Source organism: Periplaneta americana, chromosome 11, assembly GCF_040183065.1.
Source record: "Periplaneta americana isolate PAMFEO1 chromosome 11, P.americana_PAMFEO1_priV1, whole genome shotgun sequence".
NCBI lineage: Eukaryota > Metazoa > Arthropoda > Insecta > Blattodea > Blattidae > Periplaneta > Periplaneta americana.
Genome location: NC_091127.1, coordinates 81,257,413 through 81,329,501, shown reverse-complemented (window position 1 = coordinate 81,329,501; position 72,089 = coordinate 81,257,413). Strand labels below are relative to the sequence as shown.

The 72,089-nt window shown below is 36.0% G+C and overlaps 1 protein-coding gene and 1 non-coding gene across 3 annotated transcripts; both read right to left on the bottom strand.

Annotated features, from left to right (window-relative positions):
* Window positions 1-19,069: 19,069 nt before the first annotated feature.
* Window positions 19,070-57,843, bottom strand: Mocs2B (Molybdenum cofactor synthesis 2B). Of its 2 annotated transcripts, none has more exons than XM_069839681.1 (9): window positions 57,707-57,843; window positions 54,213-54,375; window positions 49,019-49,131; window positions 47,577-47,764; window positions 32,962-33,104; window positions 31,026-31,191; window positions 25,398-25,714; window positions 25,164-25,220; window positions 19,070-20,083 (listed from the first exon to the last, which is right to left on the bottom strand). In XM_069839681.1, exons 2-9 carry the CDS (start codon window positions 54,339-54,341, stop codon window positions 20,012-20,014), a joined length of 1,185 nt encoding a protein of 394 aa, XP_069695782.1. In that variant the 5' UTR covers window positions 54,342-54,375; window positions 57,707-57,843; the 3' UTR covers window positions 19,070-20,011. The 2 variants fall into 2 exon arrangements, with proteins under 2 accessions (XP_069695782.1, XP_069695783.1); XM_069839682.1 differs by having other exon boundaries at window positions 32,962-33,101.
* Window positions 29,367-29,438, bottom strand: TRNAN-AUU (transfer RNA asparagine (anticodon AUU)). The gene has a single exon. It is a non-coding gene; the product is annotated as a tRNA-Asn (tRNA).
* Window positions 57,844-72,089: the final 14,246 nt, after the last annotated feature.

The window sequence follows — 72,089 nt, the reverse complement described above, 5'->3', positions numbered from 1 at the left end:
AGGTGCTCTTCCACGGTTTTGATGTAGTGTTCCACCATGCCGTCGGACTGTGAGTGGAGGGGAGTAATCCTGGTTTTATGCATCCCCAGACGCTCGAACAATTCTCCCATCAGGTTGGATTCGAAGTTGCGCCCCTGATCAGTATGCAATTCCTGGGGCACATCGAATCAGCAGATGAAGTTGTCAAGTAGTGCGTCTGCCACCGTCGAAGCCTCTTGGTTGGAATCGCATACACCTCTGGCCATTTTGTGAAGTAATTCATGGCTACTAGCAGGTAGCGGTTTGCTCGATCCGTGACCGGGAACGGTCCAGCAACGTCGATGGCGATTCTTTCAAAAAGAACTCCCACGTTGTACTGCTGCATGGCTCCCCTGCTGCGTGTCCTCGGTCCGCGAATGGCTCCACATAATATGTCGCAACTTCGGCACCATGGTTCCATGTGGGTTCTCTGATGCAGCCAGTAGAACCTCTGCCTTAACTTGTCCAGCGTCTTGTTGGCTCCCAGGTGGCCTCCAGTCACTCCAGCATGAGTCTCATAGAGCACTTCCTTCACCTTGCTCCTGAGCAGGACAAGTTCTATGCGGGTCCTTCCATCGGCCGACTCCCAAATCCTCTTCAGGATACCGTCCTTGACAGCGAAGGATTCCCACTGGGCCCAGCAACTCTTGTAAGTGGTGCTACGGTTGGCGATATCGGCCCATGCTGGTCTCTCACCGGACTCCACATCACGCAGTAGCTGTCCAATGTTTGGGTCCTCGAATTGCTCCCTCCTTATGGTGGCGTTTTCCCATCCTGAGCTCGGCTGGGCGGCAATTGCTCGGACTGCGTGGGCGCAATCTCACTCTTCTACTTTCAGGCAGTGTTTGCAGCCATCCGGGCATGGGCGTCGTGATAGGGCATCAGCGTTGGAATGTTTCTTCCCTTGACAGTGTTCAGAGGTGAAGTTGTACTCCTGCAGACATTGAACCCAAAGGGCGGTCTGCCCCTCCAGATTCTTGAAGCCCAATAGCCAGGTGAGTGCAGAATGGTCTGTCCTCACATGGAATTCCTGGCCATACAAATATTTGTGAAAAATGCTTCAGGGCTTCCACAATGGCAAGAAGTTCTCTACGTGTCACAAAGTAGTTTCTCTCAGCATTGGATAGTGTTTGGCGGAAGTAGGCCATCACCCTCTCTTGCCCGTCATGTTCCTGAGAGGGTACTCCGCCAATGTCTACGTTGCTAGCGTCCGTGTCAAGCGTGAACTTCCTTCCAGGGATAGGGTATCCCAGTACAGGAGCAGTGCAGAGCGATTCTTTCAGTGACTGGAAGGATGACTCCACCTCGTCCGTCCATTGGAATTGTTGTTTCTCCTCGGTCAGCTGGGTTAGAGGCTTAGCGATGTTGGTGTACCCAGCTACGAACCTTCTGTAGTAAGTGCAGATGCCGAGAAAGCGGCGCAACTCCTACTTGTCCCTCGGTCTCGACCATCCTGACGGCTTGCAGCTTCTGTGGATCCGTGGCCACTCCGTTGGTCCCTACTACATGCCCCTGGTAGCCGACCTTCTTCTGGAACAGATGGCATTTCTTCGGGTTCAACTTCAACCTGGCTTGTCACCGTCTTCCGAACACTATCCTCATGTTCGACAGTTGTTCGCCGAAGGTCTTGCCGACCGCGATGACGTCAAGGTACAGCAAACATGTGTCGTATGTCAGGCCTCTCATTACGGACTCCATTAGTCTCTGGAATGTAGCCAGGGCGTTGCAGAGGCCGAATGGCATAACAGGGAGCTGCCATTGTCCCTGGCCTGTAGAGAATGCCATTTTCTCCTTGTTTTCAGGATGTAGCGCCACCTGCTAGTATCCTGATTTTTAGATCCAACGTTGGAAACCACTCTGCTCCTGTCAGGGTATCCAAGGTGTCGTTAATTCGTGGAAGGAGAAAGCAGTCCTTCTTGGTGACGTTATTCAGTCTTCTGTAGTCCACGCAGAAACGCAGGTCCCCATTCTTCTCCTTCACCAGCACCACCGGTGATGACCAAGGGCTGTCGGATTCCTCTATGACACCTCTTGCTTTCATGCCCTCCAGTTGGTTGTCAATCTCCCTCTGTTTAGCTAGAGGGACGCATCGAGGAGGTTATCTGATTGGGCGAGCATTTCCGGTGTCGATGCATTGCTGAACTTTCTCTGTTCTCCCATAGTCATTTTCAGACAGGCTGAAGAAGTCCTGAAACTCTGTCAATAGATCGTGGACTTGTCTCCTTTCTCTTTTGCTTAAATTCTCCGCCAATTCTCGAGCAAGCTCTTTCAGTGATTGGTCTAGCTCTTTACGTGGTCGCTGACGCTCCTCCTTATCCCCCAAAGACGTCACAGACACTACCGGCTCGACGCTACCTAGTACAGTTCCACTAGGTATCTCCTTGTCCCGATTGGTGACATTCAGGACCCTCACCGGTACCACCTTCTGGTTCTGGAGTAGGGATCTGACCACATAAACTCCATCTATCGGAGTTGTTTGCGAATCGAGGAGCAGGTTTCTCTTAGGCTGTCCATCCAGTCGTTCCGTCACCACCATCTCGCAGCCTGCTGGGATTATCACTTGATTCTCCAGGGTGAGTCTGCTGGCCGTGGGTTGGTCTTAGACGTCCCTCAGGAACACTTCATCCTGACCAAAACAGAGGATACGGCGCCGGACGTCCACCGTCGCATCGAAGATCCGCAAGGCGTCGAGTCCCAGGATGACGTCTTCAGTGATGTTTGCGACGAACACCCACATCTCCAGTCTCCTCTTTCCCAAGGTCAGATCCAGGAAAACCTCCTTCCCCTCTTGGAATGCAGACGTTCCCCTTACGTCCGTCCCCTCCAGTCCGCGTGGCTGCAGTCTCCTTACCCTTCGCTGCGCCACCTGTCTTCTCGCGCGCCCTGCCTTCTGTGGGACACGTGATCGACTCCCGAGGCAGCTGTCACAGTATTTAGAAATGCTGCTGTTCATATCACATTTTGCCTACACGCATGATGCCTGCCTACTATTTGTACACCACTGATTTTCTATCCGTCCGCAATAAGGAGGTTATACTGGACTGTGGAAGTTTCTACACGATGCACCCTGTCAATCTCCTGGCCATGTCCTTGCGCCTGCCGTGCATTTTTTTTTTAAAGCAAGACCTAAAGCGCTGCAGCAAGACTGTTCTTTCATTACATTTGCTTCACCATCACTGCAACAACTGTGCAGCAAATCAAAACACTGCTTTACAAGGTTGCTGCATGATCCATCATGGCAGAATGCGTGTTTTGGTCTTTTGCAACGTTTATTATTGTTAAAATCGTCTAGTAATAATAATTCCATGTCATTATCATGGAAGTTGAAACTATTTAACATGTTTGGTACTTTTAAGGTTAAATTTAATACTGCTGTAATAGAAGCCAATATTAATTGTCCAACATTTTGCAGTCAGCTGACCTAATTGCGTTTTTTTCGACACTCATTTTGCTGCATGAAGCGCTTAAAAAAACGCATGGCTGGCGCCCAAGAGTGATTTCAAGGTCATAAAATGCGCTTGTTTTTGATATCACTGACCTAGAAACACATGGAGAGCTGGTGTTCTGTCCAAAATTGAAACTTTGCGAATATACTGAATAAGGAGATGTGGAAAGCCGATAAGGGGGGTGGGTCCTCCAGCTTAGAGGTTGGGTGAAGGACTAACAACCCATCACTAAAAAAAAACAGCTTGTTGCGAAGCCTCAACATAAGTTGCTATCAAAAAAAAAAAAAAAAAAAAACTGAAAGTTAGAATATATAAAATAATTAGGGTTACCATGAGAAGAAATTCTATAGGAGGGCAATAGAATCTAAAATAAGAGAACATTGCTGAAAAAGGAGGATTTTTTAAAAATTGGTATGGACAGAATTAAAGATAAAAACAATGGCTCACCTTAGTCAGTTTTCTCACTAGATGCTGGTTCAGTATTACATCTGTACCCTACTTATCGGTGGAGCCCACTTTGTGCACAAGAGCCTGAAGGGACCAACTTATATCTTGTAACAAATAACTATGGAACTGTTATGTCCTTGAAATTATATTTCACCATGATGATACCTCTGACTGTCTCCGTTAACATGTGATTTCATTCTTTTGTCCATTGAGCAGATATTAGGGAAAATATTCTCTCAGCACTTCCATTGTGACTTGGGATAAATAAATAGAATTGACATATTTTTAAGAGTTCTGAGAAAGTTTCAGTGCTTGCAGAACTAATGGAATTGAAGAATTTGCACCATTGTTTATCTAAACTTAAATCTTTGTCAAAATTAACTTGGCATATCTTTGTACATTGCAGAATAAAATTGATAAAATAGCTTAGAGTGTAAGAATACAATGCATGTCAATAGGTCATTATATTTTATGTATTTTTATGTGCTCCAGCTTCAACCATTGAAAGCAGTTAAATTCTTTCATAGGTTTTCACCATTTATTTAGATATTCTATGCATAATATCGCACATTACTCAATATTCATATTAATTCTCGTTAAAATGCGAAATCTCGGATGTTTCAAATTAAAAAAAAAAATGCCTGCTGGACAGGATAAAATGATTAAAAAAGAGAGCATGTCCTCCTTTTTCTGGACGGATGGTAACCTTAAAAATAATTATATACCGGTTGTGAAACTTGGACTCTCACTTTGAGAGAGGAACAGAGGCTAAGGGTGTTTGAGAATAAGGTGCTTAGGAAAATATTTGGGATTAAAAAGAGATGAAATTACAGGAGAATGGAGAAAGTTACACAACGCAGAACAGCACGCATTATATTCTTCACCTAACATAATTAGGAACATTAAACCCATATGCTTAAGATGGGCAGGGCATATAGCACATATGGGCATATCCAGAAATGCATATAGAGTGTTAGTTGGGAGACCCAAGGGAAAAAGACCTTTGGAAAGACAAAGACGTAGATGGGAGGATATTAAAATGGATTTGAAGGAGGTGGAATATGATAGTAGAGACTAGATTAATTCTGCTCAGGATGAACCTGCGGATTCTCTAACGAGCTAAAATGAGTTTATAGAGTGGCTCTTGCACCATCATATTTGAAGCAAATTGAAAGTGCGTCCGCCATTTAATAAGCGCCCAAAACAAAGAAGGATCGAGTCAAGCAGTTGTCAAAATTCCGTTAGCATAAATCAGTTCAAGTGGCAAAACTGATGTTTCATAAAAAATTTGACTTCAATGCTAGCAACTTAATCTAAAATACAGAACCTGTGCACGAGATATGATGAAAGTTGAAAACACTTGAGCTATTCCTAGATGGAAAGCTTAAGAATGACCTGTGCAAAATTGTCATGTTCAGTCTTAGAAAAATGTTTTGTCGCACAAATACTTCATACTGAGCAAAACTGTCATGTACAGTCTTAGAAAAAAGCTTTATTGCTTCCCAGAAAGGAGGCAGTGCATGTGATCACACATACGTACAACAAAACAGAACTAACTTTATTACCTCAACTCTGTGAACCAGGTTATTCGTCCTATGATCACGTGCACTGCCTCCTTTCTGGGACTTATAAAGATTTACATTATAAAGTATCTGTACGACAAAACTTTTTTCTAAGACTGTAAATACAGCAAATATGCTGGAAGGAAATGTTGATATTCTTAATTTTTTTTAATGCACCCTACAAGACTGCCTATAAAATGAACGAGTATGATTCAGATGATTTTTTTTAAATTGTTTCCCCAGTTTCTACGTGTTGCAAAACTATTTATTACACCATAAGATATTATAGAATGGAAGTAGGCCCTAATTGTAGTAAACAATCTTCACTTCTAAACTTGCACAATTTTGATACCAGTGTTGAAATACTATTTATTTTATTTTATTTTTTATTTTATTCAAATTTAAATATACAGAATAAAAAATATAATTACAAAACAAACAAGAGAAATAGAAATAAAATAATACAAGCAATATAAAAAGAAGATACAGTAGTATTAACAAAATTTGAGACCGAATGAGCAGCGCTCGTGCTCGGTCGCAGTTCAGATATAATATTAAAATAAAAAATAATAATAATAATAAAAATAAATAAGTAAAATAAAATAGGAACTAAAATATAATTACAGCGGCAATGGAATTATATATTATAATATTAACACTAGAGAAGAATAATATCGCACGTGAAAAGTAGGACTAATATATATTTCAAAATTATAGAATACAAATATAATATAGGTTGATTAATTCATACACATATGCTATAAATTTATTTAATCAAATTGAAGATATTAACACGTTTCTAATTTTCTTGTTATATGTTAGTGGGTTACATGTTAGAAGTTCTGGGTGTAATTTAGTTAAAGCATTGTACAACCGAGGGCCAAAATTTATGCTATGCTTTAGACCAGCAGATGTGAGACATTTAGGTTCTACTAATGTTGAATTAATATTTCGTCTTGTGTCATAATTGTGTGTCTGTAATACAAACTTATTACGATTTTTATGATAAAATTTTAACAGCGTATACTTATAAATTTACTACTACTACTACTACTACTACGATGGCATCACAGCCCAAAGTCGAGCCTTAGCCTCCTCAATTTTCTTCCTCCAACTGTCCCTGTCCTGTGCTAATCTCCTTCAGGCAGTTGTTCCGAGATAGTCCTGAGAATCGATCGTTACCGCATCTATCCATCTATTTTTGGGTCTTCCAATTGGTCTTTTACCATGTATTTTCCCTTCTAAGATCTTCTTTGGTATTCTGTTCCCTTCCATCCGATAGACATGTCCGGCCCATTCAAGCCTCCTTACTTTGATGAAAGTAACAACATCAAAACTTTTATATAATTTATATAGCTCGTTATTATAACGTATTCTCCACTGCATATTTTCTTGCACCGGTCCAAAAATTCTTCTGAGTATTTTGCGTTCAAATATACCTAGTTTAGCTTCTGTCTCCTTAGATAATGTCCAAGTTTCGCTTGCATTACAGAGAATACTTCTAATAATTGTTTTGTATATTTTAAGTTTTGTTTCCTTGTGCACACAGTTAGATTTCAATATTGCGCTTAATGCAAAATAGGCCTTATTGGCTGCAGTGATTCGACTCTGTACTTCAATTAATTCGTTATTGTTACTTGTCATTACTGTTCCAAGATATTTAAACTTCTCAGTTTCTTCAAACATGTTTATCGTCAGATTGGGAGGGTTGTAGATATTCTGTTTATTTCTTATCTGTGTCATCCGTTTGGTTTTACTTGCATTAATCTGCAACCCGATTTTAGCGGCTTCTTGTTCCAGGTCTTTATACACTTCTTCTATTGCTGTCAACGACCGTCCCATAACATCCAAGTCATCTGCGTATCCTACTATTTGAATACTTTTGTAAAATAAAGTGCTGTTAGTATCTATACCTGTCTGTGTTATCACCAGACATCGGATTCTAGGGCAAATGCCTATTTTGTTTCTTTAGGAGAAAAGTAAAAATAATTATTAATATTTGTGTTTCATGGAAATTGAAAGGTATTCAAAGAGTTTTATAGTGCCCTAAAACGGTTATTAGAGCCTAATTTGTTAATATTCGCCTAAAAATGCCTAACTCACTGTAAAGTTTCGCATTTTACTCTTACTTTTTATAATTTATACATGCATTCACTGCGAAATTTAAGGCATTTAAAAAGTGGAAAGTTTGCTTCACACCGGCCATGAAACCATTGATAAAGGAAACAAAATGTTTTGAATCTCACGACACTCGCAATAGATTTCACCGAATTTAACATGTTTGGAGGCATAAATGCTGACAAAGAACCAACCTTAGTTTTGAAGCAGGCAACATTCACAACATGTGCTGCTACCGATTCAGAGATATACTATACTATAAAAATGACTGTTTTCGGTCTGAAACCGATTAGCTGTACTGCCCTTCAGAGTGTCATAAAATCACAATTTTTGGAGAAAGAGTGTTTTTGAAATATTTATGAAAAGTCGTAAAACTGCGAATTAGTAGGGTAAACCGTTACAAAACATTTAAAAGAATGGCCCTCCTAGTGTTAACACTACCAGGAAATGCAACAATAAGTGGAACTGTGTATTTTTGTCCAATTGAATCTCAATAACAACGGTTCATTTGAATGCTCGTTAACAGTTGCTCTTTCCCTCACCTTATTTATGTTGAGAAGTTTTGAGCGGTAGGACGTTTTCCTGTAAAGTTTAACGCGATAATGCCGAAAAATATAAGTGCAAAATCTACATTGATCCGGCAATGGCTAACAGAATATTCAGAATTCACTTATGATGGAAAAATAATATTCTGCAAGATTTGTAGCAAACAGGTATGTAACAATAGTTGAAATATATAAATTCTATTAATTTTAATGAGTAGGCCTATAATATTTATACATTGACTGAGCTATCCTGAGGTATAATTCTTTTTAAGACCACTACACTTTAACCTTTTAAATTCCGATAGTTAAAGTATTTGCAGGTCATTAAAATTTTGATTGTTCGAACCCACTAACTTTGTGATAGAAATACGGCAATACAACAATTAGGATTTTATTTTAATTCAGTTTACTTTACATTTTTAGATTTCGCAAGAAAAGAAGTGCCACCTAAAGCAGCATGTGCAAGGAGCGGCTCATAAGGCTAAAGTTCAGCAGAAAAATCAACTGCAACAAACTTTACTAACACAGCCTACTTCATCCAATCTCAGCAGCAATTTCTATGCTGATTTAACCAGAGCGTTTGTTGCTGCTAACATTCCCTGGAATGCAATTGAAAATCCGGTTTTAAGACAGTTCTTACAAAAATACTGCAAACAAAATATCCCATCTGAGTCGACCCTAAGAAAAAATTACTTAGACAGAATATACAATGAAACTTTCGCTTCCATTCGGGAGGATATAGGTGATTCTTACATATGGGTCTCTGTGGATGAAACCTCAGATCCTATGAATAGGTATATAGCAAATATGGTAGTAGGAAAACTTAGTCCTGATGGACCTTCGATTCCACACCTCGTATGTGTTAAGGAACTTTCGAAAGTGAATAGCCAAGCCATTGCTTATTTTGTAAATAAAGGTCTACAGTCTTTATACTCAGGTAATATAGACGATTCTAAAGTTCTGTTGTTTTGTACTGATGCTGCCTCATACATGGTTGCTGCAGCTCCACTTCTTAAAACATTTTATCCTAACCTCACGCATTTAACCTGTCTAGCACATGGCCTTCACAGGGTTTCTGAAACAATCCGGAATGAATTTCCTCTTGTCAATTCGTTTATTTCTAACACAAAAAAATGTTTTTGTAAAGCCCCATCCAGGATTTCAATATTCAGAGAGAACTTTCCAGATATCCCACTCCCACCTCAGCCGGTTGTTACACGATGGGGAACCTGGATTCAGTCAGTGGTGTATTATTCTAAGTATTTTAAAGAAGTGGTCACAGTTATTGATAAATTACCTGAAACTGATAGTGCAGCGTGTGTGAAAGCAGTGAAAGATTGTCTGAATGACTCACGAGTGAAAAACGATATTGCCTACATAACATCAAACTTTTCTTTCATACCTGCAAGCATTGAACAATTAGAACGTGAAAAACAATCTCTTTGTAGCCAAATAGCAATAGTAAAGGAAGCTCAAGTGAACATACATTCTGCTTTGGGCGAAACTGGGAAAAAAGTTAAAAATAAGTGGGACAACGTATTAAATAAGAATGTAGGATTTTCATTGTTGGAAAAAGTATCAAGAGTGATATCGGGGGAAAGTATAAATGTTCCAGTAAGTATTGATGTTTCTATTGTACCTAATTTAAAATTTGCGCCTCTCACATCAGTTTCGGTTGAAAGAAGTTTTTCTGGTTTCAAAATGATTCTCAGTGACAAAAGGCAAAGGTTAACTGTGGAGAATTTAGAAAAAATTCTGGTGGTGTACTGTGCAGATAATTATAATAAAGTCTGAGCATGGAACTGAATTTCAATAACTTAAAATGAGTAATCTTGATATCAATAATCATTATTTCATTAGTTTCAATATATTAAATTTGTGCAGCTCTGTTTATAAATATAATATAGTATTCTTTTTTAATGTTTAAACATACTTTTTTGTGCGTATTTTAGTGTATAACTAAAAATTTCAGTGAAAGAAATAAGTATGATACCTTGATGTGCCTAAAATGCCTATTTTCATTAAAATAGAGCCTAATTTTACAAATTTTGAGCTTATTTTAGGCGCCTAAAACTGCAATTTTTAGTGCCTAAAAATCCAATGTCTAGTTATCACCCAATGTGAAGCAAGATTGAAGAGCATTGGTGCTAGAGCATCCCCTTGTTTCACCCCATTATCAATATTAAATTGTTCTGTTGAACCACCATATATCTTCACTTGAGCCTTGGTTTCTGCCATGGTCATCTTGACGAGTCTGATTATCTTTGGATGTATCCCTTGATGAATCATAATTTTGTATAATTCTTGTCTATTAATGCTGTCATAAGCTGTTCTGAAATCTACAAACAAATGGTATAAGTTGAGATTATACTCCTAGAACTTTTCTGTCATGCCTTTGACAGTGTAAATTTAATCTATGGTCGACCTTCCTGCACGGAAGTCGGCTTGGTACTCGCCTATGATATTCTCGTAGTATTTCTCCAATCTTTTCCGGAGAATGTAAGTGAATATTTTGTACATTGTACATAGGAGAGTTATGCCTCTATAATTTTGGCACTCTAGTTTGTCTCCTTTTTTATAAATTGGGCAGATTATTCCAACTTTCCATTCACTAGGCATTTGTTCTTCTTGCCATATCTGTTTTACCAGTTTGTATATTGTCTCTACCATATCTTTCCCTCCTGCTTTGATTAGCTCTGCTGGTATTTTATCAATGCCCGGAGCTTTACCATTTTTCAGCAAGTCAATTGCAAGGGCTACATCCAACTCATCTGGTGGCTCTAATTCTTCTTCCTCTTCCTCTGAAAGATTAACTTCATTTGATTCTTCATTTACCTCTGTGTTCAGTAATTGTTGGAAATGTTCTTTCCATTTTTGTAGAATTCCTTGTGGTGTGCTGACAATTTCCTCTCCATTTCTAAGTAAATTTGTTCTCGGTACATATCCTTTTCTGTTATATTTCACTTCTCTATAAGCACTTTTGAGGTTGTTCTCTTTGAAATTGTTTTCCATTTCTATAATGCGTTTATTCCACAATTCTCTCTTTTTACATCTGCATATATAGTTTGCTTCCTGCCGTTTCTTTTGATATTCATTGTACTTGTTCCTTGTTGGACGGTCTAAATAAATTTTCCTTGCTTTGTTCCTTTCCTCTAGTGCTTTTTGACAGTCACTGTCAAACCAATCGTTTTTCATAGTCCTTTCATTATATCCTACTGCTTCTTCACTTGCTATTCTGCAGGTTTCCTTTAGTTCCTCCCAGCAGATCTCTATTCCTTGCTCAAATCTCTCTTTCTGATTTACACATTCTCTACTTAGAGCTTGTTGATATTTATTTCTTACTTCTTCTTCTTTAAGTGCCTCGACTTTTATTTTACGAGGTCTTTCTGCTTTCTGATTAAATGTACTGTCTATCCTGCATAAATATTTCGCCTTAACAAGGTAATGATCCGAGTCTGCGTCAGCTCCTCTAAATAATCTCACATCTTGAACTCCAGAGGCTCTTCTCCTGTCTATTAATATATGGTCTATTTGTGTGGTGGTCTCTCCATCTGGTGATCTCCATGTTTGTTTATGGATATCTTTATGCTCAAATTGAGTTGAACTTATGATCATATTTCTGCTTTCCGCTATATCAATCAATCTCCTTCCATTGTCATTAGATATGTCATGTAAGCTATTCCTGCCTGTGATGTTTCTGAACTCTTCCTCTTTCCCTATCTGGGCATTGAAGTCGCCTAAGATTACTTTAACATCATTGGATGGTATCATATCCAATACTTTTTCCAATTGATTATAGAATTCATCCTTCTCAATAGGATCTTTCTCCTCCGTTGGCGCATATACATTTATCATTGTCATGTTGTAAAACTTCATTCTCAATCTCAAAACACAAATTCTTTCATTGATAGCTTGGTATCCTATTATGCTGTTTTTAAATCCTGGATTAACAATAAATGCCACACCATGTTCATGTACTCCTTCTTTCTTCCTGCTATGCAAAATGGCGTATCCTTTTATATCTTGGATTCCATTACCATGCCATCTAACCTCCTGAATAGCAGTCACAGGTAATTCATAGCTTTTAATTTGTGATAAAACTGACTGTACGGCTCCTGTTTTGTATAATGTCCTAATATTCCATGTACCAAACTCAAAGACCATGTTCCGTCGCTTAATTCGCTGCCGATGTTTCAACCAGTTCCGAGGCTTCAATTGAGGCTTCTCAACAAGTAGTTTTTTACAGTTGTGGGGGTGTCAGCCCCACGAACCAACCCCCAACCTGGAGGACCAGGTCTCTGTATGTATGTCCCCCAAAGACAGGGTGACCCAGCTATACCCCCAGGCTCTGGGTGCTCATTTGATCGCCTTTTATGATCTGTATGAGCTCACAGTGGAACTATTCTCTTTCCCGGTCACCACACGGGAAACTTATAAATTTGTTCAATATTAAATACATTAAATTCAGAATAAATTAATTTAGTTGGATAATCCAAACGTTTCTTCAAACAAATTTTAATTATTCGTTTTTGTAGTAAGACTAAGATTAATTTTTGTACTTCCACCCCAAACAATTATACCATATTGAATGATAGACTGAATAATGGCCAAATAACATTTCGTAGAACTCTAATAGGTAAGTAGCATCGAAGATTAACGAATTTATAAATTCTTTTACGGAGCCTCTTACAAAGATAAGTAATGTGATGAGGCCATTTTAAATTCTGATCAATAATGATACCCAGATATTTGACATACGTGGCTTCTTTCAAAGGTGGACATTTACAACTTTTGGGATCTAAACAATTTTCACTGTGTATTATTAGTCTATATTTATCGCTAAATTTTAAATTTTGAACACTGGCAGCTGTTAACGAAAAAGGAACTAAAGTTGATTTAGATATATTTAAAGAAAGGAAGTTGGAATTAAGCCATTTTTTAACAATGTTAGCACCTATATTAGCATTTCTATATGCTTCCTGCCAAGAAAAACCACTGAAAATAACTACTGTATCATCCGCATATGAATATATAGATCCATTAAATTTTTCTAAATTTATATTTAGCAGATCATTAACATATATTAGAAATAAAATAGGTCCCAAAATTGTTCCTTGCGGTACATCTTTATCAATATATTTGTATTCACTAAACTGATCTTCAATTTTGATCATTTGCCTTCTGTTACTAAAATATGATTGGAATAATTTTAAAACTATACCTCTAACTCCAATAGTATGTAGTTTGTCCAAAACTAAATTATGATTGATAGTGTCAAAAGCTTTCCGTAGATCCAAGAAAATACCCAAACATTTGTTTCCGATATCTAGTTCATTGATAATTTTTCCAGTAACATTAATAAGAGCATCATCAGTAGAAATATTATTGTAGAAACCAAACTGATTTTGAGAGAGGATTTTATGTTTTTCTAAATAATTTATTAATCTATTCTTTAAACATTTTTCAAGCAATTTGGAAAATGTTGGAAGTAAAGATATAGGTCTATAGTTATTTAAATTATTTTTATCTCCAGATCTGTATATTGGAATTACTATGGCACATTTCAAAACATCTGGGAATATACCTTGCACAAAACATAAGTTAAAAATATGAACCATGGGTTTTAATATACAGGGTGTATCAAAAATACGTGTACAAACTTCAGGCATGGGTTCCTTACACCAAAAGAAGGAAAAAAGTTCATATGAACATATGTCCCATAATCCTTTGTTTCCCCGTTATTCATTTATTACTAAAAGTTTGCGTTCAACGGCCTTCGAGGTCCAACCTCAAAACTTCATTTCTTTATGCACTCATTCATAGACGGCTGTGACTCGTTGTATCAGAAATGGACTGCAGATGGCGAAGTGTTGCCATGGAGACTTGTTTACATGTGTCATTTGTCATTAGTCTGTCTTCAACGTTGCAATTGTGAACGTGGAGTGAGTTAACGTGTTTCGTTCAACCATGGCAGGACAATATTCATTTCGTGAGCAGGCTGACATCATTTTTATGTATGGTCGCGCGAATGGTAATGGACGCGAGGCTGTACAGCTGTATCAGATGGCGTTTCCAGACCGAAGACAACCGAATCATCAAACCTTTGTTGCTATGTATCGTCGCGTTGCTGAGACAGGAACCGTTGCACCACAGACTGGTGATCAAGGAAGACCAAGAGTTCTTCGTACGCCGAACCTCGAAGAAGACATTTTACACTGTGTCGAAGACGATCCAGGTATCAGTACAAGACAATTGGCTGTGGCAACTGGTACATCACACAGTACAGCATGGAGCAGCTCTTGTATCCGTATCATCTGCAACGTGTGCAGGGCCTTTCGCCTGCCGCTATCCACCAAGGGAGAACTTTTGCCGATGTTTTCTAGCACAAATAGCCAATCCATTGTTTGTCTCATCATTTTGTTTACAGACGAGGCAACGTTTGGGAGAGATGGAATTACCAATTTCCACAATGAACACGTATTGGCAGATCGTAATCCTCGTGCTGTATTTCAGGCTAGACATCAGCAACAATTTAGGATTAATGTGTGGGCTGGAATTGTAGGTGACTGTCTGGTAGGTCCATACGTTCTACCAGCACATCTTACAGGTGCTATCTACAGGGACTTTATCCAAAACACTCTTTCAGAATTACTGCAAGAAGCTGTGCCTCTGAACATAAGACAAAACATGTGGTTCATGCATGATGGGGCTCCAGCACATTTTAGTCGCCTTGTTCGAGATACACTGACTGGTGTCTACTATGACAGATGGATAGGCAGAGGAGAACCAGTTCAATGGCCAGCACGTTCTCCCGACCTCAATCCTTTAGATTTTTATCTTTGGGGGCACCTTAAACAATTGGTTTATGGAGCAGACATCCCGGATCAAGAAACTCTTCATCGACGTATCATGGAAGCCTGCGAAATCATTCGACATCATCCCGGAGTATTTGAAAGGGTGCGACAGTCCATGATTCGACGAGTGCATGCATGTCTAGAAGCAAGAGGAGGACATTTCGAGCATTGGTTATGAGCAGGGAACGGATTTATATGGACTAAAAATATATGAAATATGTAAATATATATGTAGTTATTTTTACCAAAATATGGAATTAAATATGGATTTTTACCAAAATATGGAATTAAATATGGACTTAAAATTATAAAAAAAATGACTATGTACGTTAAATATTGGTACATTTTAATCAAACTAAACAAAAAATATAATGGACGTACCTTATCTTCCAATGTAGTTTCAACAAAACACAATTTTTATTGTCTGTTACCATAACAATAGGTTACAAACATTTCTTTCAAGTGCTGAAAAGTGAATCTTCTTCTATTGTCTCTGAGGATAGATTTATACTGACTAAAAGAGCGTTCGACGTCACAAGAAGTAACTGGTACATAATTCAATTTCACAATGTCTGCTGGGGATAAGTCCAAGTTAATCTTCACTGTTGATTCACCACTCATCACAGCAACAACCTTTTGTAGTTCTTCATATCCAGGGTTTTTTGAAAGTACAGTGTCCACCTTAGCTCTTACTGCATCTGCAACTTTACCTCTACCACGATTCAGTTGTTCCACAGTACTATTTATAATTTCAAAACTTTCAGATAGTGAAAGGTGCCTATTTTGGAGACTTTTGAGCGTTTTTATGATGCATGAAAATGTATGCTGAATGTGAGCTAAGTCATTCTTCACACTTATGTCACAGGTAACTGTTTTCGCAGTATCAATTGAGACTGCATCTTCAGAGTCCAATGCAAGGAGAACATTGTTAATAGAGTCTATATGTTCGGCATAATATTCAACTGCTTCTAGCCATGTACCCCATCTAGTTAAAATTGGCTTTGGTGGCAATGGAATTTCAGGGTACATTTCTTTCAACACGTTAACTCTACTGGGAGCTTTGAGAAATACTTTTTTCACTGATGAAATCAACAAATCTACTTTAGGGAAATTGTCTCTGACCACTTCTGCCACACGATGAAATGCATGCGCCACACAAGTAAAATGAGTCAATTTAGGATATACAACAGATAATGCTTGTCCAGCTTTGACCATATAAGGGGCAGCATCGCTAATAAAGAATAACACATTATCGTACATAATACCCTTTGGCCACAGGATACCCATAGCTTCGTTGAACAGTTTAACTATAGTTTTGTTATTGCACTTTTCTAGAACATCACAATGTAAAAGAATTCGTTCAGAATATTGTTCACTTAACAAACCGATAACTACATTACCAACAAGTCTACCTTCTTTGTCGGGAGTCTCATCAATGGAAACCCAAATTGAACTATCTTTAATTTCATCTCTTATCTTCTGTATTGTCTCATCGTAGATGGATGGAGCATACGTCTTCCTAAGTGTTGACTCATCCGGGATTGTATGTTGAGTATATTTTTCAAGGAATTCCCTGAAGACCTTATTCTTTAGTTTGTAGAGAGGAATATCAGCAGAGATGAGAGAACGGCACAGGTCGATGTTAAACTCAGATCTTACATTCGATGTTGTTGGTTGTGTTAAAAACAATTGTCTCTGCTTGGAATTTAGTTGTTTGTTGGCCTGATGTTTACTAGTTGTAATGTGTTGTTGCACCAGGAACTTTTGTGTAGATGATACTGCACACTGACACAAATTACAAAATAATATTTTATTGTCAGTTGATAAACCATCTTCTTTAAATTCTGAAATGTAACTTGTTAGTTTTGATTTTAAATTGACTGAATGACGTACTTTTGGCATATTTACCGTCTTTATAGTATGATTTACAAAACTGAACCTATGTGTACTCTGACTGGCATTTAACTGTTGAGCTGCACAACTGAAGTCTGTTAAAAATTTTAAATTCAATTAATACAGTTTTGTAACTTACTTTCCCATTGTTGATAGGACTGCTAATTTTCAAATAACTCTGATGTTAAAGGGATTACTGAACATGTGTTTAAATCTCTATTGTTGAAATGTATTTTTAAAAGTTAATGGAATTTTGTTTTGTTTTATTGTTAAACCTAATATAATATGGACTGTTTTATATGAAATATGGAAAATATATGGAAATTAACGAAAATATGTACTAAACTCTAAAATATGGAAAAATATGGAAAATAAAAGTAGGATTTTTCAACCCTACACATTGTGAAACATAAAGATAATGCAAAATATAAATTATATTAGCTTTATAAGTAAATATGTATTTACATATAAATCCTTTCCCTGGTTATGAGTTTTGTGTGTTGGCACATTATGAGTGTACCAATGTGTTGAACAGTTCCTAACGGGGAAACAAAGGATTATGGGACATATGTTCATATGAACTTTTTTCCTTCTTTTGGTGTAAGGAACCCATACCTGAAGTTTGTACACGTATTTTTGATACACCCTGTATATTTGATAATAATTTTGAAAGTATTATTCTTAATTCCATCTATACCAGGAGCAACATTATTTTTTAATTTCTTAATCAAAATAATAATTTCATCTTCAGTTACAGGGAAAAGAAACATGGAGGAAGCTAAATGTTCATCTTGTGTCTCATTTTGTAGAGAAGAGTTAAAATTTGACTTATTAATGTTAGAAGTAACTTTGTGTCCTATCTCTGAAAAATAATTATTAAATTCGTTTGCAATCTCTTTTCTGCAATTTAATATTTCACCCTTATCGTTTTTTAACTCCTTGATTGGCTGTTTATTTTGTACATTTACATCTGTAGCTTCATTTATAACTTGCCAGAATTTTTTAGGTTCATTTTTGTATCTATCAAATTTGGATTCATAATATTTAATTTTCGTTTTTCGAATGATAAGAGTTAACATATTTATATATGCTCTGTAGTAATTTTTTAGTTGTACGTTATTTGGATTCTTTTTAACTTTTAAAGCAAGTTTGTCTCTTGTATGAATAGAATTAATAATGCCAGCCATGATCCAGGGTTTTATTTTCTTGGATTTATTAGAAATTTTCTGATTACAGGTACTGCTTATAATAGTATGTTTATCTATATACTTTATGATTAAATTGTAGAAAATTTGAAAACAGGCATTGGCATCATTACAATTATAGACCGATTCCCAGGTTTCTTTTAGAAAATCTGTAATCAAATCAGGATAATTAATTTGTTGCATATTTTGTGATGAGAGAGTAACAGACGGCCTGGAATTGTATTCATTGTTAGACATTTTTAATAAACTAAAAACGATATAATGATCGGTAATAGCACTAGATAGAACGCCAGGTATGAAGCTATAATTATTTTGAGTTTTTAGAAATATATGGTCGATGCATGTGCCAGAAATTATTGAAGGCCTAGTGATGGCATTTAAATAATTTACAAAACCATATTCATGATTGTTATTAGGTTTTAAATGGAATTATAGTGGTTTTATCCGTATTTAGTTAAAGTCCATTACTTGTAAACCATTTATTTGCCTACTTTTTATAAGCTATAGTTCATCATCTTCTTCTCTAAGCAGTAAGGACACAAGGAGCAGAAATGAAGATATTATACTATTTTTTTCTTTGAGAAAGCATTCAAAACATAAAAGTTTTTTTCTTCAGAAAATATGTAATTACATATTAAACGAAAGGAAAAAACACTTTTCAACAATTATAAATATAATAACAATAATAATAATAATGATAATCATAATAATAATAATAATAATAATAATAATAATAATAATAATAATACATTGCACTGAAAGCTACCATATTTCGCAGTTTCTTTGGCGATGGTCTATTTCGTTGTTTTTTTCCTGAAAATGAGCAGCAAATAAAAAAAATTGTAGGTACTCCAGTGTGCAGCAGGCGTCTTCTATCGTAGTTGTTCACTGCATCTTTGAACTGTCATGAACACAAAAACTATGCTCAGTGAGATCCATTTGTCTCGTTTCATATTTATTACCCATTGTTTCATCAGTTCCTTATTTTTGAAAAAAAAAAAAAAAAAAAAGCATGCAAAAAAAAGAAAAATACTGTACATGTTGTCGGATAGCAGTTCCCAACTGGAGATCCATGAGTGATTTGAAAGGAGTCCTTGGAACGATGGTGTGTTTCCAAATGGTATTATAAGTGAAGTTAACTTTATCACGTTCTTTGATTTTTATCAGTTTGCTGGAATATTTTTTGATTATCTCAGACTTTTGAAACACAGAATTTAACATGAATGAGTTTGCCTGAGGGACTTCTCTTGGTTATATCGAACTTTAAAAATAAAACAACAACATGTGATAGGACTCAGGAGGCTATATTCATTTATCTACCTTACACTTTCGAAGATAAATTTTAAAACAAATGGATATGAGCAAGGCCCCCGATTTAAATGTACTAAAAAGTAATATTGCTACTCCATATATATTTAACCAGATCCTATATGTGTCTGATATCAGATATTTCTCAATGCTTAGCTGTGGTGTGGAAGCAGAGAACATTATGTCCAATCATAGAAGCCTTTAAAGAAGACAAAACTAATTTAAGCACAGCATGTCTTAATAATCTCTGTAAAGATAACTTGCCTTTGTAATTTATTTGGCGTGTGGTTCAGTAGGTGATTATTTGCCTCCTTTACGTATTATTAGATAAAGACTGAAAGATTTAAACATTGTAACATTGTAAATCACGCTTTCTCAATCAGAATGTAATACCACAGCTATCCAAATATAGTTGATGTCATTTTTAGTTTACAGTGCATTTAAATTTGGGTCCTGGATATGAGCAACCTAACACATTGATTTGCTGTGTTGTTATTAGTCATCAATGAACTATGAATTTATTGTACACATAAAATTAAATATATTTCACTTCATTTAAATCATTTAAAAACAACAGCATTAAGCTATATTGGTTCTATATAATTTCTGTTTACATTATTTTCTTTTCACTGATAACTTATATTCTAAATCCAACAATTTATTTTCTAATTCTAATGTTGAGTAGGTCTGAAACAGAGAAAACATAGAATTATGCAATATGAGTATCAACTCAATTGCCAATTACTTTCTAATTCTTATATCAAATAAGTCTGAAACAAAGAAAACAATGAACATGCGATAAGATTATCAATCCAATCATCAGAAGTTCCACGACGAACAATTCTTGTTTTCTTTTTTTAATCTGTTATTTAACAGTAACAACTGTTCACTTCTATATCCAATCCAGTTAGTTTGTTTTACGACAGTTTATCAACTGCAATGGTTATCTAGCATCTGAGTGAAATGATGGTGATAATGCCAGCCAATGAAATGAATCCAGAATCCAGTGCCGAAAGTTACCCAGAATTTGCTCCTAATGGTTTAGGGAAAAACCAGGATTTGAACTGGGGCCCACTCATTTCATAAACAGACATTACTCCAAAGCAGTGGACTGCACTTGTGTAGCACCAATGGAATTGATAGGGAGATAGTATTTTGGCAAGATTAGTGAGAGAATTCGTCATGAGATTAATTGATTCTCGCTTTTAGAGTTGGAAAAACCTCGGAAAAAATTCAACAGTTAATAAGCTATGGGATTCAAACTCAAGTCCATGTAGCCTACAGTCTCAGATCATGGATGGAATGTGATTCAATAACCAGTAGCCTTCAAAGCACACATGTAAGTTTCCTTCACATTATTTTCTATTCTCCAGCAAATAATCTATATACTGTACATACGAGGGGGATCCAGGAAATAACGACTGTTTTGTTGTAATAATTAAAGAAAAAAATATATATATTTATTTGAAAAAAAAACAAAGTCTGTTACATAACTGAAGCTTCCTTTACTTCTCTACATAATCACCACCTACATTTAAACATTTGTCGTATCTGTTCACTAGCTTTAGAATTCCCGTGTTATACTCCTCTGCCACCAGTTCATTAAGCCAGGTGTTCACTGTCTTCTTCAACTCTTCATCACTTCCAAAACGCATACCACCCAGAAAGTCTTTCAGCTTAGTGAAAATCGCTAGGAGCAAGGTCTGGACTATAGGGCGGATGATCAAAGATTTCCCAACCGAATTGATCCAGCAATTCTCGAGTTGAAGCAGCAGTGTGCGGGCGGGCGTTGTCGTGAAGAAGCACAACTCCTCTCGAAAGCATTCCTCGCCTCTTGTTTTGGATGGCTCGCCGTAGTTTTCGTAAAGTCTCACAATAACGATTTGCATTGATCGTAGTGCCTTTTGGCATGAAATCCAGCAAAAGAACATCTTTGCGATCCCAAAAGACAGTAGCTATGACTTTTTGTGTTGAGAGAGTCGCTTTGAATTTTCTCGGTTTCTTGGGTGATGAGGGATGATGCCACTGACGTGATTGACGCTTGGTCTCTGGGGTGTTGTGAGACACCCAGGTCTCATCACCAGTCACAATTTGATCAAGAAAGGAGTCTCCATCTGTGTGATATCGCATCAAGAATGTCAATGCTGAGGCCATTCTCTGAGTTTTGTGTTGGTCACTCAGTTGCTGTGGAACCCATCGTGCACAGATTTTGTGGTGCCAAGATGTTGCGACACAATTTCACCAAGCAAAGAACGAGAAATGTCAGGAAAGGCAATATGCAATTCGTTGAGTGATGTGCGCCTGTCTTGCAAGATTCTGTCGTTCACTTTAGTCTTCAGGTCTTCTGTGATGAGTGATGGGCGCCCGGGTCGAGTTTCATCGTGGACATTTGTTCGCCCATTGTTGAACATTTCGCACCATTTTCTCACATTTCTTTCATTCATTACAGTATCACCATACACTTCTTTCAATTGCCGGTAAATTTCTGCAGGTTTCAAATGTCGGGCATTCAAAAATCGAATCACACTCCTCACCTCACAGTCGGCGGGATTATCAATCACGTCGTTCATTTTGAAGTAACACAAAATGCACAATGGCGACTTGTTGCAACCAGTACTCACAACATTATGAGAACACATGTTAAGGAAGCCAGTTGACCTTCAAACAAGGAAGGGGAGTCAGCTGAGCAGTGGGTATGCACGAACGGTCGTTATTTCCTGGATCCCCCTCGTAATTTGAAGTGGTAATGAAAATTACGGGAAAATGGCTGAACGGATTTTAATAAATGACCCCTCTTTTTGAAGCTTGGAACCCAAAGTTTTTCAGAAAAATAGTAGTTTTCAGTGGAATATCAATTTTCCTACATCATTTTCCTATTTTCCAAAATCAATCTGTCGTCAGTTTTGAGAAATAATGGCTTTTCAGAATAAAACAAAACACAAACACTACAATAAACAATATCACACGAAGGTTATGACCTGCACGATTGCTTACATATTTAGGTTCAGATGGCTCAGATTCTCTGACATAATAATGCCAATATGTCGATCTTCATTTGTGTAACTTTTTCAGAACGTTTCTGTAATATTGGTTATTAAAAACTTCAAGACTTACTGAAAAAAAATTTAAAGGTCAAATTCTCTGGTGTGTAATTTTCTGAGTACAGCTGTCTGTGTAGTGGATATTAAAAACTATAAAACTTAAGAATGTTTGATGACATTATTACCATTAAAATGGATTTGAGAGAGGTGGGATATGATAGTAGAGACTGGATTAATCTTGCTCAGGATAGGGACTGATGGCAGGCTTATGTGAGGGCGGCAATGAACCTCCAGGTTCCTTAAAAGCCATTTGTAAGTAAGTAATATAGATATTTAAATGTGTGATTCTCTTCAGCATTGTCTGGAAGAAGTGCAAAAATTATAATACCTAAGGAAAGATCAAAAGGTATTACTTACTGATAAAATTAGAGGCCTACAAAATGTTGTAGTGTTCTGATCACTTTAGCAAGATCTCTTAGCAGGATAAAATGATTCTACTCTCTACATTTAAAGGTAGTTCACGAAACATGCAGCAGCTATACCAAGACGCTATATCTATTGTTGGAAAGCATTGCAAACCTGATATTTTCTCTCACCTACAATCCACAATAACCTGAAGCTACTGCTTCACTCCCACATGAAAAACCGACTGATCGTCCTGACATTGTTACTTGCGTTTCCACATTGCAACTGAAGAACAGAAGATGTACAGGTTCAATAAAAAGTATTTGGCATAAAGAAAACCATTCAGAGGGGTATGTTTCATTATTATGAAAGCAAATAACTTCCAAAACGTCTGGTATTCTTAATTGGAAATAATTTTGAACTTCTAATGAACTTAGTTTGCAGCATTTCCTGCACAAGCCACTAGTATAATTTTAAAAACAAGTGACACCTGGTAATACTGAAAAATGCAATAAGACTACAAAGGAAACAAGAACTTGCATACTTAACCTTAATCTTGACACAAAGTATCTAACAGGCAAAAGGCGAGCAAGCTCAAGACTTGTCGCGGAATTTATACTGTAAGAATAATTAGGTTGGAACTGGCTAACAGCTTTTTGTTGTAAGAGAAGGAAAGGAAGAATAAAGAAAAATTAACTTGATTTTATCTATGCTGGATTGTGTGTCCTTCCAATAATGTCACTACTTTAACTCTCTCATTTACTCAAAATAATTACACTAAAATATATAGTGTACAAAAGAGAGAGTCATTTTAGGCTGGTAGGAGCACAAGAAAGTAAATATTTATTCTGTTACAAAACTGTTCAAAGAGTGTTCGAGAATAAAGTGCTTAGGAAAATATTTAGGGCTAAGAGAGATGCAGTTACAGGAGAATGGAGAAAGTTACACAATGCAGAACTACACATATTGTATTCTTCACCAAACATGATGTGGAACATTAAATCCAGACATTTGAGGTGGGCAGGGCATGTAGCACATAAGAGTGAGAAATCCACCATCATATCCACATCCCTCAAATCCATTTTAATACTATCCTTCCAGCTACGTCTCGGCCTCCCCAAAGGTCTTTTTTCCCTCAGATCTTCCAACTAACACTCTATATGCATTTCTAGATTCACCCTTATGTGCTACATGCCCTGCCCATGTCAAATAGGTTCGCATATTCTGATTTCTCGTCTTGCATGTACCAGTACATAAAAGTTCTGCTCTTAACTGTAAAACTCTTTTCAACATGTTACTCCACGAAAGTCATCTCATTTCTGTGTGATAAAGAATATTTTCATATAACAAATCCGTGTTGTCACAAATTTTTCTGAAAATGTCAATTTGTAAAGCTCTTCCTTTCATGAAATTTACCACTTTGTATTGAACTATTACCACAGCGCCATGAACCGAAAAATACTGTATCTGTAACAAAGTTCTTGCTAAGCTTTTCCCCATTTACGGCGATTATTTTCAGTAATGCTACAAAAATGGAAGGATGAAAAGAATGAAGTACTGCAAATGTTACAAAAAATGAACTTTTTGTATAATTCAACAGCGATGAAAACTGTAGTGAATTTAACAAGAAGATTTGTTATGGTAAATAAATAGTTAAATGCAGCATATTTAAGTGGGAAATAAAGGTTAAATATAGGAATATATAAAATGGAAGAGTAAGTTCACAATATAATTATACGACATAATGAATAATTACAATATATAATGCCTAAATCATAATAAGATTAATTGTATTAATCAATAATTGTATTACATTGGTTGGGTCACTGACTGAGAAGAAACTGCCTACTGAAGGATGCACTGGAAGGAAAGGAATGGTGAATGGAAGAAAAGTTCGGGACAGAAGAAAATATCAGCTGATAGACAACATTAAGCTATATGGATCATATGTGGAGACTAAGAGGAAGGCAGAAAATAGGAAAGATTGGAGAATGCTGGGTTTGCAGTGAAAGACCTCCATTTGGGCAAAAAAAACTATGAGAGAATGAAATTTCTTCTTATACACTCAATGTTTTTTTTGTAAGGAACTGAATGTGAATGAAAGGTGTTCCTTATTTCTCATCTCAAAATCTGGCAACCTTAGTACAAACCCAGAAATAAAATCTGGGCCACCTGGATTTTCAGGTTCCAGTTATAACATATTGCGTATGCTCAGTGCAAGCACTGGAAATTGAAAAATTCAAGTGGCCCAAATTTTGTTTCTGGGTCCGTACCATCCATTAAATTTTCATTCCCATATATAATTTCAAGATGTTACATACCCGCTTTTTTACTGGACTTTGTTCCATCTGTGATTCTTTGTCAAATGGAGTATTTTTCTGAAAAAGTATAACAATCATTATTATTGCATATGATATTTACTTATGCCTGTAGGCCTATCTTTAATGATATTTACTTATGTCTGTAGGATTATCTTTCTTTGATAAAAATTAACTAAATGAATAGAATTGCAGCATGTACATATAAATTATGCATGCTGAGTAAATTATATTTACCCAGAACTGAAAGTATTCAGGTGAAAGTCCCTCTAACTGAAGTATTCTGTCTTCAATTTCCTTAAGACGTGAATATACATCTTTTGGGACCGGACCATGAATATTCAAATGGCGTTCTGCATTACTTAATCTTTCTTCAATACCCACAGTGCCAATCTTCACATCATTTATTTCTGATTTTATGCCACATTTTGAAGAGCCTTCTTTCAAATGTTGTTGAAACAACGCACTTGCTGGATCTTGAGGGTTAGTACAGCCCATAGACCCTGGATCAATACCTCTAGTTTGTGGACCCCAAGGATTCAACACACGTCGTACTGAAACAAAAATAAATAAATACTGTATTATATAGAACAGTTGTAGTTATCATACACCTTCAATTTTCCCAAACATCTTCTCACTTTAAGTGTTAAAAAATTATCACAGAAGTTTTAAAAATTCAATGGTTTATCCAGAAAACTATCTCGATTAATGTTCAGTACTTATAAATTAAATTAATACTATGAAGAGAAATAAAATACTTCTGACATCTATTGTAGTGTTTCAAATAACACAGCACTACAATATGAATATATATTCTCAGTTGTGGTCACATTTCTTAAAACAGCTTAGTTTTTCTTTACAATTCCCACTTACAATGCTTGCATTGAAAAATTACTTTACTCTTAATGAAGTGCAGTAGTCTAAGGAAAGAAATTATCTAAGTTCAGAAAACTATTTTATCTCACTTATGAGAGTTCATAAACTTTAAAATGATTAGGTTGTGAAAGATAATTAATTCGTAATTATCAACTTTGTCTTGAAATTCGCTACTAGAACTACTTACAGGTTTCACCATCAGGATCATATTATCCAATGCCTTAAGGGGTTAGGTATAGCTTACAGTAGTAAAATTTTTGGATATATTCAACATTTTTTCCTCCATTACTGTATCTTGTACAATAATGAAAATTGGTATGTGTAAAACACTATCCTTCTGCTATATGGAAAAAAATATTTTTACGATTTAAAAAAATTATTTATATTTTGTTTTCAAAATTTAAAATGTGCAGTGTTGAAGCATTTCCCTCATAACTCACAAACTTGTTAACTTTTTCATGTCCTCTCTCTGAAACTCATGTTTACAACTACATTCCTCAATAAATAATATTTTTTTTTTTTTTAATTTTGTGTAGAAGAAAGTACTGATATTTGACCATTTTTTTAATGAATTTATTTTTTATCAGACAATCTATCAAAGGTAGAGAAGTGATCTTGCATCATGTTGTAGATATGATATGCATAAATACACACAAAATATTTCATTACAGAATGTTGGATAGTTTTTGAGTTATGTGGGAAATGCTTCATCATTGCACAGTGAACTGAAATGTAAATATTATTTTTAATCATAATTTTTTTTTATATAGCAGAAGGACAGTGTTTTACACATACTAATTTTCATTATTCTCCAAGATACAGTAATGAAGGAAAAAAATGTTGAATATTTCCAAAATTTTACTGCTGTAAGCTGTACCTAACCCCTTAAGGTTTGCTTGGAAGAACCAGATACAATGAGCCAACAAAGCAGGTTCTGATCCTCATAATGAAACCCTGGCATAGTATGACTTTCAAGACTTGGAGAAGTAAAGCAAAAAAAATATTTCTGAAGTATGAGCAGATTGCATATGACAGTACTAGTCTCATTTTATTTTTCGTAATGCAGCTTGATTCTTCTAGTCTTGGCAGCAAAGATGTTGATGACGTTATGGAAGAAGGTTTTCTGGACAACAGTTTATCAAGGAGGACAGTCTCAATAATTATTTGAGAATAATAAAGATGACATTCTTACCTGACTCTGAGTATTCCCAAAATAAATATTTATTTTAAAATAACTACTGAAACTTTCCTGGCGATGTGATAATTCAAAACGTTCTCAGGCTTCCAGCCAGGTAATAATTGGTGATCCATCGACATTTTGAGGATGTTCATCTTCCTCGTCTTCAGGGTTAACTGGTAATTAAGGGGATATCTTGCTCCTTATTTATAGTGCCAAGGGGGGAGTAGTCGGCCAAGGAGCTGTGCGTTGATTGGCTCTCCGTGTTACATGCATTGCGGACTGCGGTGTGAACACGGACGACATGTTGTCTTGTGTTGTGTGGCTGATTGACAGTGGGTCTCACAGTAGGCTCAGCAGACGTGTTCCCATGTGTCCTCTGTTGTTGACGGCCCACCGTCTGGGTATCGAGAAATTTAATAGCTGGTATCCAAGCAGCGCTGAGTTGGAGACCTGAGTCCCGATTCAGGTTATCGCTTTCAGCCGCTATGGCCACGGTTTCCTTCACTCTCCTATCCCTGTAGTTCAAATACTTCGCCAGGACCTCGGTATTATTGAAATTAGCTCTGTGGCCTTTTTCAAAATAGTGTTCGGCCAATCCGGATTTTTCTGACTGCATTAATCTGATGCTTCGTTGGTGTTCAGAAAGATGTGTAGTTATTCTATGTCCAGTCTGGCCAATGTAAACTGCCTCACATTCACATGGAATGCGGTAGATCCCTGGTACTCTGAGGCTTAGATCGTCTTTTACTGATCTGACCCTGTTCCTAATTTTAGGCAGAGGTTTGTGGATTATTTTTATTCCATGCCTGTGGAGCAGTCTGCTTATCTTTCCCGACAACTTTCTCGTGAAAGGTAGACAGGCTACAGCTGGTTTGTCCACTTCTTGAGAGTGAGTGGTGGGCTGCTTCTTCTTCTTCTTCTTGCTCTATTCAGAGCGTCTGCAATATCCTTAGCTGGTGGAGGGTGAGTTTCAGATGTTGAAATTCGGTGTCTAATTGCTCCAGGTCCGATATAGAGACTGCTCTATGGGCCAGTGTGTTTAGTATACACATCCATTGAGACTTGTGATGGAAATTATTCGCATTTAAATACAAGTTGGTGTGTGTGAGTGTTTATGGTATACCGCATGGCCAAGAGATCCGTTGTGATTTCTGGAGATAAAGATGTCCAGAAAGGGGAGTTTACCGTCCATTTCCACCTCCATAGTGAATTAGATCTGGGGTCGTAGACTGTATATGTGCCTGAGAAAATCTGGTAATGTATGTTGTCCATGAGGCCAGATGACGAATGTGTCATCTATGTATCTGAAAAAGTGTGTAGGCTTCAATGGCGCTGTAGCTAGTATTTCATGCTCCAGATGCTCCATAGAGTAGTTGGTGATGGGTGGTGAAAGTGGAGAACCCATGGTGATTCCGTCTATCTGTTCATAGTATGTGTTGTTCTGCAGAAAATATGTGGAAGTGAGAGTGTGATAGAACAATTCAGTGACATCCGGTTGAAACTGATCGGAAAGCAGTTGTATGGTTTCGGAGAGAGGAACTCTGGTGAAGAGGGACACTACCTCGAAGCTGACTAGAAGGTCGAATGGCTTCACCTTGATATTGTCGAGAATCTGTACAAATTGTGTGGAGTTCTTCACATGATGTATGCACCCACCCACCAGTAGTTGCAACAGTTTGGTGAGATGGCGAGCCAAGCATTACGTGGGGCTGCCAATAGCATCCACTATAGGCTTTAGCGGACCTCGGGCTTATGGATCTTAGGTAGACCATATAACCTGGGTGGTATACTGCACAACAGTGAAACAACCGTGGTGCAGAGACTAGATCTCTTAATTAGCTGGCTAGTGCGTTTTTCTACTGAGCTGGTGGGATCTTTCTTGAGGATTTTATAGGCTGGATCGTCCAGTAGTTGATCTATCTTCTCCTGATACTGCGTAGAGGAAAGGAGGACTGTAGCATTTCCCTTATCCGCTGGCAGAACCAACATGTTGTCATTCTTCCCAAGCATCTATAAAGCTCTGTTTTCTTCTCGCATGATGGTGGGCTTAGAAATGGTGGCCTTGGTGCAACTCATTTTATTCATGCAAATTAAGCTTCCAGGAATAACTCCCTGTAAAGTTAATTTGAATAATTTCGAGGGAAAATTTGTTCCAGGGCCGGGTATCGAACCCGGGACCTTTGGTTAAATGTACCAATGCTCTCCCACTGAGCTACCCGGGAACTCTACCTGACACCGATCCAATTTTTCCCTCTATATCCACAGACCTCAAAGTGGGCTGACAACCGTCAAGCAACCAACATTTGAGTGCACACTAACTCTGTGTGACTTTGAATTGTGGTTTTCTGTTACGTACAGTGACGTGTATTATGCAAATTAAGCTTTCAGGAATAACTCCCTGTAAAGTTAATTTGAATAATTTCGAGGGAAAATTTGTTCCGGGGCCGGGTATCGAACATCTGTATTCATGTTTCCCTAGTGTCTTCTGTTTTTTACAATGACATTTTGTTTCAACAGTGTTCCACAGATGTAATTTTCACTTTCTGTAATTTTCACTGTCCCCTAAAAAAAAGTTTTTTGGCACTTAGATCACATTGCCCCATCACTCTACACTTAACTTACAAATGACTTTTAAGGAACTCGAAGGTTCATTGCTACCCTCACATAAATCCGCCATCAGCCCCTATCCTGAGCAAGATTAATCTAGTCCCTACCATCATATCCCACCTTCCTTAAATCCATTTTATATTATCCTCCCATCTACGTCTCAGGCTCCCCAGTCTTATTCCCTACGGCCTCCCAACGAACACTCTAAATGCATTTATGGATTTGCTCATACATGTTACATGCTACATGCCCTACCCATCCCAAACATCTGGATTTAATGTTCCTAATTATGTCAGGTGAAGAATACAGTGTGTGCAGTTCTGCGTTGTGTAACTTCCTCCATTCTCCTGTAACTTCATCCCTCTTAGCCCCAAATATTTTCCTAAGAACCTTATTCAAAGTGAGAGTCCAAGTTTCACAACCGTACAGAACAACCAGTAATGTAACTGTTTTATAAATTCTAACTTTCAGCTTTTTTTTTTGAGAGCAGACAAAAGATTTTCAACCGAATAATAATAGGCATTTTCCATATTTATTCTGCATTTAATTTCCTCCAAAATTGTTTAATTTTTCCACTTCTTCAAAGTATAAATTTCCAATTTTTATATTTCCATTGTTCTGGTCACGAGACATAATCATATACTTTGTCTTTTCGGGATTTACTTACAAATCTAATGAATATATACACATAAAATATTAAATTTATACTGTCACTATATATAGAGCTGGTTATTTAATGACGCTATATCAACTATTTATTTAACATTGATGGGATTGGTGATAGAGAGATGGTATTTGGCAAGAGGAAGCCAAGGATTCGCCATTGACTACCTGACATTCGCCTTACAGTTGGGATAAACCTCGGAAAAAACGCAATCAGATAATCAGCCCAAGCAGGAATCGAACCCACGCCTGAGCACAACTCCAGATCAGTAGACAAGTGCCTCAGCTGGCTGAGCTACGCTGGTGGCTTACTGTTAAAATTAGATAACATAAAAATATGCCATAAAATCACTACTATCCCACTGAGTTAACTCTGCAGCCAGAAGGAATGTGAACTACATTATCACTGCGTGTTCCTTGCGTCTCACTATCCCTTTCCTACTGTGCCCCTCCACCTTCTACCTGCTGGCTGCCCAGCAGCATCATGAACTTCCCTCACTGGTAGCAGATATAACTCAGTCACGTAATTCTAGACTCACCACGTAAATGACTTTTGCTGTCTTTCCTTCTAACCAACAAGGCATCAACTCGAGCACAAGAACCATCAGTTATTGGTGCATTGCCATGGTAACAGAAATCTTGAATATTTCCCAAATTCACCTGTTCTCGCTTACGTTCAATGAACGAATTAATGCGACGTGTAATCTGTTGATTAAAGGTGACAGTTATTAAATTTATATCATATTTACACTACATAATTTACATAAATCACTTTTACTGCTGATGACTTAATAATTCTAAAAAATCACTATTAACATGAAACACAGATAGATGTGCAGAGGTGTTTATCATTTCTCACACCATTTAAAGCCTTCGATTGGATGTTATTGGAAAAGAAGCAGCTGAAGTGAAAGAATATTCTGGATTATTGTGCTTTTGTTAAAAGTTTTGTGCCAAGTTTTTTTGTTGATGAAGACGAATTCTTTGATGAATTTTCATGTGTACAGAGCTATCTAAACAGTAAAATCGAAGACAGTGATGCAATAAAAAATGAAAGTGTTTGTGAAAAGTGATGTAAAATGTTTGTCTACTTCAATAGTAAAAACATTGGAAGTCAGAACAAGGTTTAATTGGTAGGATTTTGTCTGGAAATTCCTGGGTCAAATGCTATTGTGGAACGTGTTTTTTCCCTAGTGAACAGTCTATGGTCAAAGGATAAAAACAGGATGAAAGTTGAAACAGTCAAGGCCTTGCTCATTGTCAAAACACATTTTAATGAAGTATCATGTGCTGACTTTTATGAAAAAATCTCAAAACGAACAGCACTTCTTGGTAAAGTACACAAAACACAAAATATGGTGACAAAGAGGCATCTACCTCTGCTGAATAAATTAAGAAGAAGCAGAAGTAATTTGGGGTCATTTCAATGGAGCATACAAAGCTAAATGTGAATATTCAATAAAAATTTTGTCCATAAAATTTCTGTTTTTTTTTTTTTTTTTACGAATGTCCCAGGTTTTTCCTTAAACATATTGTAAATGTCACTTTTTTTTTCATAAAAACAAAATGTACACCCTAAATTCATAGGACATGTAACATATTGAATGCTAGAAACAATAAGTCGCTATTTTTAAATAATTTGCACTACCTACTAATAGATTACTGCATGATAGAAACAGTTTTTCTGAAACTGTACTAGAAATCGTCTACAAATTTCAGCATCACTGGCTCCTTCCATACTTAGAAGCTTGATAGTTTTTTGTACAGCATTGAGACACTGCTAATTATTGACAAAAACTAAAAATTATTAATGGAAAAATAAAAGTTTGTATAAGACTAAGTCTACCTTGAATTATGAATAGGTAAATCAAAGAAAAGTGAAATATGGATCAAATTTGAACTTCCCACATACCTTTATTTTTTAAGATATAAGAATAAATTACAAAAAGTAACAGAGAGAATCTGAAACTTGATTGTGTAATCACAAAGTGATGGAAAAACTAATTCAATATCATCTGAATTGAGGGGTTGGGTGCAAGAAAGGCACTTCTCTCAAATGCAAGTTTTGAGAAAATTGATGTTGAAAATTCAAACCGTAATGATGTTACCTATGCATGCCTTTACATTTTGGGTACTCCTGACCTCTATGATCACAGTATTGAACTACAACTTGGTGATCATATGCATAACAGATCAAAGAACACAATAAAGCGTTTTACTCAAAAAGGGCACATCCTCTAAAATGCCCTTCTTGCACCCAGCCCCTCAATTGTCTAGAAGATTAAGGTGAAGAAGCAAATAAAGAAATGGTGAACTAAGAATAGGACGGTAGAAGAAAGAAGAAAAATAATATTAACAGAAGAGTGATGATGAAATGGAGAACAAAAAGGAAAAGCAAAGATAAGGGAAGAAAAGAATGTCTTATCATAAAATTAAGAGAAAAGAAAGTTCATGAACATGACTCTACTGTCTTACTTCTTCTGATCCAGCCTTAATTTGGACTAAATGTGGAGATACTTCTATAGCCACACAATGATTTTCTTGGTTTCTATATTCACCTCCTGATTCAACTTCTTCAGGTGGTTCCAATTTTATCTTATTCTGTACTCCACTGACTGCTGAAGAAATAAAAAATAAATATCAACACCAAAATTTATGCTTTAAGTATTAAGTTCAGGGTTATGCATACATACATACATACATACATACATACATACATACATACATACATACATAGGGTGAACCATATGTAATGCCATTAATTTCAGGGTATTATTCTACAGATATTTCAAACAAAAAAGTTTAATACAAATTTACTTCCTTTTCGAGATAAAAGTAGTTTTATATAAAACATTCCATAGTGTGTTTTGGGAAAGCCATTGATTTAATTTCCAATATGCTCAGTCAATTTAAGAGACCAGTGTATTATGATAATAAATTATTGAAAGAATGTTAGTTTTGTCCTTTAAATGTGCAGAAATTTGATCCAAACAAATGTAACTTTTCGTTCTGCAAAGAAATTTTACAATGTTACATTTGTTCAGATCAAATTTCTTTACATTTAAAGGACAAAACTAAAATTATTTCCAGTATTATTATCATAATACACTGCCCTCTTAAACTGATTGAGCATATTGGAAATTAAAACAATGGCTTTCCCAAAACACACTATCAAATGTTTCATATAAACAATTGTTTATCTCGAAAGGAAAGCAAAAACGAGCAAAGTTGTATTAAACTGTTTGAAAAAAGCTCAAAGAGTAACTCCCTGAAATTAATGACATTACTTATATATATAAATAAATAAATATACCGGCTATATATATATATATATATATATATATATATATGTTGCAGATTTTCAGAGTGAATAGCTCATGTTGTATGTAACAAAAAACTGTAATATCGTATTGGTGAAAAGTTAATACTTTTTTTCAGAAAAAAAAAAAAATGTCCCCCCCCCCCCAAATATTTAACATCCTCTTATTCTGTAACTATTGTGAGTAGAATCGTGATTTTTGTCCACATCGATAAGAAATCTAATAAAGAATCATTTATCCCTGGTATATTTCAATAGCGTGAATGGTTTTTGTGTGAATTTTATTTAAAAATCACTAATTTCAAGCCACTGCACGATGTGAGCAGATTGCAATGTTGTAGCCAGAGAGTAGATCACCTAGCAAGACAGATCGAGTTCACTGACCTCTTACATCTGTATTACGAGAAGTGTGTGTTAGTGGCAAAGTTGTCAGACGACTGAAACTTCCAATTTAATTTTCTAATTAATCGTGCATTTAATCACAAAACGTCATATAGGTTTTCTATTCATTTAAGTGTACCCTATCATCCCTTTCAATCTGCAAGGTTATTTTAATTCCATTCTGTATAATATTCCATTATCTTCAACAATGCTACTCTATTCATTTGATTGTTCATTTATTTTTCCTTTATAAGGAAGAGGGGCCTGAAGGCTTAAATCACAGACTGAGGTTTAGGTCACCACTATGTTAATCAGCAGAGAAGTTGAAATGGGAGGATTAAAAGTGACACTGCTATAACAGATGACCAAACATAAAGTGGGATAGATTACAAATTACATAAATTTAAAATAAATACAGAAATAGCAGCATTTTTATCTTTATACTCTGAAATAAGTCGAATAATGTTGAGCAACACAATTTGTTTTGCTGCAGTCAATTCGAATTGTTAAATCATGTATAATGAATGAATTCATAGGATTCGCTCATTTGAACAATTTTTATATGGAAGAAGCAAATGATATGAAACATTATGGTAGCCTGTATGTACAGCTACAAATTATATGAACTTGAATCCATAGGGATGAGTGTAAATAATTAAGGTACCACTTTCATATTTTAATTTGTAACAGCCTTCATTATGAAGAACAACAACTGACTGGAAGAAAGGTTAATCTTTTAAAGGTACTGATCACTTGGAAAGAACCACCACCAACTCTGTGATTACTATGCTTCTTTAAATTGTGATATGAAACAATTCGTTTAACGATAAAATTAATTCAAGAATAATCCCAACTGTAGTGTCTTGTGCCAGTGGAGAGGCTTTATGTTCTATCCAGAATTAATCTGTACACATATTTAACATCAAATTTCACAAAGATATTGAAAGTGCAGCTTAAACATATTTCAAAATACTTCCAACAAAATTTATTCATGTTGTAATCATTGTTAACTGCGTATTTATACACACAAACTAATGAGCACCAACTGATCTGTGTGCAAGAGAAGACATATTAAGATTTTTGCACAAATCTTTGTAGATTTCTGCCACAACCAGAAAATCAACCAGGTATGTGCAAACTGCAAGTGCATTACGACTTTTATGAAGACAGCTGATTATACTATACTCAATGGCATATTTCAATATAGGCCATAAAGCCAGGTCTAGAGTGACAATGTAGCCAATGTTGATTCAACCAAACTTACCTAATGCTGATCAGCTCACTGTATGATATGTGAAGGAAGAAGGAACTCCTATGGAGATTTCTTTCATTTCATTTCTAATGTAGATCACATATCTGAAGAGTTACAACAAGCAGTTTTGACTTCACTAAACTACCTTGACATTAATGTAGCTAATTACAGAGGATAGTCATATGATAATGCTAGTACCATGTCTGGCAGTACACAGAACTTTAGGCAAGAATCCTTGACATAAATCCTTTGGCAGAATCCATACTGTGCACAGGACATTCTCTGACTGTAATTGGTACCTGTGCTGCCGAATCCTGTTGGTTCTCTTCCACATTTTTTTATATCCTTCAGAAAATTATATGTATTTTCCCCATCTTCAACACAGCATGGAGAATCAAAACCAGGAAACCTGCAGCTTTGTCTGCTCACACCAATGTGGTATGCGGGAGCGACAGCAAAACTTGTAATTTCTCAATTGCTGTGATATTCGTCTTCACACCAAAGCAGGATGCAGTCGCAAATAGATATGGATTTCTCTGATGAAGTACTTCTGTTTCTTGCAATTGCTGGCCGTCACCACACCGCCACCACCACTACTCTTGCTGTCACAGTAGAACCTTGGTTAATCGAAACTCCAGTTAAGAGAACAAAAATTCTTTTTTTCATACAATATACTCTCATTCTTTACTGTGTCTGCGCTGTGGCTTTCACGGATTGTGAAAAATTTGTAGTCTTTTTAGCATGCATCCTCTAATAAATACTTAAAAATAACAGTGTATAGTTCGAGATAAATCATAACGTCCCACTCCACCTCACTTTCTCAGTGATTTTTAAAATAGGTGTGAGAGAAGGATTGTCTTTTGTTCATTGATATTTACAGCAAGCATTAGGACTCATGGCACCAATTTATTTGTATAGTTGAGGAAAAGTATCCGAGAATTTAATATTACTAACATAAGTTACTAATGATTTATTCAACTCTTATACATTTTGGGCTTTAAAATTTCTGAAATCATGCAATAATGACTTCTCTTAGATGATAGTTCGGTGTTTTAAAATGATATTTTTTGCCTTGTAGACCTATTATAATTACGTGTATTAACACTAAACTTTATATTAAATCAATTATCTTCAGCATATAGCAGTGATTAAAAAATAAGCAGTGAAGAAACTGTCATTACTACTTTATCTCAAATAAAGGTGTAGGTCTATAATGAGTTCTTGACAATAAGTTCATTTGTAATAAAAAAACTTGTGCATACACTATTGCACTAAATTAATTAGTCATGCTTTATAGCATTCTGAAAGTGAGCGTGATATGCTGTTTAAACGTAATTTTTGGTTCTGATATTTATTTAAATTTCCGAATCAATCAATCAATCAATCAATCAATATTCGTAGTGTATCCAGCCATTTGCTGATAACACGTGTTCCACTATGAATTTCCTCTTCTTACAAATAATGGGTAAAAAGCACGATGCTTGTATATTTCAGCAGCCACATTCCAAAGATGAGGTGTAATCAATAAGGGTTATTGTCAAACACAGGAAGGAGACCCATTAATTGCCCATATTGAGGACTTAATGGAACCGGCCTGAACAATAACCTAGTGTTCAATCCCTACCTTCTCGTGGTGCAGCTGTTACCATTTTGCTTATGCAGAATACCCACCAAACAGCACTGGTCAGCTTGGTGGGCTTATGACCGAGACTGATCCTTTCTGTTTTCTAGTATCAGCATCCCTTTTCTTTCCTTTTGCTCTTTCCTATCCAGCCTCCCTTGGCTAACTCTTGTTCTTTTCGACTCTGATTGTATTAGAGCATTCGAGGCCTAGGAGATCATTACCACTATCCTTTTCCTCTATATCTATCAATACTTAATAAACCCTCGTAGGTACTCACCTAGTGATGAGGTAGCTTCAATTCTTTAGATTGAGTTAATAAATAATCAAGAGGTACCTACACAAGCTGTAAAAACATCTACTACAGCCCCACTCTTTTTCACTAACAGTGATGGCTGATCTCAATGTAAAATGTTCTGAATAAATATATAAGCTACTATAATTCTATAAAACTTTACATATTTAGCTAGGTATTAATTTGGTAAAATTATATAACGTCACAATATACCATGTTACATGTATCCTATTGTTATGTTACATACTGTTGGATCCACCAAAATATGAATAGTTTTGAGATTCACCTTCTGTATACACAAGACAAAAAATAAAGAGTTATAAAACAGTGATAAATAACAGTTGCATGCAATTCTTTCCCTTTTTCATCCCACAATGGATCTTTCTTCCTTACATTCCTATAATTTTCATTGCTCATGTCGTATAGCATGGAAAGTCTCCTAACACACTCTATTAACTGTTCAGTTGCAAATGACAAAATGAATGCAGGACAAAGAAAAACGCTGCTTGCAGTGAACTGCGAGTAGTAATGCTGCAGTCCCACCACCCAGGCAGAATTGTGTCACTGCGGTATGAGCGGATTCATGTCTCGCTGTACTCAATTCGCGTTGGTGTGAGCAGACCTTTACTCAGTATGGTATTGTCAAGGAAAGAATCAACAATATTATTCACAAGTTACAATAATCAAAAGTCCCGCACCGTGGTCTAAGGCATCCTGCCTAGGACTCGTGTTACGGAATGCACGCTGGTACGAGTCCTCATGAGAGAAGAAATTTTCTCATGAAATTTTGGCCAGTGTATAGGACCGGTGCCCACCCAGCATTGTGATGCACTTGGGGAGCTATGATAGGTAGCGAAATCTGGTTGCATATGCCAGCTATAATGGTTGGGGGGGGGGATCACCGTGCTAACCACACGATACCTCCATTCTGGTTGGATGATCGTCCACCTCTGCTTCGGCATGTGGGCGTGAGACCAGCAGCCAGCTAGTTGGTCTAGGCCCTTCACGGGCTGTAGCGCCACAGATTATTATTATTATTATTATTATTATTATTATTATTATTATTACAATACTCAAAGGTCTGTGCTCAATAGGTCCTCTAAAGTCTAATTGAAGAGCATTATGAACAAAGAAAAACCATCTGCTCGGAATTGCTTTCTTGTTACATGGTAGAAGGTGACAATTTCTGTCCACCATTCCATGGGTAACGAGACATGAATTCATCACTTCAAGCCCAAGATGAAAAGGCATTGTACAATCCCTCCCTGGAAGATACCATTTAAAGCACTTCCATCAGCTGGAAAAATCACAGCTACAGTTTTCTGAGATCGTAAAGGTGTATTGCTCTCTGGCCAATCGATTAACTCAAGACATCTATGTAGAAACTCTAGCAGCTGAAGAAGCATTTCTAAGGGTTAGTCCCCATAAAGATGTGACGAAATTACTTCATCACAGCAATGCAATGTCGAATACAAACCTCCTATACATTCGAGAGATTATCACAAAGTTACAATAGATGCAGTGTCTTATTCACTCTACTGTCTACACATGATTTCTTCCAGCAAGGACAATGATTAAGTAAACCACAGGAAAGAGATGATTGTGACTGAATCCTGCATCAAAGCAGTACTGTGAAGGAATACAAACTACCATACTTTGGTGTAGGCCCAAGATTTACAAAGAGACTATGTTGAAAAATAGGTGTAGGTAGGAAATGGTTCATGTAACGAAAAAAAAAGTGTTGCATATTGACTTACCTTTTCATTATTAAATTTTATGTATTTTGCAACAACTTAGTTTCTTTGTCAAGTTACGAATAATATTACTGTTTACAGTTAATTTTCTTGAATTGAAATGTTGAATAATTTTAGTGTAGTGTCAATTTAGTTTCACATTTCCGTTTATTTATTCTGAGTTTCGTGTTAATATGCCAATACAATGCTAAATAACAGTGTGAATGAAGTAAAACTATGCGATTTAATAAAAAAAGCCTAGATGACCAGTTCTATCATGGAAGAGTGGCTTCATAATTTTAATGAAGCAATGAAATGTCAAGGTCGTAAAGTAATACTGTTTTTTGACAATGCTACCTGCCATCCAAGGATTAATTTGTCTAACGTGAAGTTAATCTATTTTCCATCAAACACAACTTCAGTTACACAACTGATGGGTCGGGGCGCAACTTACACTCTGAATTGATGTAGGACGCAAAGGAAATCCTATAACGTTCCCTTCAAAAAAAAAAAGTCGCGGCAGTGCACTTTAAAAGAAATGTGGGGGCCAAGAAACTAGGGCGCAGAGATAGGGAGAGGCTGCAATTACGTAAGTTAATAATTATAAAAATAAAATTCACTTTGCATGTACTGTAGTAACTTTTATTTCAAATTATTTCTTCATTGTGCTCTTCCTACAGTGAGCATATTGCAGTAGTCTATTCTTAGTTTTGCCAAAACTCAACCCTTTGTAAAACGAAAACCTGTGAAAACAGAAAAAAAAAATTCTGGAACGATTGTGTTTCGTTTCAGGGAGGTTTTACTGTATTAACTCACATTGATGCAATCAACCCTGACTCATAGCACAGAGCAACACTGAGGTCGCTAAAGACTGCTATTTTTGTCACAACCTCTTCATCCCTCAAGGACCAGTTTACCGATTGTTAAGGATCGACATTTGTCCCATATGTAACTGTAAATAAATCATTAACATATCTCTTATAGTTTCTGTGCAGTAAGAGTTTCAAATTTTACATTCTTTGCGACATTTAAAACTCTGTCCATATCCCCTCACCCATGCTTGGGGAAGGACATAGTTCCAAGTCAAAATTATATATGCCTCCCTAATCTCTTGAATACCAGTTTCTTCTCGTATCACTGAAGTCATTTTTTCATTGTTCTAATTCTATAATGGATGAAATTATATTTGTTCTAAAATGAATTTGTGTAGATATCCTTAAGTCTTCAAGTTTTGTCTGAAGATGAAAGGCTAGTTTCGCATGACAGTCTTCTGGGCTGACTTCCAGCTCATGGGGTGCATAATGTGCCGAAGTGCTATAGTAGAAGCAAATACCCTACAATGATAATACCGGAAAGTTCACGGTAAAAGTGGCGAATGACTTGCCAGTACTATCTAGCGGCAGGGATTGTAGGCAGTGAAGATGACGTGACGAATAGCGTGTTGAACTATGATATGAGCTTTGTTCTTCAACAAACACATTATGTCGTAAGGATTATTCTCATTACAGCTGTACACAATGTCAGTTAAATGTGGAAATGTTTGTTCTGTGTTTTGTAAAAACTATGCCTAGCAAAATATGCTAGATCTTTCTTCAGATTTCCAAAAGATAGAGATTGGGAGTAGTCATGTAAACAACAGCAGAATATTATTTTTCTGTTACAAGATGATGATGATGATGATGATGATGATGATGATGATAATGATAATGATTATTATTATTATTATTATTATTACTACTACTACTGCTGCTTCTACTACCGGTACTACAGTTATCTGCTTTTGTCTTTTAGGTGTGCCATGCTCATGTAGGTAAATAAACGCAGACAGACGTTGGTTAGTGAGGTTTAATAGGGTGTGTCAGCTACTATCGCTATTTGCGTCCTTATCTAAAATATTCTTTTAAAAACAAAATACAAACAATATCATAAGCAAAATGCGAGCACTAACAAATGCTGTCAATAGTTCTAAACGAAACGTTTAAAACTAGAGAGACAAAATATCTGTACGAAAATCACAGAATATATTCAGACCACTTTTAATTATCGGACTTCAATAACCATAATTAGAAACATTAGGAGTAGGCCTAAGTAAAAATTGGGTTTAATAAGTTGGAAAAATATATGGTACCAAAGTTTTAAATCAGTCGTAGGACTGTTAATTTTTAATACTCAGTTATTACTTCACAGAATTTAACAGCTCCTTCTTTCGAAAATATGAGTCAAAATCAAAGCACAATGAAAAAACCGCGAAGATCCCAAATAAACATATTTGATCTTGCATCGAGGAAGCTGTGGGTTTTCTGATATCAGACAGAAACCACAGACGATAATCCTCCATCGTATAATTAGATAGTGCATTAGCAATGACATATTCTCTATGTTAGCTGAAACAGTTACTAAACTGCATAAATCTACTTTACATTGTTCGTATAAAACACAATTTCTTTATACAGTAGTTTCTCCGTGTAAAAATTTAAAGTTTTTTATCCAAGTAGTGTGTCTTGGGATGCATGACATAAAAATGTGAAATGTTGATTTTGTGAAGAAAGTGGACTCGTGTTTTCTCACAATAAGTGATTCAGGTAGTTATTCGGAAAAATAATTTGCCTAGTCCTATACTTTAAAGGCATTATTAATATTTCACTAAATTAAGATCATTTTTTCACAATGCAAGAAATCCTAAAAGATAAAAACTTGCTCAAGCGAAAATTACAGCTCTGAACACAGCATGTCCAAATGCCAATTTAATTAAAATTGTTCAAGAAAATGAATTCATTAGTCACAAGTGTACTTAAAAAGAAGGAAATGGGGAAACAATATTTAAGTTACGATAAAAGTTTTGCCGCAACATTCCATTAATGTTCACCTCAAGGCTAAAGATTCTAAGAAGAAAATTATGTTTACCAAAAGTTAGATCTCTCAGAAATTGACTTCATGAATTTGGTATAGGCCACAGTATAAATCACACCATTCTACAATTAATTATTAAAAATAAAATCCGATATTGTACCATTAAATGAAAAGGTTGTAACTATTATTGTTGATGATAAAACGTCTTTGAAGGAATATATAACTTAAATTGCTCAAACAGACACTTTGAGGGTTCATTGAATTAGGTATAGATAGGCCTAATCAACAAACTTCAACTGACATAAAAGTTTCTGAAGTACCATTTGGAAACCAAGCAATGGTTTTCATTATTCGAGGAATGTGCAAAATTTTAAAGGAAACTACGTATAAGTTATTTTATATCAAAGATAAAATATCTACAGAGATTTTAAAATCACATCTGCTTGATGTAAAAGATAAAATACAAAATACAGGCTTTATCCCTAAAGCAGAAACTGTGCCAGTATCTTCACTGACAAATATTTCAATGCGCTAATAAATTGTTACATCAAAAATAAAATGGATAACCATTAGCCAAGAAATGAAATAAGAATAATATACGCAATGTATATAAGTTTCTAAATTCATGCACAACTAAATCATAATTAGGCCTACATTTGAAAATACGAGAATTGTTTCGTTTAGTTTCATTTCATTTCTATTCCAATAACTTTGTAACTTATTATTAATTTCAAATGTTGTGAACCTTGTGACTCTAAATAATACTATTGACTTGCATTTCCTTATTGACATCAAATGCACACCACTCCACTTTTTCCTCACGTGACCCAGCACGCCGCAAGGAGTATATAAACAATCCAAGCCACTAGATAGCAGCACAGTCACTTTTCGCCACCGCTTTCAATGCTAAACAGGCAAGCTTTCCAGTATTAAAGTTAGAGAGTGTTTGGTAGAAGTATACATCCTTAAATCATAAGAAGAAGAAGAAGAAGAAGAAGAAGAAAAAGAAGAAGAAGAAGAACTCTGCAGATATTAATTTTTATAGTAAATTTAAATCTGCTTTTTGTTTTATTTTCATAATGGCATTTAGCATTAAGTTTTCAAATGAAGACTCGATAATTTTTAGTAAAAGTTATTGTATTTCATGTGCATCTTTCACAGTAGAATTAACTGTAAATACACAATACGAACAAAATAATGTATAAGCATTGATACTGAATATGAATAAAATATATTCAGTAACCACAGCTGGCCATGTAAATTACATTAAAACCATTTTATGTAAATTACACATAATTTATATCATATAGAAAAACTAGTTTTAATAAATTATTTTTATAGCAGTAAATTAATAAGTTGGATACCCTTCTATGTGCTTGAAGATGCTGTGTCGCTGTGTTTTAAGTTATTCAAGCCACAAAACATATATTTTGAGCAGTCTTTATTTTCTAGTTTTGTGTGAATAAAACCAAATTCTTCATACTGTACTTGTAGACAAAGATCTTCCTGCATACGACATATCATCTTTAACTTTTATTTTTAATACAGGGTTCTTACAAAAGACTTTTCCGGTTTCAAACACAAGTAATTTACGTTCTATGAACCTTCAATCAATCAATCAATCAATCAATCAATCAATCAATCAATCAATCAATCAATCAATCAATCAATCAATCAATCAATCAATCTTCTTAATGTATCCAGGTGTTTGCTGACAACATAAAGTCCACTATAGTCTATTCAGTTGTTTTTCACGAGAAATGAGGGGTATTTTGATCGGTGTTCATTATAGATGCATGAATCTTGAGGTGCATGAAAATAGTACCAATGAAAAGAGAAACTCAAAAAGTTTAGTTTCTTACCTTAAAGACGTTCAATGTGTCCCCTCTTGGTAACACAGCACACATCAAGCCTTAAGTCAAGTTCCATGTAGGTACGCAGATTTTCCAATCTCCAGATTCTGAGGTTATGTCTGTTCACCTTACAGAAAGGTAAAAACATCCACACCTGTAGAGTAATGATCAACATGTCTGACTGCAAAACCAGGTGGCCTGGGTTCGAATCCCGATTGGAGCAAGTTACCTGGTTGAGGTTTTTTCTGGGGTTTCCCCTCAACCCAATATGAGCAAATGCTGGACTCCAGACTCATTTCACTGGCATTATCACAGTCATTTCATTCAGAGGCTAAATAACTTGAGATGTTGATACAGCGTCATAAAATAACTCACTAAAAAAAAAAAAGATGAAAGTGGCTTCGTCAGAAAACACCACAGAACAAATAAATTCATTATTATCATCATTTTCAAATAAAGTCTGCATACTTATACAGAAATTTCTTCATAGCACTGTTTCCTCAGGTTTTAGGGCTTGCAGCAACTGTAGTCGGTATGGATGAAATCGCAACCACGTGTGAAGAATCTTGCATTAAAATCAGTGTACCTTTTATGGATTGTAGGCCCACTGCGTGAATCTGCACCAAACTTTGTTAAGTAATGTCGTTGCACATTAATAACAGACTGGTTCACATGAAAATCAAGCACACAAAAAGCTTTTCTGTCTTCTATAGCAGCCATTTTGCCTCAACAATGAACAAATTTGTTTATGTGCGCCATTATGAGGCAGTGTTACCAACTAGGAAAACAATGTTGCCACAACTAAACTTTTTGAGTTTCTCTTTCCATTGGTGCTATTTTCTTGCACCTCTGATCCATAGAACCTAAATTACATTTGTTCGAAACCAGAAAGATCTTTTGTAAGAGCCCTGTATAGGATCTTACTAATTTCAAAATCAGTGATTATGAATTACTGAATGCTTTTGGACCTATGTTGTAAATTGAAATTGATTAACCTATATCATTCCATCCTTCTAAAATTTCTATACTATTACACCACAATATGATCACGAACAATCTAGAAGTGTGAAGTAAAAGTCAAAGGTGTCGCCTCTGGGAAAGTGTTCATAAAGAATCTAAAAAAGACAGGAAATATTGTTTTTTCTCTTTTAATAATGGCCTTTGTGAAAAGAGTGTCTCCTTCAGTCAGTAGAAAAAGGAAAATAAACTAAATTGGCATTATGCAAAAAGACACTAGCCATTATAACAGTAATAAAAGGAGTTCGGCAAAAAGTATAAAGACAATAGATGTCAGTGGAAACCGTGATAAACACCATAACAAGATGCAAATACTATCAGCAGTCTTTGATGACTAGTAAACTTTGGAATCTGTATCGGCACGGTGAGTAGCTAAGCAACATGCAGAAACACTATGTGATGTCGAAATATCGTTTCAAAGGATAGGAGAATAAAAACTTTCACGTAACAATTAACACTTTGTTTATTTAACGTATTACAACAAGTTTTGAATGTATTACATTTTTTACATTTATGATAAATTACGCATTTTACACATCGTGTAGAAATTAATTTTTTATGCGCAACTTCCCAACCCTGCCGTAATTTTAGAATTGATATAAACAAGAAAGACAACATGCTAAAAACGATTTTCAGCACCAGGTATGCTCAAAGTGTGTATTTCGTGAAAATCTCTAAACTGAGTTTTTGCAGCATTTTTTCTTTTATATACTTCATATGATGAGATAGAATAAAAACTAAATAGCACACCTAGAAATGAGAAGAAAAAAGAAAAAAATGAAGGCAATGTTAATACAGATGCTTTTCAGTTTCCTAGTAACTTCCATGCAGTGATGTGCTCATAACTGGACACATGTATTCATTACATTATGCTAACTCCAAAAAAGACAATTTGAAGTTGTAGAACTTCAAGTCCAATGAATGTCAGAGATGAAACAATCATGGCTGGTGTACAGTCAAAACAGAGCAACAACTTAGCCTCATAACAATAATAAACGTAAAAAGAGATGGAAGAAAAACAAACGTGGAAGAAGCTGTGTTTACTTTTCTACTATAAACATAATGTCACAGCCACTTACATATTTTATTTGTATCCAATTATTTCACATAACCAACAACCATAAAGCTTCATCTTTCAACTGTAACTTATGCTTTAATTATTTCAATATTTAGAAACATTCAAGCTCATTAAATTGAACTAAACAAACAACACTGAAAGGGTTTAGTATTCATTACACAATGAATTTAACTACAGTAGTAACTTGTTCCATACTTCAAGCCATCCAAACGTCTCCTTTCTCCCAGTTTTGAATGTTCCATTCTGAATGGAATTCTGCTAATATCTATCAGTTTTCTTTAATTAATTTTATTGCTCAGTGCTTCTTGTTTCCAGTTCTTCTCTGATATCTTCATTCTTAATTCAGTCTTGTCTTTTGCAACCTTAACTGGTTTTTAGAAATCTCATTTTATTCAACTGAATGCTATTTATATTTGATTTACAAAAGTTTTGAATTTAATTGAATAGATGTTCACAGAAGTACTTACATATACAGTAGAACCTGGGTTATAGCCTACATAACCTAGTTATATAGAGTTCTGGCTTGTACATAATTATGTTCAAGTCCTGGCAAAATTACATTTAATTACATGTAAATTAATTCTGAATTGCACATAATTCACTTGTACGTAATTCACTTTTGTAAGTAGTAATTTTTATTTTTTTATTTTTTTAATTTTCACTTTAGTTTCACATGATTTGTCTTATGACTTTGAATACATTTTTATCATTTCCCACAATCTTCTAGCTCAGCTGCGGGATAATGGGAACATATATAAGCCATGTGACAGTGAAAACCGCTGCCTCTTTATATCAGTGATTTTAAAGTTACAAGGGACTCATACTGATAAGATACTAAACTCACACAGCTCAGGAGAATACAGAGCTGGAATGCTCCATTTTTACATATTAGCTTATCTTTTTTCTCACGGGACATGTTCCAAACAAATGAAGACAGTTGCAGGTTACACACTATCTGTTCTAGCAATCATGTGTGGCAGCAAAAGAAAGAGTTACTTGTCAAAGTCAAAAGTCATATTTATAAAAGAGGTTAAGGAAAATCCCAACAAAACAAAAACTGAAATTGCAAGAGATTCTAACATACATGTATAACATAAAATATTAATCATTAATACATCTTAAAAGTATGAGCTCATGATTGAAGAAAAAATTCCATAGTAAATGTATATAGTATGTTTATATTCAACATTAAAATTCTACTGACTAAAATACATTTAGGCAAATTAAAAGAATCCTTAAGTGCTCCCAGATCTCTATGTTTTGTTAAACTGATTCTTAGTCATTCGAAAAATATCTTTTATTCAAGCCTTGTTTATACGTGGTTCTGAATGTGTGTGTAATTTCTATCACTTCATTTCAGTTACATACAACCCAGGTACAGTATTACTGCATTGTTACTTAAGGAATAATAGTCATAATGAAGTGACATTTGCTCTACTCTACGGTTCATAATTAGATCACAACAATCTACTCCAAGACTTTCGTCGTAGCTCCAACTGTTCACGCCAAGTTTTGTACATAAAATGTAACTTACTGAATTCATTAATGTTACTAAATACTGTAATAATAAACTACACAGACTCACAGAAGGAAGTAAATGTGTGAAAAATTAAAACAAATAAGGAGGTACATGCAAATAGTAACTACATATTCTTAATCTAAATAAATGTATAATAAACTAAACTATTTACATTGCCAAACACATTCTTTATTTTCCTTCCACTCTGGCTCTGCAGATGCATACACTTCTTTCTTCCATATAGGAGTTGAAGACTTCAGACTGTCAATGGCATATTGAACAGCCTGAAGTGATTCCGCACGGTGTGGGGAAGAAACTGCAATTATTACACTTGCTTCCTTCACAGGAACAACACCCAACCTAAAATCAGTATTGTATGTAAAAGATAATGAATAAAAAACACTAATATTATGACTATAATGTAATACAGTAAAACCTCATTTTAACATTCTCGTCTTTAAGGAATGGTTTCAAAAGTCCTGGCAGAACTGACATAAAAACACTTTTAATTAACCATGCTTTAAGGAAAATCTTGCTTCTAAGGAATACATTTTAATGGACTTGCGAATACACAACTTGCTTTTGCTAAATTCTGAACCTGTTTCAAACGTTTGTGATCAATTTTCTATACAAGCATAGGCATACAGGGCAGGAAGATATATTCTCCCCTTCCTCCCAAATATTCAGAGACTATACATTTTTATTCGGCTTTTTCTAACCTTGCCAGATCATTTTTATCAATATCATGGGAATTACTGTACATTCACAGCAATTTGTTGTATTCTTTCATGAATGCCACTGCCCGCTCTGCAATATTGTTACAATTCTTATGGAGTGGATAATAATTTATCTACCTATTTTGCAACCATGATCTTTCTTTGAAGAAAAATCCCGGAAAAAACCTCAATCATGCAACTCGTTACAACAAGGATTCGATCCTGGGCCCCTTATTTTCGCAGTCACACATACTGACCATTACTCCAAAGTGGTGGACTGAAATGTACAATGTTATGTAGTGTATGACATGCTTTTGGCAAATGATGATAGCATAGATGAAAGAGCTAAATGAGGCATTCTCTGAAACAAGAACTTAACTACAATATCTTTAATTTGAGATACAGAGCATCAAACATTTTAGATCTGGAACAACAGCATTTCGCCGTTTTTCTGAAGGACGCTATGTTTGTTGAAGAATAATATTTTGTCAGGGGGGAGTTGTATTATTAAGGATTCAATATATGCTGGAAATGGAAAAAAAGATTTAATGTAAGTTAAGTTGTTACTCCAGGTAATTCCTAAATTGTTGTTGGCAGCACAAGTCACTTGGTGTTGCATCCTAATGTGTAAAGTTCCGTATCATAAGTCTGGCTCTCTGTTAACCGCGGATGCCTTGGCATCTTAGTGGACATGGACCCTTAGAAGAATTTAGTACCATGCTGCAGCATGATAAGTTGTATCGAGGAAGTGCCACAAAGTGTAAATATACTAATTCTGTAGTTGCTTATTTACAACACAGTTTTATTATATTTTTGTACACATTAGTATGCATATTTCAGCATTTCCTTTTGTATCCATATTCGAACCCAAGTACTTAACAACACAATTGTCTTTTACCTATGGAACATAGCAATATTCTCCACTTTCCATTTTGCTCTAATGTCATCACATAATTTCTTCATTGATTTCACAGCCATAGGTTCATAAGCTTCATATTCCAACTGCACCACCTGTTACTCAAAGGAAGAAACTAAAATTAATATAATCAGTGAAGAGAGACATACAGGATGATTCACGAAGGATGTGCAATGCAGATATGATTTCTGAAATCATTCTGATAAAAAAAAGTTCATATATACATGTGTCCGATTTACAATAGTTTTGGATAAAACCATGTTTCTTTCTTCCGTAACACGCATTATTGTGAACACTTCCCTCTCTCTCTCTCTGGACGTCTGGAGCTGTATATGTTACAGTACAGCTGATAGTAGCGACACAAAATCTCGTGACATCATTTCACGGTTAGAGAGAACTCAACACCGGTACAACGTATCTGCCTAGCCTCCGAACAATGGAAGTTAGGGAATGCGGCACGCGCAGTTCACACTCGGGCGGCTACGTGTATTGCTGCAGAAGGTGGGATCTTTGAAAACTGGCTTTAATAAAGATTTTTCAGGTGAGTAATAACGTGAATGTTCTTTAATGAATTTATAATATACTCAGTACCACTGTTGTAAATAATTTAAATACTTAAACCTTCATAAAATCTGCCTTTATGTTTAACATTCAGGAGGGCGTAACTCAATTTAAAAAATATGACATGTTTATATGAACTTTTTTCATCACAATGATGCCAAAAACAACATCCTACACATCCTAGAGTACTGCACAATCTTCATGAATCACCCTGTATATTACAATGAACTATTATTAGACTCACTACTAATTACTAATAGGAGCAGGAGTTGCTGTTCTGAAGTTTCTATTATCTCTTTTAGAAAAGCATAAACTGCCAATTTCTCTTTAAAAAACATACATGCTTTTCTATCCTAAAAGACTTTATACATATTGTTCATCACCATTTGTATTCTTAATTTATGAAATTAGGTAATTTTCTATTGTTGTAGTCTATATGTCTATGTTCAATATAGTTCATCACTATTTGCATTGTTAATTTCGGAAATTTAGCCATTATTCAATTGTTGTATATTATGTCTTTAATATATTAATTCTTTAATAATGTTCTTTTTTTTTCCTTGTTTTTATTATTATTCCACTTTCTTTTTAATACCTTATTTTGTTTTGTCAACTACTTCTGTAGTCAGCCATCTACAACAAATACATTTTTTCCTTCCCTATATTAAGTAAAATTATTATAAACCTAATAATTAACTTATTGTTTAGTCAACTATCCCAAGAGATGTTTGAACCTCACAAGTGACGCCAATAAGGCATCACTCATGAGGCAACTAAACCAGTAGATAATGGGGAAGGATGGCCAGTTTCTTTCCCCCTCCATTGCATACACCACTGTCTAGTAACATATACTGTACTAATCAGACTTCAGATGCATACAAACAATGTATTGTTCTTCCACAGTATAGAGAACATATATATACTGTGGTTCTTCCTTTGGTCAACTGAGATGTAATGTCTGATAATAGATGTAGGCAGAACCTAAATCAGAGATAACTAACTTATGAGGAAAAATATATTTGTATATATAAGGTGAGCCATGGAAATGCAAACCAGCACGTGGTATCTGTGTTGTCATCAAGCACTAGTGGGACGGTTCATTTATTAGTAGTTAAGTGTTTGCTGCATATGTATCTACAGAATGTATTATGGTTCAATATATATGTTTTCTACTAAACAACGTGTATTTATGATTCATGTGTATTAACACAGTTGGCTTGTCACGTTCAAAGTAGATCTGAAGAAAGATTCCTGATGTAAAAGCTCCAGGTCGCAGAACAATTCATGCTCTTTACAGGAAGTATTCAGGTTAAGAAAGCAAACACACAGCATAGGGTTCTTAACCCAAAAAAAAAAAAAAAAAAAAAAAAAAAAAAAAAAAAAAAAAAAAAAAAATGATATTATTATAGTTTATCCACAGCCGAAAGAAATTAAACATTGTAAATTCACTATCGTGCTGCTGAGAACCATAACACGCTGTTACTAAGACACAACTGAAACCATAATGCAGTGGCAGGGATATGGAAAATTCACAATACAGCATTATCTGCGGCATCCTGGGGATATCTTTGTTCACGGTTTCACTAATTGGGGGAGCGTGTCAGTCAGATTTATGGCTTTCTGAACTCAACCCTGCAACGAAGGTTCTTTACTTGTGAAACCAAGAGTATGATATACTATGGAAAGCAAATCACATTATCGAATTTTTACAAACAGCTGCTGCTCACACATAATTATGTAAATGAAATTCGCTCTCCCCCTCTTTTTAGAGAATTAACCAACAGGAAGCGTGATTTAGCAGTTCTTCAACATGACTGCACAAGTCATACAATGTTTTCTTGACAGAAATTAAGTGCTCAACTAGTACAGAGTTATTAGTAGGGATTTGTGGCCACCTTGGTCCCCTGATTACTTTCCTACGACTTTTATCTCAGGGACAAATTAAAAGATGTAGTATATAAGACGAACCTCCACATCCCGCAGGAATTGAAAGTTTAATTCATCACCGGAGTGCCACAATTTCCCAACAAGAATTACAGTAAGTGATGGACGGATTCTTGAAAAGAACCAAAAATTTGTGAACAACAAAGGCAGTCAATTTCACCACCTTCTTTCAGAAAACTGGTAATATTTTAACGGCTTTTATTCCATAAATCGTTACGGAAACTACACAGGGTGGAAATGAAATAACCTTTCAGACTGAGAGGGGCAATAAGGTACACATAAATGATTACATTTTGTGATTAAATGCACGGTTAATTAGAAAATTAAGTTTAAAGTTTCAGCAGTCTGGCAACATAGTCGCAAATCGTCTCTTGAGAGACAGATGTAAGAGGTCAATGAACTCGGTGAGTCTCCATACTTCTTAAGTTGCTGTCTACCGAGACATTGCCAAAAGCTCGCTTCGTGCAATGTCTTGAATTTAGGGGGTTTTAAAATGAAATATACACGAAAACGTGTACGCTATTGAAATATGCCACGGGGATAAGTTATTCTTTATTAGATTTCCTATTGATAAGGACAAAAACCACGATTCAACTCACAATAGTTCCGGATATGAAATTGTTAAACATTTGAGGAAAAAAAAAAAAAAAAAAAAACAAAAAAAAACATTCTTTTCTGAAAATCTATGAACTTTCCACCAATATGATATCATAGTTTTTTGTTACATAGAACATGACCTATTCACTCTGGAAATTTGCAAGGCTATTTTACTTTCACCCTGTATATGCATGGTTGCATAAGTGCCACTCTACAACACCCACACATGGCAATAAGCGCCACAGCACAAAAGTTGCATGCAAGTTCACACTTCAATAGCTCTCTCTGTACGCGTCTATTACACAGTTTTTTATTTTATTAAAAGCAGGAGCAGTGGTGACACGTATCACCATCAGTAAAGTATGCTAAGGATTTCACCACCAGCCTTCTCCCCTTGTGTTGTAACTAGATGCATCACTATCCTCTAGCCTGGGCGATTGGCCAAAGGATGATCCCAGACGTCTGGCTGTCTGCTAAGAGGGTGGTCTTCCTTCAGCTGGACCATGTATTACTTGAACCAGTATGGTAAAGTTTTTCCTGACACCTACCAGACAGTAGCATACAGATGGGTGACTAGACACCCCGTAAAGTGGAAAAATGCTTTCTCCCCAATGGTATGCGTCAACGTGACTTCACTAGTCAAGTGTCAGAGTGGAGTCATGACTTGTATAAAAGAGCTGGTCAATGCCAAAAATCTTCAGAAGCCCTTTCAACTTTAAACCATCTGCTTCTCATCTCCCCTTTATCGCTTCAATCCCTCACAATTCTATCCTATGACATTCTGGTCTTCGATCCCCTCCCAATTAGCCTGACTTGCATTGGTCACTGCTTCCTTGAAAACCCTGATCGCGGGCCATTTGTTAGTGGATCTCGTTAGCAGAGAGTAACCCCTCCCCCTTCAGTGGTAGTTGAATTGTGGGTCATTTATTTGCAGAGCTTCGACAGCTGGAGGTGATTCATGTCAGTCATCGAATTGTGGGTCATAGTTTGCAGAGCTTCGATAGATGAAAACCTTCCCCTCTCTGTCTCTCAAATTTCTACCCGCTAAACCCACCCTCACAGGGCAAGCATCATTCTAATCCCAGACACTCCCATTATCCCTCACTGCTCATATCTCTATTTCTAGAATCATCACATCTTTGACTAGCTTCCCTTAGAGTCCTAGGACCAAAAGTTTCAATGTTCGAGATTTTCGCAATGGCACTCCCATTTCCCCTGCTCACGAACTAGTAAAGAACATAAATTGTTGAAATAAATAACTATATCTGTAACCAGAGTTTTTCCTTACTACTTCGTCGCATCACCCCTTCCCCACAAGCTTCGGCTCATCTTGTCCATTACTCCCGTTTCCCCTCTCTCCACCTGTGACCACAGCACAGCAGAGGGACGTCAACAGAGATCAGCACACGACAAATGTGTTTTAGACCTCACAATTCCACCACTGATTTGTCGTGGTTCTGGGTCAGTTCATTAGGTGAATGCATCATGTTATGGTTAGACTTGTGTTTGTCTTGTGGACAGTAACATCATACAAGCACTGCAGCAAGGAAATCACTGTATAATATGGTTCAAAAGTTTGGGTGCTTAATTTTTTGTCATTTGTTCACTTTCTTTTCCCATTCCAGTTTGCTCTATTCTGTTTTACTCAAAAGCAAAGACGAAATTGACCAGCACTACTTCAATTACACATAACTTCATAAACTATTACAACTAAAATTTTGCATTTAACAACAACAACAACTTATTAAGTATCTCTACCAAGTTAATGCATAATATTACTATGTTATAATAAACACACGTAGAGACTACAATTTACTTAGCCTAAAAAGAGATATGTTTGCTTAATTACACTTTGATAATCGAGTATAAAAATGAGAATAACAATAGATTATTTACAAAAGTATGTAAGAATACATGAAAATTCTTAGTAGAGTTTTTAAAATTGTATTTGTAAGATTTTGCATTTGTATTCCAACAGAGGAAACCTTGACATTAAGAAAACAACAACAAATAAATAACAATACATATTAAAGGGAAATAATATTATTATGCCCACAAGAGATTATTCTATTACCTGTTTGTTCTCAAAATTATCTCTTGTTGTTCCAACAAAAAGAGAAATAGCACCACAAGAAGGAGATGAAACCAAGTCTGAAATTTCTTCAACACTAAGTTTCGAGTCCACAACTTTCACAAAATCCATGCTTTATAACAAGCAATCTCTTCAAATAATTAACCTGAAATAAGGTAAATAAGTGAACAAACATTATCTATGTTATTGCAAAGTAGCAAACTTCAATCACAGTCACTGAAAATACAAGAAGTGCTGACATGCGATATTTAAATATTTTTACATAATGAAGACAATCCATACAATGTTGAACAGAATCTTTGGGATGTTACCAAATATGATTACATTAACTTTTTCTTGAAATTAATCTTTTCCAAGGATACTTGAATACTTGCCTGCTTAAATTTCCTAAACACAAAATATAAATTCATGAATGTCAATAGATATGGTCTTTTATTTGGATTATAATCCAATTGTTTTTATCTAAAATACATTTTATTATAAATGGGCATATTTTATACATCTTTCCTGTATACATCGACTTGCAGATACTAAATATGGAAGAAATTCATCAAGGTGTATAGGAGAAATCACTGTAGGCTTACACATAGAATCGGACAGCATGACAAATCATTTTTTCAATACTGGTATTCAGGAGATGCTGATAAAATGTACTTCCGTGAAAATCTCGGAATAGCTGCTTGTAGCATCAAACTAGCTTCTCTAGATAGGGTGATTCAGTGACTATGTTACAAATTTTTAGGAATGACAGAGGAGACAATTATGAACAACTTTTATACAGGAACCTATGTTCGGGAATGTTCTGTTTGGTTGTTACCAACCTAGATATGTTAGTCAGTGTAACCAGCTAGAATCGAACTCACTCCTTTTGAAATTTGGTTGCAGATGATCATTCCTGCAAACGTTTGTGATATCTCATAAACATGGTATAAGCTAGTTGGCATCATAAAATGATATTTTGACTGATCAAATTTTGCATCTTTCCTCGCAACTTGATATGCATTTCGTCTACGGAAGATAAAAAGACAATGGAAGGAAAGTTGCAAGGTTTAATCAGTCAAAATATCATTTACGATGCCAACTAGCTTATACCGCGTTCATGAGAAATCACCAACGTTTGCAGGAACAGGTTGTCTGCAATTAAACTTCAAAAGGATGTATATTATGTTAATGTACTGAAGTACATATGATACACTCTGGGACAAAAAAAAAAACCGGACACTTTAATATTTGCTGGTATTTTGCAAAACATTATCTTCTCATACAATATTATGGTAGCCATCTGTTGTTATGGAGACGTGTATACATTGTTGATTGTTTTTTGTTTTATAAACAAGCCATTACAACCAAATATTCCAATTTTGCTTTCGGAGTCTCAGCTATAACAATTTTGTCTCAACCATTTTGTGCTTCATTATCGTTATCATTCGTTATTTCTTTATTTTTACATTTTCTGAGTTTAAGTGGGGTTGTAACATTTGTCTTAAAACAAGATGCGACCTGAAGATGTGGCTCGAGCTGTAGCCCTTTACGATGATGGATGCAGTGTACGTTACATTGCAAATGTTATGAATATGGCTAGAAGCACAACCCATGATGCCATAAAACGGTATAGAGAGACCCTAGAATATACCAGAAGACCAGGTTCGGGTCGTCCAAGAGCTACAAATCCAAATGAAGACAGGTATATGGTGTTGAGCGTTCTTAGGGAGCGCAACCTGCCAGCTACTAGTGTAGCCCAGCAATTTGTTAACATGCACGGACGCCCAATTTCGGCCAAAACAGTTAGAAGGAGGTTGAAAGCAAGTGGACTGATATCAAGTAGACCTGCAACTGTCCCAGACTTCTCAGGATGCATCGAGTTGAAGGACTGTGTTTTGCAAATGATCACAGGGATTGGAGAAATCGGCAGTGGAGCTGTGTTCTGTTCACCGATGAGTCCCGTTTCAATCTGTGCTCACCTGATGGACGTGAAAGAGTTTGCAGAAGGAGGGGAGAACGATTTTCACAGTGTTGCACTTCCGAAAATGTGCCGTATGGAGGTGGTGGAGTGATGGTTTGGGCAGGATTGTGTACGGATGCTCGTACAGAGTTGGTTTTTGTTGAAAAATGGAAGACTAACAGCTGATAGGTATATAAATGAATGTTTGGTGATCATGTTGTGCCATTTGGCCAATTTGTAGGCGATAATTTTGTTTTAATGCATGATAATGCACGGCCGCATATTGCCCATGTGGTCGGAGATTATCTCCAAGAAGTGGGAATCCATGTTCTTCCATGGCCAGCAAGGAGTCCAGACATGAACCCAATTGAACACGTGTGGGACATGCTGGGACGGCGTGTTAAGAATAGACGACCGAGACCAGAATCGTTACAAGAGTTGAGGCGAGCACTTGGCGAAGAATGGGAACTGATTCCTCAAGAAGACATTGCTAACCAAATTGAGAGCATGCCAAGACGTATGGATGCAGTTATTCAAGCCAGAGGGGGTAATACCCGTTACTAAAAAGAGTTTTTAATGTTTAAGGCACCATAAAATGAAAAAAACAGTTAGACCAAACGATGCCATAGTTACACGCCCTTTGTAATTTTTTGTAAATTTTCTCATCAGAGATTTTTTTTTTTTTCAAATGTTGTCATATAAGGTGCTAAATGAAACATTATTTTGTTTAAATGGGTTTTGCTTCATTTTGAAATAATTGGCAACAAAATAAAAGCAAATATAGAAGTGTCCGGTTTTTTTTGTCCCTGAGTGTATTTCCATGCAGATATTCTGCGTCATCATACGATGAAAGAGTAATGGAACGGAGAAAAATTCTCTCCGGTGCCGGAATTTGAACCCGGGTTTTCAGCTCTACGTGCTGATGCTTTATCCACTAAGCCACACCGGATACCCACCCCGGCGTCGGACAGAATAATCTCAGATTAAGTTCCAACTCTTGGTTCCCTCTAGTCGCCACCCTCTTATTCCGTCGGATCCCGGCCAACTAGTCACTCATAACGAGTGCACCTCAGCACATGTGTGGACTTCAGTCCTATGTTCATAGACATCTATGACGTAGTGCAGAGGGCGGCCACTAGAGGGAACCCAAGAGTTGGAACTTAATCTGAGACGATTCTGTCCAATGCCGGGGTGGGTATCCGGTGTGGCTTAGTGGATAAAGCATCAGCACGTAGAGCTGAAAACCCGGGTTCAAATCCCGGCGCAGGAGAGAATTTTTCTATGTTCCATTACTCTTTCATCGTTCAAAAGGATGGCCTAGAGTTCGATTCTAGCTGGTTGCAGTGACTAAAATATTTAGGCTTGTAACTACCAAATGAAAGTTTTCTGGACATAGGTTTCTATATGAAAGTTGTCCATTACTGTCTCCTCTATCATCCAAGAGTTTGTAACATAGTCACTGAATCACCCTGTATATCATACTATTTCGTATAATGAGAAAGACTGAAAATAATTTTTAACCCATTAAATTTACCTCCACTGAGTGGTGGAATAACTGCTACTTGATCTCCTTCTTTAAGTTTTATTTCAGCTCCTGATACAGCATACTCTTCATTAATTGCTAAAATTAAATTTCCTTGAATTGATTCCAAAGAAAAGTTCTTCACAATTTCACCTAAGAGAGAATCATACGATGTTAATGATTGTATAAGTAACTGGCTTTCTTTCGTGCCACTGAGTTCTCTTGCTTTAGCAAAAAATAAGACTTGAATCTTGACAACAGATGCGTCTCCCATTACAATTCACCTGCAAAGTAAAAACAAAAATTAAGAACATTACAACATAAAAACATGAACATTGACAAAGAAGAATCATCTTAAAACTTTTTCGTATATACGAGGCGCATCCAGAAAGTAAGTTTCCCGATTTTTTCCCCTTGAAAGTAAATGTAATTAGCCGTGTCAATTGCGCATGCATAACAGATCCATGACGTATCAATCCTATGCCAGCCGGACAGGTCCTGCCTGGTGCCAGTAGTGTGGCAGCAGTGGTCCGAAATGGAAGCTCTTAGTCCTTCTCCCGCCGCCTGCGAGGTTCGGTCGGTGATAAAGTTCTTTAATGCACAAAGCATTGCGCCAATTGAAATTCATCGGCAGCTCTGTCAGGTCTATGGGCTGAACATCATGAGTAAGCAGATGGTGCGTCGCTGGTGTAGGCAGTTTTCCGAAGGTCATCAAAGTGTCCATGATGAAGAGCGCAGTGGACAACCGTCCTTCATCAATGATGATCATGTTGAGCTGGTGCGGCAGTGCATCATGGAGAACCGTCGCTTCACGATTACGGAGCTGAGCAGCTATTTTCCGCAGATATCACGATCCTTGTTGCATGAGATTGTCACTAAGCATCTGCTGTTCAAAAAAGTGTGTGCCAGGTGGGTGCCGAAAAACCTGACACCCGAACACAAAATGCAATGTTTAGGAGCAGCACTGACATTTCTGCAACGGTATCATGATGATGGCAACAAGTTCCTCGACAGGACTGTCACGGGCGATGAGACTTGGATTTCGCACTTTACCCCGGAAACCAAGCAGCAGTCAATGCATTGGTGGCATAGTGGATCTCCGGTCAGGACGAAATTCAAACAGACACTGTCAGTACGGAAAGTGATGTGCACGATGTTCTGGGACAGGACGGGCATTCTGCTCATTGACTTCCTTCCAAGAGGTGAAACAGTGAACGCTGACCGTTACTGTGAAACACTGCAAAAATTGCGATGTGCCATTCAAAACAAGAGGCGTGGAATGCTTACTGCAGGTGCTGTGCTCCTCCATGACAATGCTCGTCCACATATGGCTCGGCGCACAGCAGCTGTTTTGACGGAATTTGGCTGGGAGTTGTTTGATCATCCACTCTACAGTCCTGATCTTGCTCCCAGCGATTTTCATGTTTTCTTGCACCTCAAAAAATTCCTGTCCTCTGGTGAGGGTTTTGGCAACGACTAAGAGCTGAAGACGTCTGTCACACGCTGGTTCCATTCACAGGCGGCAGAGTTCTACGACAGAGGGATACAAAAGCTGATCCCACGATACAACAAGTGTCTCAATTCTGATGGTGGCTATGTTGAAAAATAGCTGAAACATTGCTCTACCTGTTGCCAATAAATGTTTTCCTGAAAGTGTGTTTTTTTTTAAATAGGGAAACTTACTTTCTGGATGCACCTCGTATATGCAAATTCGCAGTATAATGACTGCAATTTCAACAAGTAGCAGGGTTGCCAAAATTCCACATTTTTGGAACGAGGACCAGACCCAACACTGGTTTTTACTGAAAAAAACTTGTAAAAATTAAAATGTTCTTATTAATTATTATATTCACAAAACCTTAAATCTTTCTATATGTATTTTAAGGCTAAGAGCAAAGTGAGTAGCCAGTAAAACAATTATTATGATTTAACCTCATCATCACATCCAAAATTAGATAATTCAATTGCTAAGACTGCATCCATGGTCTGTTGGTCAGCATGCTGGCTTCCAGATCTGAAGGTCCCAGGTTCGATTGATCCTGGACAAAGTTCTTGGGGAATTTTCGTTGAAGAAAAATGTTCCCTGAGTGTCTAAAATCTGGAAATTTATATGAATGCGAGAGTAGATGTGAGTGTGCTGGATTATTAATTAACCAGTCTTTGAATAAAATATAATACATCAGAATATTGTCGCTGGGCAGAAACCTGAACACAAGTTTCAATGTGAGCTCAACCAGAAAGCACTAGGAGATACTAGAAAGTTCACAATTAATTAAGAAAAGAAAAATCATTTAATCTGAATGAGCTATACATTAGGACGAATTGAAAGAAAAAAATAATTCCTAAATTAAAAATGTAAGGGTGTACAAAAGTAGTCTTGTAATGTCTACTTTAAACAATAAAAAAAAACAAGGTCTCTAATTACATTTTTTGATCAAGCCACAGAAGGCCTAAAGATCAGCACATAAAGTAAAATTTTTATTTATTTTTTTATTTTCATAATTCTTCGATGTATGGTCAATGGGCTTAAGTTACTTTCTTTTTACAATCTTTAGTTTCTGATAAGCTATTAAAAACAAAAACTTCAGTTTTTATTTGGTATTATAGACTAGTGTCTGGGTGGAATACAAGTCATAACAAAATAAAATGTTCAATTTGCCTTAAGTCTTATTTTCTAACACTTTGCCGGTATTAATGGTTCATATCAACATATGTCCTTAGTATCATCATTGGAGATGTACTGGAGAAATGTTATGTTGACCACTTAAGATTTTTAACTGTTATTAATGGGAAAGCTTGTGAGACTTATATTTCTACTGTTGTTACATTCATTCTGTAAAGTAACTCATTAAATTAATATACAAAGACATTAATAATCAAAATGTTATATTCAAATCGCAAGGAAAGGAATGGAACATTTTATTTCAAAATCCACATGTGATTCCTCATTTACCACGGAAATCTTCTGCAGCAGCATTCAGACTGGCCACAGGATATATCGATCTTCAAATTGTCCAATATGTGACTTACAAAAATAAATAGATTTAGACCTTGAAAATATCTATGAAAAATACTCAAGTGCAAGAGGACAAATGCCTTTGTTCCCAATCGTCTGGCAACAGCATTCTAGAATATGAAAGAATAGCATTAACGAGTTATTGAAAGTGTTGTAAGACATTTTCTTGTAGAAAGAAAATGGTTCTTTATTACGAGTACAAATGCAAGTTCACATTGACAAAGGTAGGCAAATGTTTTTAATAGAAGTATTTTCTGTAGGTATTTATATTTTAATATAAAATAGACATTTTGCATCACTCTATAGATTAGAATTAAATTAAAATCGTGATTTTAGTGGCTGATATTTATTTACTACATACAACTGGTTCTTCGAATTACAATTCTCACAACAATGAATGCTATGATGATAGTAATTATTGTCATCACTGCCAGATGAACTAAAAAAAATTGCCAGATAACATATTATTTGAGGAAAACATCTGATAAAAGATCGCAAAACAATACTAAATTACGTATTTAAAGGTATGTTTACATTGTACGATACATAGTCCGCCATTATAAAAATATGCTTACTGTAACATTTCCTCCGGAGAAATGAAGAGTAATAAATTCTTGATTGCTGTACAAGGAAGTCTGAACATTCGAATGCACTTTCTCACTTACAGTTTTTCAGGCAAGAATATTCACATGCCAGACAGTGTAATACAATCTTTAATATTTAAAAATCAAGTCACTGTTTGTCTCTCATTATGAGCAACAAAGTGCACTACATTTCTACATACCTGTCACTTTATTTCATAAGCTAGTGACTTTCAAGATCTACCGATTTTTAAAGCAACTAAATAATGAAAATTGGGATTAAAATGACTTCAGTAAGAGTTTTTAAACATACGACACAATAATGAAAAAAAAAAAAACACGCACGCACACGCACACGCACACACACACACACACACACACACACACACACACACACACACACACACGAGTGTGTATGTATATATATGAGCTGCTGTCAGGAAGTCAAAAGGAGGACAGCAATCGCAAAGGAAACTTTTAACAGAAAAAAGAGCATCTTCTGCAGACATCTGGGATATCTGGAAAAATAACTAAGGAAGAGACTAGTGAAGTGCTTTGAGTGGAGTGTGGCATTATAAGGCAGAAACATGGATGTTACGACGAAGTGAAGAGAAGAGACTACAAGCATTTGAAATATGGATATGGAGAACAATGGAGCATGTGAAATGGACAGACAGAATAATAAATGAAGCTGTGCTGGAAAGACTGGGTGAAGAAAGAATAATGCTGAAACTGATCAGGAAGAGAAAAAGGAATTGGCTGGGTCACTGACTAAGAAGAAACTGCTCACTGAAGGATGCAATGGAAGGAATGGTGAACGGAAGAAAAGTTCGAGGGAGAAGAAGATATCAAATGATAGACAACATTAAAATACATGGATAAAATGTGGAGACTAAGAGGAAGGCAGAAAATAGGAAAGATTTCAGATTGCTGGGTTTAGAGTGAAAGACCTGCCCTTGGGCAGAAAACTATGACTGAATATATGAAGGGTTCAGAACCATAGTGGGCCAAGCGCAATTTACTAAAACCGAAGAAAACAAGGATTAAAATGAGGTTATTACCATAATTCAATGGAAACATATAGCAAGTAATGTAAAGTATACACATTAAAACTAAATGCTATGTCAATCTTCATTAAACTATGCTATTCACTTAACTTTAACTCCGTTTTTAATAAATGGCGTTTGCCCACTATGGCTCTGAACCCTTCATATATATATATATGTAATTTTCCAGAATGTGAAAAATGGCATGTAACTGCTAATTCACACAATATTCAAGGTGGGTAGTCTATGTCTATATTTGTATTTTACATTGCTTAAAGTTCAATAACATCATAAGGATTATGTGCAGTACACAATACTTTAGCATATGAGCTGGTAATCATAAATAAAGGCCTGCCACTATGTCCATAGAGGATTGTCTTGTTCTTCTTATCGGAATTCCAATATACCTGTGCTGCAGACATAGAGCAAATGTTTTTTTGTATGCTAGTACTAACTACTGTAGAATGCTGTCAACACATCTCGCTTATCACGATTACATCATAATCAGGACTTAGGAGTCCAGATCGCTACTAAACGTAGTTCTACAGTACACTACACCTTGGAGGTGAAACACAAAGGAACAGTCAGCTTGTGTGCATTGAAACATACATCAGAAACAGGCCATCCATGGTGAAAAAAAAAGGAGATTATGAAGATGACAAAGATGTGTGTGCATCCAATGCCAACCCACTTCACTGTGATTCGGGTTCCGCATATTGCGGATAGATGGCAGGATTGTGACCCATTTTCAAGTTGCACACCACTTCGGCAGGCCACACTTTGCGTGATGTGCATCTGTGTGGAAAGTTATGACATGTACTAGGATGAGTGTATGTAGGGAATAGATGAAGATAATGGAGATGAGAAAGGGAGAATGGAAAACCTGGTGCTAGCACGTAGTCTACTCCTGCCAAATAGCACCAAGGAGACAGCCAGGCTTAACATCTCTGTCAGACAGATGAATTACTATCAACAGTGACATATACGTTCTCTTCATATGCACTGTGGAGAGATTTGGGATTTAACCCATACATACATACATACGGGCTATTCCATATGAAATCGATCAGTAAAAAACCTCGCATTTTTTTTATACTCTAATTTTTTCCCTATTTATACAAGGTGCTGAGGACAGTGCATTTTCAAAAATATACTATCGAAAGTCAAATGGTTTTCGTACTGTTGAGCGACAAATTTAGCGTATTTTATAAAAACAAGCCTCTTTCAGCGCTCAGAACTCTGGAACCATTTACTGCAGAACATTGAACGGGAGCTCATTTTGAAGCTGACATTTGGTAGGTTATGTTAAGAAGTAATCCTTATGTTTATTGTATACAGAGAGACAGATAATCTGATTTTACTTACTTTTAGGCTTTTTGCCAATTTGTAAAAATGTAAAAAATATTGAGAAAAAACCTTGCATTATTAAGAGGGACTTCGGGATTGTTTGCTTACTGGTTCGGCAATAAGTTTCGAGGGTATTAAATAAATTATTTTCACACGCCTAGACTTGAACGGCGCAGTACTGCAAGCACTGGCCGAGAGCTGAGAGCGTTGGGCATCATTTTACATTTTACTCCTGTGTTTATGAAAACTTGTGACAAAGCTAGCCCAGCTATGCGCTACTACACGAAACATCACGTGTTTGTCTCCTGGCCTTGCTTGTCTCAGCTAGCTCCCGTCTCACAGTCAGCTGGTTACTTCACGCGCATACTATTTATTTTCTTTATTTGATATTTTCAATACTTTCTTATCAATGGTACACCAGTAAAAAATATGTGTTTATTTGTACTTTCAATGCGGAATCTAACCATATATTTTAAAAATATTTTTTCGTGGTCAAAGGTGTCTTAATGAAGAAAAATCTAAATTTCCCCATTTCCATAAAAAGTAAGAAAAACTGTTTACATGTCAATATAAACTTTAATTTCTGAGCATCAAAATAAACCATGATTTTGATCATTGGGTGAAAGGGTTTCGGAGCCACAACAGTTTAAAATTGCTAATTATATGAAAATACGATAAATGTAAATATTTTTAATTTAAACACTATGAAGTTCTGATGCCTCAAACTTTGCACAAAGCATTGTATCACAGTTCTCTACGTACAAAAAAAGTTTCATTGTATTTAAAAATTGCAAGGTCAATTTTCTCTATATTTCGGTCGATTTGAGATGGAATAGCCCATACATAGATACATACATACATACACAGTGTTCTGTCAAATGGCAAGTTTTTCACTGCAAACCCAGCTTTCTCCAATCTTTTCTATTTTCTGCCTTCCTTTTAGTCTCCATATATGATCTTTATATCTTAATGTCGTTCTATCATCTGATATCTTCTTCTGTCCCAACTCTTATCCTGTTCATCATTTCTTCCAGTGCATCCTTCAGTAGGCAGTTTCCTCCCAGCCAGTGACCCAACCAATTTCTTTTTCTCTTCCTGATCAGTTTCAGCATCATTCTTTTTTCATCTACTCTTTCCAACACAGCTTCACTTCTTATTCTGTCAGTCCATTTCACACACTCCATCCTTCTCCATACCCACAATTCACATTTCAAATGTTTTTAGGAGTTTCTCTTCAATTTGTCGTAATGTCCATGTTTCTGACCCATACAATGCCATACTCCACACAAAGCACTTCACTAGTCTCTTCCTTAGTTCTTTTTCTGGAGGTCCGAAGAAGATGCTCCTTTTTCTATTAAAAGCTTTCTTTGCCATTTCTATTCTTCTTTCGACTTCCTAGCAGCAGCCTATGTCTCTGCTTATAGTACACTCCAAGTATTTGAAGCTGTCCACTTGCTCTACTGCTTCATTTAGTATCTGCATGTTAACCTTCTTTATTTTTCTTCTGACAACCATAGTTTTCGTCTTGTTTGCATTTATATTCATCCTATACTGCTCACAGTTGTCATTTAGCTCCACTAGCATATCTCTTAGTATGGTCTCTTCTTCTGCTAACAATGCCACATCATCAGCAAATTTTATGCAGTTTAAACTCATCATGCCATGTTTGCAGTTTTTCTTGGGAAAGATAAATGCGGTAGCTTCCCATTGCTTTCAGCACACAATTCTGTCTTTAGCATCTTAAAAGGTACCAGGGGGCCTCAGCATGGAGTGAGGCGAGTGGATTTGACTAATTAGTCCTCCGGACTTCACAGAAATCCACCACAAGGGTTAAATATCAGAACTCAATATAGTGATCAGAAGTTGTGCACTACCACCTCTCCTAGTACTCAGTTAGAAATTTTACTCTCTGGGAATCTAACTTGGGCTGGCTAGTCTGGAGGCAGATGTGCTACCACAGAGCTAACTCGGTAGACTGTTGACATAGATGTTAATATCACAAATGTAATTAACAATACTGCAAAAAGGTCGAGTCACACTGCCAACAACTGAAGTCAAGTAGAAACTGCATATCATTGATAGGTTGTCAACCCTTCTATCACTCACCAAAGTTCCAAATTTGGAACCATATAAGGCAATTGTGTTAAGGCACTTCCAAAAGGCTGTAACTAACACATCACTTGGCACATCTCATGCATTCTAATCGAGAAAGTTTACCACCAATCTATCCAGATCAGGAGGAGAAAGCTAGGGTATATGCTGCACCATTTGATCCCTATGAATCACATTATTGCTTTTGACACTGAAAACGAATCATTTCCTAGATCTTTCTTCTTGCCCTGTGCTCCAGATGTGTGGTGGAAAGCTATGAAGAAAACAAGAACACTGAAAAGTTTAAACTGCTTTTATTGCTCACTTTATTATCATCCTGCAAGTTCTATATCAACTGAAAGAGTTTTCTCACATTTTTCTTCCATTCAGAATAAGCTCAGAAACAGATTTGACATGAAATGATAAGAAAATTAATGTCATTATAAAGTAATTAATTTGTCACATAAAGACAGCAGGAACATATTTTGATTGGTAGACTGCAGTTCGATTTTTTTAGACATAGCAGGTGTTGTGCCCAAGGATTATAAGCAATCATAACTTTGTTATGACCATAAGCAATATATTTTCACTTTATTTTAAAGTAATGAAATCGTACTTATTAAAATATTCACTTGAAGACATGCCTTTGACATACGACAGAGATCGCTTCCTTTTTCGACAGATTACCGTATAGTTTACCGGCGTCAGCAGAAGCTGAAAATCCAGTCCTTGAACAAGACAGAAATGCGTACGCTTGCATTCTTTAGCACGAACTCAGTCTTAGCAACAGCTGACATATAACGAAAGATACATATATTATGCAGCGTCTCTCGCGAGACTTTTAATTGACGATGATTCCGAACTCTGGATTTCGGAATCGAGAAGTTTTACAAATTTTTGTTATGCCAATTCTGACACCAATTTTTGTTGTACCATATCTGACACCAGAATTTTTTATACCATATCTGACACCAAAATTTATTGTTGAGCTCTATCACATCTGACACCAGTATTTTGTCGTGCCACTTGCCACGACTTGCTTATCTTTGAGATAATCGCGAGTTATCTCTATCAAGATAACACAAACGAATCAGACACTGTGTTATACTTCCTAACTCTCTGATAATTTATAAACTGTACTTGCTTATGGATAGGAGGGATTCCTACTTAGAATGTGATCTCAGGCTTTCGAAATAATCACAAGTGTAGAAATTCACTATTACTAAGTTTATTAACAAGATATCAATTTACTACAGATAGATTATTAAATATTGAGATTGGACGATTTAGAAAGTATAAAAATTTCTGTTAATTTTAAAGTACCAAGATGAACTAGTTAAATGTAAAGTCTAAAGATTGAACTGATGATTTTACTTACAGTAGACAGTAGGGCGAACCCTGGTGCTGTTCACAGATGATGCCATTCTTCTTCCTAGACGTCAGGAAGTTACGACCGCTACTGCATGACCGCTGTCTTACCAATAACTAATGACCGCGTTTTGGACGTTTCATGTCCATCTATAAATTCTGGAACCGCGTCTTTTGTGACGTAACAGAGTGACGCTGTTTTATCCGCGAATCTTCTAAAAAGACGGTATTGCATTCACTAAATACCACGCTTCTGATTCTTAATCATTATTTCAAATCGGCGTTTCCAGTCGTCTCATAGAACAATACAGATTTAAGGAACTCTCACGACTGAATCTCTGTTTTTGACTTGACCAATGGAAATCCAGAGTTTGGAATCATCGCCAATTAAAAGTCTCGTGAGAGACGCTGCATAATATATGTATCTTTCGTTATATGTCAGCTGTTGCTAAGACTGAGTTCGTGCTAAAGAATGCAAGCGTACGCATTTCTGCCTTGTTCAAGGACTGGACTTTCAGCTTCTGCTGATGTCGGTAAACTGTACGGTAATCTGTCGAAACAGGAAGCGATCTCTGTCGTATGTCAAAGGCATGTCTTCAAGTGAATATTTTAATAAGTACGATTTCATTACTTTAAAATAAAGTGAAAATATATTGCTTATGGTCATAACAAAGTTATGATTGCTTACCATAATCCTTGGGCACAACACAGGTATTGTCAGAAGTTTGGAAGACAGTGTCTTACAGATGAGCAAAAAATATTGATGTATAAACAATTCAGAACTCTTTGCATTATTTTTCTTTATACTTCAACACCTCACTACATTACAAGTGTTAAAAAAATGCTGCCCTCTATCAGAGATACACTGACATGTAGAATATGTCACCCAATTTCCAGAAGGAAACTAGTTGTGTAGCCTTGAATGTCTTATTTTATACTGGGTTACAAGTGATAAGAGAAGTAATTAATGAAGGACATTCAATATATTTTCTCTTGACATGAAGCAACATTCCGAAATTAGTCCCTGCTCACAACAAATTGTTTACTGTTGTTCACTCAAAGTGTCTAACTTGCGATTACAAAACAAACGAGTAGTCGAACAGTCTGTAGCTGCACTTGATGCTGAGCTATTAATGAAAGAAGCCATGCAACACGAATAATTTTATATGCTAATTCGGTGCCCTCATGTCCTTGGCAAGGGAAGGTGACATCATTACATTTAAATGTAACAACCAATCACATTAGTTACACTGATTCACGGCATAATTACTAGTAACATTAACATTTGTCTATGGCTTAGTCTTGTTACAGTAAGCATATCAAATTCCGCCATTTTTTTCCACCAACACAGATGTCCATACTCAGTGTGGGGAAATATGAATTCTATGTCAAAAAATTCCGTAACAAATTCTCATACAATAAAAACGATAATGAAGATGTAATCCCATCTACACATTTCTGACTCTTTTAAGAATTTTGCAACAGTCAATCTTTCACTTCGATAATACAGATGTTTCCCAAACTATCGTTCACAAACCCATTTTGCAAGGGGTTCGCCAAAAATTTTTCCTAATGGCGAATTTTGAGGTTACTGTTATAGTACCTATTATTATAACAAGTTACACCTGGAATATCGAACTGTAGCTACTATGACTCCATGTGGATTACACATATTGTTTCCAGTTCTTTGAAATGAAGTGTGTGTTTAGATATTTAGTGACAGGGAGTAGCTTCCTCAGTCTGTTATAAGGAGAAGACTTTGATTGTAGACACAGAGATGTGTGCCAGGCGACTGAAGGAAGGAACAGACACATAGGTACAAAAACTTACTCCGCTATGCTATGGCTTTATGTGATTGAATAGTAATAGGGGATAGAATCTGCAGTCTGTCATAAGAAGAAGACTTATTTATGATCTGAGCTAAAAGGCAGTTCTTTGTAGAGTATGTACAGCTGTCAAAAGAAAAAGTGGCTGCTCTCCTGAAACAAAGTTCCCTTCGGGTATCTTCGCTACAATTCGGAGACAGGCGATGTTACATGTTGTTGGACCACGTTGCCTGATATCTACAGTCATAATTGAAGTATTCTGTGTGTTATCGATAGCATAATGGTAGCGTTCAGGCCTCTTATTCATGAGGTCCTGCGTTCGACTACAACCACGTGCTTTTTATGTTCTTTTTTGTTCTGTTTTTGAGAGAGACAAACTATACATAATGGCTCCTTTCTCTTTTACGATTATTTTAGTTATTAACATCAGGTTCATTAATATATTATGCCATGATTTTATCATTATGATATTGTGGCTGCAAATGGAAAGAAAAAAGATTTTATTCTCAATAAAAATATCTTTTGTGGCATAAACAAAACAAATTTACTGGCGTCGGCCTTAAAACATTCAAACAATTAAGCGTTCAAAAAACAAAACAAAAAGCCACAATTCAATATTTAGTCTATCTTCCTCTTATCTCGATCATCTTACAGTCGAGTGGGCATGGAATTGACTAGTCTTTGCAAATAGCGACTGTTTTTAGACACGATATTCCAGGCATTCTGAACATACATACATAAGTGTTCTGTCCATGGGCAGGTCTTTCATTGCAAACCCAGCAATCTCAAATCTTTCCTATTTTCTGCCTTCCTCTTAATCTCCGCATATGATCCACATATCCTAATGTCGTCTATTATTCTTTTCAACCAGAGACCCAACCAATTACTTTTTATCTTTCTAATCAGTTTCAGCATCATTCTTTCTTCACTCACTTTTTCAAACACAATTTTATTTCTTATTCTATCTGTCCACTTCACACGCACCGTTCTTCTCCACATGCAAATTTCAAATGCTTCAATTCGTTTCTCTTCATTTCGTCGTAATGTCCATGTTCCTTCCCCATACAATGCCACACTCCACACAAAGCACTTCACTAGTCTCTTCCTTAGTTCTTTTTCCAGAGGTCCGCAGAAGATCCTTCTTCTTCTATTAAAAGCTTCCTTTGTTCATGTTTGCAGTTTTTCTTGGGAAGGATAGGCCTAAATGCGGTAACATCCCGTTGCTTTCCGCACACCACTATCTCTTTCGCATCTTATTAAATTCCAGGGGGCCCAAGCGTGGAGATGAGGAGAGTGGATTTGACTAATTGGGCCCTCCGGACTTCACCGAAAGGCACGGCAAGGGTTAAATATTAATTCTATCAGGATGTTTGACCCTATCAGAGATCGGGAAATCTCAATTAGCCTTTGCCCCCCGCATCCTGGACTAGCTTCTACGAATCATCAGAAAATCTTAGAGTGTGATTGGGCTAATTTTTCCGAAAATCTTTCCACACTTTTGCCCTCGTAGCTCAGCGGACGAACGTCGGAATTTAGATGTCAATGTCTCAGGTTCAATTCCTCGTTACTCCTTTTCATTTTATTGTGGTTCAAGATAGTATAATGGAATAATACAAAAAGAAAAACTAATAGCAGTATTATGCAACTGGATTTTTCCAAACCTAAATTACATTTATGTTATTTATATCGCTAAAGAACGATTACAATATAAATAACTTGAATATTATTTATACAGTATCACTAAAGAAAGATAACACAATATAAATGATAAATATCGGTTTGTTTAATTAATATAAGATATTATATAATACGTATTTAATTATTTAAATAAAATAATCTATTTTACAAAGAAAGATGTTTATTTGTGTTATAATAATTACTTACATAAAATACAGATTATTTATATTGCGAAAGAACAATAACAATATAAATAACTTGAATATTATTTTATAATGCTAATGAAGGAAAACAATATAAATGATAACTTGAATATTATTTATATCGCTAAAGAACGATAACAATATAAAAAACGTGAATATTATTCATATCGGAATTTCACAGATTTATTACAGATGTATTTAAGAAATTGTAGAAGAATAGTAATTAGTAACGGTGTCCTATTTATTCTTCTTGGAGCCAAATTTGTAACTTTTAAAAGTGTGGTTACTATGTTGAAGTGTATGTGTTGCAACGGATGCTTGATTTGTTATGTATGTGAGTCAGTTATGGGATGCTTGATGTCGTCGCAATGTTGTAATTATAGTTTGATTGTGTCTGTGTGACTATTGTGTATTAATTTATGATGTATGGTACGGAAAGCTGCATATTTGTGTTATAGAAGTGTTACGTATGTGTGTTGTTAATGTTTTTGTATGTTTCAAATTGATAACTGATATTTGTTTTGCAATCGCAATGCCTAATTTACGGATTGTTTATGTTTTGTTTACATCGCGTAAGCTAATTTAATTTTCTTTTCCATTTCTCTTTATGCTTATCTTTTTTGTGTATAAAACTATAGCCCTAACATACATATGTAAAATAGGGCTAACCCCCATTGGAGATACTGTAGCTACAATAGTAATAATTATTATTCATATCGTTATAAAACGATAACAGAATACAAATGATGACTTGAATTTTATTCATATCTCTAAAAACCGATAACAAAATATAAATAACGTGATATCCATCAAGAATGATAACTGGATATAAATGATAATTTGAATATCATTTACATCGCTAAAGAACGATTAAAAAATAAAATGAAAACTTGAAGAAGGCCCGAACCCAGAACCTTTGAATCATTAAACAAGCACTCTACCGCTGGTCTGAGAGGAGCAGATATGGAACACTTTCATAGTTCCGGAACTGCTTGTACAAGCACATGCATCGTGTAACATCTCCGCGACCCAAAGTGGACTTTGAAAATATTCGCTGTTCACGAGTGCGGCCACTTTTTTTTTTTTGACAGCTGTACATTCCTAGTTCCTCAACGATCTTTGTATACTTACATGTGCAATTATGCTTCATCTGTTAATTCTTTTGATATCTTTCCAATCCGTTAAAAGGTTTGCAGACATCGCATCTGAATCTTGTTGCCTTCTGTGGCACTTAGAACAG

Excerpts from the sequence above, each read along its gene's own strand:
- Mocs2B (XM_069839681.1), bottom strand. The coding sequence starts at position 54,341 with ATGGATTTTGTGAAAGTTGTGGACTCGAAACTTAGTGTTGAAGAAATT. Across the intron at positions 47,765-49,018 it reads AATATTGCTATGTTCCATAG|GTTGGGTGTTGTTCCTGTGA; the intron begins GTAAAAGACAAT and ends TACTGATTTTAG. Across the intron at positions 33,105-47,576 it reads TAAAGAATGTGTTTGGCAAT|CAGTCAGTGGAGTACAGAAT; the intron begins GTAAATAGTTTA and ends TTATTTCTTCAG.